At 41.2% G+C, this 71,845-nt stretch overlaps 1 protein-coding gene and 1 pseudogene across 12 annotated transcripts; one reads left to right on the plus strand and one right to left on the minus strand.

The window, feature by feature from the left end:
- Positions 1 to 2,967: 2,967 nt before the first annotated feature.
- CD1D (CD1d molecule) lies at positions 2,968 to 43,591 on the plus strand. Of its 12 annotated transcripts, XM_068541085.1 has the most exons (10): positions 9,342 to 9,413; positions 11,052 to 11,165; positions 11,494 to 11,672; positions 30,168 to 30,214; positions 39,709 to 39,904; positions 40,504 to 40,770; positions 41,067 to 41,345; positions 41,863 to 42,141; positions 43,106 to 43,202; positions 43,304 to 43,591. In XM_068541085.1, exons 6-10 carry the CDS (start codon positions 40,566 to 40,568, stop codon positions 43,323 to 43,325), a joined length of 882 nt encoding a protein of 293 aa, XP_068397186.1. In that variant the 5' UTR covers positions 9,342 to 9,413; positions 11,052 to 11,165; positions 11,494 to 11,672; positions 30,168 to 30,214; positions 39,709 to 39,904; positions 40,504 to 40,565; the 3' UTR covers positions 43,326 to 43,591. The 12 variants fall into 12 exon arrangements, with proteins under 12 accessions (XP_068397175.1, XP_068397177.1, XP_068397176.1 ...); XM_068541078.1 differs by lacking the exons at positions 30,168 to 30,214; positions 39,709 to 39,904 and adding an exon at positions 12,582 to 12,772; XM_068541082.1 differs by lacking the exon at positions 39,709 to 39,904.
- Positions 43,592 to 58,342: 14,751 nt separating this feature from the next.
- On the minus strand, positions 58,343 to 59,998 carry LOC137760672 (deoxycytidylate deaminase pseudogene; annotated as a pseudogene).
- Positions 59,999 to 71,845: the final 11,847 nt, after the last annotated feature.

The following is a 71,845-nucleotide window of genomic DNA, read 5'->3' on the forward strand; positions in this document are numbered from 1 at the left end:
TCAGAGATGTTCTAACAACATAACCTGATATGTAAAGTAGGAGTAGAGCACAACAGTTCTCAGGGACGTAGAGGTAGCAGGGACAATGGCATTTCAGCAGGACCCTAGGCTCTTTCAAATCACACAGACTCTTCCCCAAAGCCTAGGAATCCTTCATTCATGTATTTAGTGCTATCTGTGTGTGAGGCATTATGAGACCAAGATGAGCAAAACTGACACTGTCCCAGCCCCTGTAGGGCTTGGTCTCATGGGGAAGATATACTATCAAGAGTCATTTAGAACATAACATGGTAAGTGTTAAGAGGGAGGCAAGGGGACCTTTGGAAGTGATAGATCAGCCTCCTGCCTAAGGCTTGGCAGTGTTGTTAGGATTTTTTCCCAGCAGTGATGATATCTACGTTGTTACATAAAACATGAGAAGGAACTAGTCACAGACAAAGGGAAGAAAAGAGAAGGTGTTGAGGTGTTTGACAAGTGTCCTCGGCAAAGGAGATGGCGTTTTTGTTGCAGGACGTTAAGTAGGACTCATTAGGTACCCTGGAATTGTCAGTTATTCTGCCAAACCGAGAGGTACCATGAAGAGGTGGCAAGTCAGTTCTGCTATCCCAAACCATAGCCCAGCACCCCATCCTCTACCTCCCCAGGAAATAAATAGAAGATGGTGTGGAGGTGGAAAGGCAAAAGGGACTGATGGAATCATGTGTCTGTCACCAGCCGAGGGATCGAGTGCTGTGCGTTTTGTCCTCACCTTCCCCGAGTGAGGGGTCTCCGAGAGAACCACTCATAGAAATTGATGGGTTGGCAAGGAGAGACTGCATCTCAGTCCGTGGTTGGACACCTGCTGATGAGCTTGCTGATCTGTTCTCTGTGATCACTGGAATAAGGAGTGAGGGCTGACAGGGAAAGGGCTGTCACTCCTACAATGTGGTTTAGCAGGGACATGTGAGTTTCCTGTAAGTCAGAGGAACAGTGTGAAAATCAACACAGCTTGAGCCATCTTGCTGGTCCTCCTGCCAAGAAAACCATTAGCCAGGCGAGCTTAGTTATACAGCCAAAGGCAGGACCTGAGGCCTTGTGGGAAGCAGTTAGGCTGGAGCAGATGTCCCATCAGGGGACTGTGCGATGGAGAGAGCTCCCAGGAAACTAATCCATGTGCCCGTAAGAGTTAGCATTTGGGCACCTTCCAAATGGAAGGTATCCACAATCAGTCAGCTTTAGCCTGAGAGGCAAACAACCAACAGATGATTGCCACGACATGCCCAGCTAGGTAAAAGGATGTTTTGCCCTTCATCCCAGACCCTCCTCCAGGCCCCAACACAACAAGTAGCTTAAATTAGCAAAAAAGAGAGTTCTATTAAAGGACAGAATGCACCAGTTCCCCAAACTGAGTCCCACGCTGAAGACTGGCTGGTGCTGAGGGGAAGGAAGGAATGTAAACTTGATATGAGACTGAAGTTTTAAAGTGGGCTAACTACACTAGGCTGGACTTCTAATAACTAAATTAACAGAAAGCTACAGAATCTTTCAGAGCCGAAAAGGGAGAACTGACAGGGTATGGTGGACGGCATTGCTTAAAAGCAAGCCAGGATTGTGTTCGGCAGAGTTCAGAATGCTTATTACATTGTTTCCACAGGCAAAAAGGCCTTGAGGTAAGAAGCAGCCTCTTGCGTTAAAGTACAACCTTGAGGATATTATGCCAACTGAAACAAGCCAGTCACAAAAGGACAACTACTGTGTGATTCCACTTACATGAGGTACCTAGAGTAGTCAAGTTAATAGAGACAGAAAGTAGAATGGTGGTTGCCAGGGGCTGGAAGCAATGGAGGGATGGGGAGTTATTGTTCAAAGAGTTCAAAGTTTCAGTTTGGAAAGATGAAAAAGTTCTGGAGACAGACCGTGGTGACGGTTGCACAACAATGTGCATGTAATTAATGCCACTGAAGTGTACACTTAAAAATGTTTAAAATCGTAAATTTTATGTTATGTATATTTCATCACAATAAAAGAAAAACATTTTAAAGATTAAAAAAAAAAAAAAAAAAGAACGTAGTATTTGAAAGTGATTGGAACACAGAGAGAAGGCTGGAGGAGTAGGAAGAGGCCAGGCAATGAAACCCTTGTTAAGGTGTTGGTACTTTATTTTAGGGGCACAGGGAAGTCATGACACATTTTAATGACCACATTTGCACTTTAGAATAAACCAACAAATGGTGGGGTGGGAACTGGAGATGGAGAAATCATTTAAGCAAGAGATGATCTTGATCTGTGAATGACAGTAGGGATGGAGAAAAGGGGTCAGATGGGAGGATATTCAGGTAGAGAATTATCAGGAATTGCTGGTAGAGGGGAAAACCCAACAAAACTTCTCTTTCCCCACTTCTCCTTCCAGCTGACCCCCAAAATGCTGTCCCATTTCCACTTCCTTTCTTTCACTTCATTCGACGATGCTGGACCAATGCTCAGCTCGATCATTTGGTTCTCTGGGGCACTGCGCTTAAGAGGCAGCTTGGCTGTCCTACGGGGACCTGGAGGGCTGTGGGCACCAACAGTTTGTAAACAGCCCTCCCAGCAGCGCGAAGAGGCAGGCTGAGCCTCAAGTGTCATCCAGGTTTCACAGACCAGTAGTTCCTAACGGAAGATTAAATGACTTGCCCAATACCCCACATTTGATTTGTTACAAAGTGCAAATTTCAACTCCAGCTTTAGGGATCTTTTTTTTTTTTTTTAGGGATCTTTTAATAACACTTCATTGCTGCTTCCCGATGTTAAACAGGAGAAAGAAAATGAAAAAAAGGACAGCATTACCCAAACTACAATGCCCTGAGCACAGCAACGGAAACAACCAGATTGAGTGTCAGGTCTTCCTCTAGGTGTGCACGTGGTGCAAGTCCGAGGCTCGCCGCGGCGAAGGTAAAGAAGTGAGTACGTGCTTCCGGAACAAGGCCAGCCCCGGAACCGGTGGGACAGTGCGCATGTGCCGCAGGTCCTAGGCCAACCCCGGAAGAGGTGAGGAAGGAAACTGAAAGGAGAGGGTTGGCGCTATCCGTCAGCCTAAGCAGCCCACGTTCGGTTAGCAGAACCCATGCTATGGACGACCCCTTCCTTACACCTAGGACCGCTGCCTTACGGTCGGTCTGGCCGTAAGCACTGCGCCTTTGGATTCCCCGAGGGCCAAAGACAACACGGGGTCGGAAGCGCCCTCTTCTCTCGCGGCTTTTCCGGGGGCAGAAGAAATTGGCGAAGCCCATTGGCTAGTGGGGATCAGAAGAGGGTGAGTCACTCGGCCTGCGCGTGGGGCACTATGGGTGTTGTAGTTCCGGGCACCAGAGTCCAGTCTTCTAGAGAGAAATCTTGGAGTCCAGTGGGTGCAGGGAAGCTGCTTGCACAGGGGAATCGGGTGTGGAGTAGCTGCGTGGGTGTGGCTTTGTTCTGCTATTTCTTTTGGGTGAGACCTCGCTCTGTCTGCCTTCAGGGGCCTTCAGTTTGTCCCATACTTGAGGCTTCCCCCTTTATAAGCTCCCATCACATGCAGATCCCTTTTACAATTCCAAGCTGGCTCCGACTGGTCTTAAGTTCCTTGTCTCGGCTATCTTCCTCACACCCAGGCCCTGGAATCCTCCTGCATCCTTCTTTCTCCTGTGAGTACCTTTTCTTGTCTCTGTCCTAGACAGAGTCCATCTTAACACTGCTCTTAGCCCATGAGGCATGCCAATGGCCTCAAGAAAAGGCTGTCACAGCAAATGTTTGTAGGCACAGGAAGATCTGAGCTTTCCACTTCAGCAGCCTTGCAGCTCACTTCTTTTTTGTTTCTCTTCTGATATTGCAATTGCCTCTTTTCTGATTCCACCTCTGTGTAGTCTCTCTTCTTAAGTCTGTTGGGCAACCTTTGTCGTAGGTGGTCCCTCTTTGGTCCTGTCAGTTTGTCTCTGGCCTCACATTTTGGTTATAGAACAGAGGGTGCACACTTGAGCTGACTTATAGGACAGAGAGGGGGAAATGAAAGAAACTGGGTAGAAAAAAAAGAATTCGCAGAACTAGGTTTTATAGAAGTCAGAAAAATATATGGTGAAAGTGGGGGAAGAGAGCAATCCTTTTCTTCTTGTATCTCCACAAACAGTTTAGTGCTGGCTGTGAGCAGGGCTCTGGGGGCTCCGTGCTGGGGACGCACTAGCCGGAAACCACCTAGATACTGGGGGTCCAGTCCAGGAGGACACAGACATGCAGGTAAGCAACAGTGCAGGATGGCATCAATCTCTGTCCTACCTTCCTGTGTGTTCCTCTGCTCATTCTCATCCTTCCCTCAGCTCATTCCAAAGTACTTTGCCTCTTCATATCTCCCTCTGTTCCATGTTCTTCTTTCCACTCCCAAGCTCCCTCTCCCCTTGTTCTGACCCAAGCCATTTCTTTTGTATCTTGCTGTTTTGTCACTTTGACACCAGAAGGTGTTGCAGGGAAAGCCATGCTCATAGGGGATTTAGTAACACGGACTGCTCCATGCTTGGCCGTCATCCTTGTGTGAGAAATGTCTATTAATCGTCATCTCATTCCAGGGCAATCTCTCAGCATTTATACACACTGCTTGGACTAGAATCACTTGCAGATCTTTTATGCCGAATGCTCCAGAATCATGGAATGTCATGCAGCCCAAATTGACTTAATTCTGCTGCCTATTGAGCGATGGGAGGAATCTGAGGTTTGAAAAGTTAATCTCATGGAGACAGTGGTCAGGAGGGACCCATTGACGTGTGATAAGAAGTAGAACCCTGCATGACTGGGGAAGAAAAGCCTTAGAATTTTTTTTTTTTTTTTTTAAGCATGCCTTAATGGATTGACTCGGCTAGAACAGAAATATTACCTTTCAAAAGGTATTTTTGAACCGTAAATTCAGAAATCTTTTTTTATTCCCCTAGTCTATTCTAAATTGTCTTATTGGAGGCAATGCAATAGGGGGTGGTGGTGGATAGATTTCCAAATAATAGATAATCTAATAACCAGCTTATTTAAAGAATGCTCGCCACAACTACTGAAGCCTGTGCACCCTAGAGCCCGTGTGCCACAACTACTGAGCCCATGCACTGCAACTACTGAAGCCCGTGTGCTCTAGGGCCTGTGTGCCGCAACTACAGGGCTCTCATGCCACAACTACTGAGCTCGCGTGCAGCAACTATGAGCCTGCACGCCTAGAGCCCATGCTCTGCAACAGGAGAAGCCACAGCAATGAGAAGCCTGTGCACGGCAAAGAAGTGTAGCCCCTGCTCGTTGCAACTAAAGAAAGCCCGCGCACAGCAACGAAGACCCAATGCAGCCACAAAAAGAAAAAAAAAAAGAAGAGTGCTTTGCAATGCCTTTGGACAGTAGATTTACCTCTAGGTTTGTTTATGACTAATACTACTTCATTTGCATTCCTTGAGAATGGGACGCACCATAAAGAAGTGAAATTTCATCTTCTATTATGCTTAAAATAATTCCCCTCCAAGTCCCTGCATGATCTGATCCCCAGTTACCTCTCTAATCTCACCTCCTACCCTCTTCCTTATGGTCACTCTACTCTAGCTACCCTGGCTTTATTGCTGTTTCATAAACATGCCATGCACACTCCCTCTGCCTGGAATACTCTTTTTCAGGTAACTTGTTCAGGGCTTTACTCAGATATTCATTTCATCAGAGAGGCCTTCTCTGATTACCTTATCTATAATAAAATAGAGCCTTTATTACTCTATCCCTGTGTTAAGTAGTATCACTTCTTGAAAATATTATATATTTGTTTACTTGCTTATTGTCTATTTCCCAAACTAGAAAATAAGCTCCATGAGAGTATGGTCCTAATCTGTTTCCTTAGTCCCTAGAACATGGTGTATAGAAAGCACTCAATTGTAGGATGAAAGGATTTTTAAAAAAACATTTACAGAGCACTTATTATGTGTAAGCCACTGTGTGTATAGTGAATAGTGTGGGATCTACAGAGACGAATAAGATAATAGTCCTTAACTTTGAACAATCTGCAGTCTAGAAAAACTAGAGAATAATCTTAGGATCTTTCCTTAAATTGTAGCTAAGCCAAAGGTCATAAGTCTGAAGAGCCAAGGTCAACTGTGGTGTATTTGGGATGTAGTATCATTTGTCCCATTTGGCATACTTCTGAACTGGCCTCTGTGCTGCTCTGTTATTTCTGGGACCACTTCCCACCATGTCCTTGTGTAGAAGGATGAGCCCGCCTAGTCAAAGAGCACACAAAAGTTGTTATTGCTTTACTTCTGTCTGGCCTCCTGGCTGCCAGTCTCACTCCCCTTCTAGGGCATCCAGTTCACCACCACCAGAGTGGCTGTCACCAACCACAGATCTTACCACGTCTCCCATTTTAAGCCCTTCAATTGGCAACTCCTTACTTGGCATTCCAGGCACCCCCTTCTCCCCTCCCCTAATCTGACTCCTGTTTACCTCAACAGCTTTATCTTCCTTTGTGGTCTTCCTGACTTGATGATTCAGAAATACAAAATTTGCAGTTCCCTGACTATATTACTATTTTGTTTTTCTCTGTGTTGTTCTCTTTGCATCGAATGCCCTTTCCCTTAATCCTTGCCTTACTACAGTGGTCTTTCACAACTCAGCTAGAGGAACACATCTTCCAAGAAGCTTTAACAGTTCTCCTCTCCTGCCCAGGATGGATGAGTTTCCTTTCCTATGTCCCACTCCTTTTCTCAAAACAAAACACATGGCAGTACTCATTAATCTCTTTCTACCTACTAGATTGTAGGTCCTTTGAAGGTGGTCATGTGAAGGGCTGTCTGCATGGTGTTTAAGAGTACGGGCCTTGGAGTCAGTCAGACCCAGGTTTGAATTCCAGCTCTGCTCCTTGTTGGCCGTATGTCTTTGGGCCAGTCACATGACTCTTTGAGCCTGTTTCCTCTTCAGTACAATGATCTAATGGTACTCACCTTTGTATCCCCAGCTTCTGGTACCATGCTCAATGAATTCAACTTGGTTGTCTCTTTGTAGATTTCTTTTTTTCAATTTATCTTTTATCCAATAGCTATTTATTTATTTATTTATTTATTTAAATTATTTATTTATTTATTTAATTTATTTTTGGCTGTGTTGGGTCTTAGTTGCAGCACGCAGGATCTTTTGTTGTGGCATGCAAGCTTCTTGCTACTTGTGGTGGTCAGTTTTCTTTCTCTAGTTGTGGCGTGCAGGCTCCAGAGCACCGGGCTCTGTAGTTGTGGCGTGCAGGTTCCAGAGCACATGGGCTCTGTAGTTTGCAGCATGCAGGCTCTCTGGTTGAGGTGCGCGAGTTCAGTAGTTGTGGCACGTGGAGTCTTAGTTCCCTGACCAGGGATCGAACCCGTGTCCCCTGCATTGTAAGGCGGATTCTTTACCACTGGACCACCAGGGAAATCCCTGTAGATTTCTTTCTTTCTTTTCTTTTTTATAAATTATTTTATTTATTTTTATTTTTGGCTGTGTTGGGTCTTCATTGCTGTGTGTGGGCTTTCTCTAGTTGTGGTGAGCGGGGGCTACTCTTTGTTGCAGTGCGCGGGCTTCTCATTGTGGTGGCTTCTCTTGTTGTGGAGCATGGGCTCTAGGTACACGGGCTTCAGTAGTTGTAGCACGCAGGCTCAGTAATTGTGGCTCGCGGGCTCTAGAGCGCAGGCTTAGTCGTTGTGACGCACGGGCTTAGTTGCTCTGCGGCATGTGGAATCTTCCCAGACCAGGGCTCAAACCCGTGTCCCCTGCATTGTCAGGCGTATTCTTAACCACTGTGCCACCAGGGAAGCCCCCCTGTAGATTTCTTTATGTTCTCTCTCCCTCTCTTGTTCATACAGGTTCAAGATGCTGACTCTTGGTTATAAGAGCAGTAGGCCTGACCTGAGTGAGTGATGGGTGATTGTGTGTATCTGAGAGAGAGAGAGAGAGAGAGAGAGGGAGGGAGGGAGGGAGGGTGAGAGGGAGGGAGGGAGAGGGAGAGAGAGAGAATATTAATGTGTCAGTAGGTTATATTGCACTCAATCTTGCTCCATTTGAGAGTTAAAAGTGGATAGTATGTGTCTAATTAGGGTCAGGTGGTGGCAGTAGGAATGATGTGTAGGTTTTGTCAAGCAAAATAAGACTGGGAAAGAGTAAACTTTCAAACCATTTACTTGCTTTTATACACTTCCAGTTTAAAACCCACAAAAACAACCAAATTTGAATATGGTTAATTAAATTGACATCTTAAACTTTAAGGTAGTTTTTATTTTGATTCATGGTAGGGAAACTTTAACTTAGTCATTACTTTTATTTCAAAAAACCATGAGAGAAAGAGATTTCAGGTCTAAAAGTTGTCATTTGGTTGATGCTCTGGTAGATCCACTTTAGAGAATGGGTTAATATCTCATATTAAAGTCTCACTTCAGCCTAGCTTTTAAAAAACTTTTGGTTGTAGAACTTCCAGAATCTTCTTATAATGTCCTTCAAAGCATGACATATGCAATAAAGCAAGTAAAAGAATGTGGTTAATAAGGGTTGACAATGAAGGGAGTTGGGTCTCACGGCCCCAACTATTCCTCCAAGATAATGCAAACACATTACATCACTGTTCTACTCCCTTATGATGCTGGAAAACTTACTGTACATATTCTTCTTCTTTTTTTTTTAAATAAATTTTATTTATTTATTTATTTATTTATTTTTGGCTGAGTTGGATCTTCGTTGCTGCATGTGGGCTTTCTCTAGTTGCGGTGAGCGGAGTCTACTCTCTGTTGCGGTGCACGGGCTTCTCACTGCAGTGGCTTCTCTTGTTGTGGAACACGGGCTCTAGGCATGCGGGCTTCAGTAGTTGTGGCGCTTGGGCTCAGTAGTTATGGCTCATGGGCTCCAGAGCATAGGCTCATTAGTTGTGTTGCACGGGCTTAGTTGCTCTGCAGCATGCGGGATCTTCCCGAACCAGGGATCAAACCTGTGTCCCCTGCATTGGCAGGCGGATTCTTAACCACGGGGCCACCAGGGAAGCCCCATATTCTTCTTAAAGATAAATCAGTGCAGTTTAAAATGGTGCCTAATTTCCTCAGAAGAAAACTGCTCACTTAAAACAATTAACCACTCTAAAAGGCCCACCTCAGTTGATCTTTCTTCCTACCTGAATAAATTCTTTTTAAAAAACAAAGAAAAAAAGAGTTGGAACTTAACAGTTGAAAGTGGACCAAACATCATTTTGGTTTTCTTCCTTTGTTTTGAATTCTTCAGAAGAAAAATGTTGGAGTCTCCTAATAACTAATATAAGGCATGTTATTCTTTATTTTTTTCTCAGGTCTAGATGCAGAATATTTCCAGGGTATCCGAGCATACTGAAACATTACAAGAAAGGTCAATAAGTGCTGCACAGCATCCAAACTGGAAAAAGTTCAGCAACAGGAAGGCAGTGAAAGATAAAGAAGGTACCACCAAGAAAAATGTGTCAGTGATTTCCCCTAAGATGTTCTTGTCCCAAAGAAGCAGTCCCAGGGGAATGGATTTGTATACAAGCGAGTTTGGGAAAAGCTTCAGTTGGCATGCCATCCTTACAGAATATACTTGAGGAGAAATCCTGTGTGTATATATATATATATATATATATATATATATATGTGTGTGTGTGTCCAGTGTGGCAAAGCTTCCTTTAGAGCTTTCATTTCATACAGCACTAGAGTTCTCTTTAGTGAAAAAGCCTATAAATATACTGAGTTTGAGAAAAAGTTTGGCTACATTCCACCCTCATTGAGCACTGGAGAAACCTCTACGTGTAATAACAGGGACTGTTTTCATTTGAGTCTCAGATCTCATTGTGTGTCAGAGAACACCTATTTTTTTTTTTTTAACATCTTTATTGGAGTATAGTTGCTTTACATTGTTGTGTTAGCTGCTATTGTATAACAAAGTGAATCAGCTATATGTATACATATATCCCCATATCCCCGTCCTCTTGCATCTCCCTCCCACCCTCCCTATCCCACCCCTCTAGGTGGTCACAAAGCACTGAGCTGACCTCCCTGTGCTATGCGGCTGCTTCCCACTAGCCATCCATTTTACATTTGGTAGTGTATATATGTCCATGCCACTCTCTCACTTCGTCCCAGCTTACCCTTCCCCCTCCCCGTGTCCTCAAGTCCATTCTCTACGTCTGTGTCTTTATTCCTGTCCTGCCCCTAGGTTCTTCAGAACCACTTTTCTTTTTTTTAGATTCCATATATATGTGTATTTATTTTTCTCTTTCTGACTTACTTCACTCTGTATGACAGACTCTAGGTCCATCCACCTCACTACAAATAACTCCATTTCGTTTCTTTTTATGGCTGAGTAATATTCCATTGTATATATGTGCCACAACTTCTTTATCCATTCATCTGTCAGTGGACACTTAGGTTGCTTCCATGTCCTGGCTATTGTAAATAGTGCTGCAATGAACATTGTGATACATGACTCTTTTTTTTTTAAATCAATTAATTTATTTTTATTTTTGGCTGCGTTGGGTCTTTGTTGCTGTGCGCGGGCTTTCTCTGGTTGTGGTGAACGGGGGTAACTCTTCATTCCGGGGCGCAGACTTCTCATTGCAGTGGCTTCTTTTGTTGCGGAGCACAGGCTCTAGGCGTGCGGGCTTTAGTAGTTGTGGCATGTGGGCTCAGTAGTTGTGGCTCACGGGCTCTAGAGCACAGGCTCAGTAGTTGTGGCATGCCGGCTTAGTTGCTCCGCAGCATGTGGGATCTTTCTGGGCCAGGGCTCGAACCCATGTCCCCTGCATTGGCAGGTGGATTCTTAACCACTGTGCCACTAGGGAAGCCCCATGATTCTTTTTTTTTTTTTTTTTTTAAACATCTTTATTGAAGTATAATTGCTTTACAATGGTGTGTTAGTTTCTGCTTTATAACAAAGTGAATCAGTTATACATATACATATGTTCCCACCCATGATTCTTTTTGAATTATGGTTTTCTCAGGGTATATGCCCAGTAGTGGGATTGCTGGGTCATATGGTAGTTCTATTTTTAGTTTTTTAAGGAACCTCCATACTGAGAACACCTATTTTCTACCATCTTTCAGGGAGAAGGAAACCTGACAGAAACATCAAAGAAAGTTCTGAAGAGAGAAAATACTTTCTTAGGCCATTGAGAAGGATAATTGCAAATGCTTTGCAGATGTTGGATAGTTTACCAGGTGAAAAAAAGTGGGGGTCCCATTTGAACCACAGATTCTAGGTGTCAGTTTGTTTGAGCTAAGAAATTGGTCAGCCATGGATCTCCCTCTGTCAATATCTCCTCCCCACATCCCCTTACCACTGTTATTCACTCAGCTTCCACTACTTGGCCCAAACATCACCCCTGTCACTTCCTCAGAGTTAAGCTCTCCCTTCTGTGTTCTCATATCTGCATGGACTTATATATAGATATTTGTGATTATAGTATCATGATCTCTGCTTGCTTTGACCTCTGGTTCTTTTACCTGTCTCTTGATCAGCTCCTTTGTTCTCTTGTCTTGGATTCAGGAGCTGGAATTTAGATTCTTTATCATGAAATTGTTCCCCTCTATGTATTTCATCTTCTCTTGAAAAATGAAAGAATTGGATTAAAGCTGAAGTCACCCCTAGCTATTTTTTAACTGGGGTTAAGCCTTGCTGCCTGCCTCTTACTGGGAATTCCCTGGAGTTACACACTATCTTCCCAGGTGAGTCATAAACCTATTTGGGGAAAAATTTGTTGGGAAAGGACACTATATAGTAGAATGGAAAGCAAGAAAGGAAGAACAATTTTACTTAAAAAGGGAGATAGTACTTCTTGAATTAGTTTTATTTTAAATAGGTCTTACAAAGTCTAACCTAACTTTTCCTTCTGCAAATGGATTTATTTTATCCGCTCTTCTTTTAGACCCCAGGATTCTTTCTAGGTCCCCTGAAAATTTTCCTTGGGTGACCTGTGTTTTTCAAACATAAGAGAACCCTGCTAAGATGCAAGGATATGATAAGGATTTTCATGAGCAAGGCTTGGCAGAGGGAGGGGTGTGTGTGTGTGTGTGTGTGTGTGTGTGTGTGTGTGTGTGTGTGTGTGTGTGTGTGTGTGTGTGTGTGTGTATGTATGCGTGTTTTGGAGAGAGATGCAGAAGATCAGGAGAGTGACTACCGTAAATTGAGGCCCCCTTCTTTTTCCTGATGAAATGGAATATTAGGGGGAATTTTAATCCATTACTGGATTCCATAGAGAACCCCCCTGAGGGAAAGTGAGGGAGAGGTCAAAGGGACCCTGAGGAGGTCCCCCTCACCTAGTAGATGTACTTCCTATAACTAGGAAGCATTCTGGAATGTGCAAAGCTACCTCTTAGGAGAGTGGTCCTGTCTGGTCTCCTTCCCACTTTAGGTACTTTGACCACAACTTTACAGATTCTGAAACAAATAACATGCCCAAAGTCTCACTTCTGTAAGAGATAGAGCAGATTGAAGAACCAAGGTCTGTGTGACTAAAAAACTGTTACTGTTTCCCTTACCCTCTGTTGGCTAATGCAGTTTGAGGGTGGCTGGTGATGGGGCTGGCGTAGAGTCATTGGCATTTCTGATACCTTCCCTGATTTTCTCATTAATAGGGAAGGGCTTTTGGGATGCAGCTGTGAACATGGACATGGGGGAGGCACCTACTCAGTGAGGACACCATATGCTGCTGTCTCCTGTCTTCCACTTAACGCTTTGATCGCTCAGACACACCCAGTGGTGATAGACTCACTGCAGCACCTTGCCAGAATGGAGAGACACCAAAACAAGGGAGGTTTGGGACAGAGTAAGAAACCATCTTGGTCCTTAGGTGTCTTTGGGGACTCTGCTATTTTTTCTCAAATACCCCATTTTTCGGGGGTCTTGTCATGTGTGTCAGGGGTGGGTTGACTGGTGCTTAAAGGGGAAGGCACATGGTGTTCTGAGGTCTGTGACTTCATCTGCTTCTTGATGCAGCCAGACTTACTCAGGAAATTCTCTCTCACCTTCTCTGTTTATTGAATCTGTATTTCCATCATCAGAAATCCTGGGCTGTCTCCTTCTCGTCCCACTAGGAGTCTTTGCAGATGGATCTCCTAAAGATGCTTAAAGAGAATCAGACAACAGCTTGGCTTGTTTCATTTGGTTCTTGGGTGAGCAAAACTCAGGAAGTCCACTCTTTCTCTCTGTTCATTAATACAGGAAACAGACTCTGCTTCATGTGTCTTATCAGTCTTGGCTGTTTGATTATAAATTGAAGTATTTTTCCCCCCTCCCTTTGAATATAAAAGCAATATATGTATATTGTATACATTTCAGAAAAATCATAAAACTGTTAAAAAAAAAAAAGAAAATCACTTGTTTATGTGTTTACTCAGGGAAAACACTGTTAACGTTTTAGAGATTTCGCTTCCAATAGTTTTATCTGCTCGTGCATAAAAACTTTAAAAGAATATGCACACCTATTTTTAATAATATTTTTTGATTGTAAACTAAAAAGTTTAAACAAAGCTCTGGAAGAGGAACCGAAGTGTAATAATTTAACTAGCAAATGAGCATATCTTTTTTTAGTGCTTTTTTTTTTTTCTTTTATGGATTCTTAGAGAATAATACCAAGTGAAACTGATAAAACAGAGTTGCCAGAATTGTGAGACGGCACTATAGGTAGAGTAAGAGAATCTGAGTAAGCTGGGCACAATTGCCTTGAAGCGGTATTATTGCCCATGTTTAGGCTTTCTGGGCCTGTCATTGCATGGTTTATGGGAGGGCCAACCTAGCCTAAAAATCAGGCACAGGATAGACAACAGCAGTCAAGGAAGGAAGAAATGCATTATCGCATCAGGCCTGAGGATGAGTGAGGCTGTACAAAGTATGATTAATTCCAGATTTACAAATTAGAATGGGTCCAGAACAGCACTGTCTAGTAAAAATGTAATGGAAGCCACACACATAATTGAACATTTTCTAATAGTCATGTTAAAAATGTGAAAAGAACCAGACTCTAGGGGAGAATTGCCTTTTCAGCGTCTAGAGGCTGTCTGCATGCCTTGGCTCATGACTACTCTCCCTCCAGCTCCAAAGGCAGCAATGACGGGCTGAATCCTTCTTGTGCTGCCATCTGTCTGACTTTTTCCTGCCTTCCTCTTACTTTTTTAAATTTTAAAATTTTTTTTTTATTTTTAGCTGTGTTGGGTCTTCGTTTCGTGCGAGGGCTTTCTCTAGTTGCGGCAAGCGGGGGCCACTCTTCATCGCGGTGCGCGGGCCTCTCACTGTCGCGGCCCCTCCCGTTGCGGGGCACAGGCTCCAGATGCGCAGGCTCAGCAGTTGTGGCTCACGGGCCCAGTGTTCCACGGCATGTGGGATCTTCCCAGACCAGGGCTCGAACCCGTGTCCCCTGCATTAGCAGGCAGATTCTCAACCACTGCGCCACCAGGGAAGCCCCTTCCTCTTACTTTTAAGCGTCCTTGTGATTACATTGGGCCCATCTGGATAATCCAGGATAATCTCCTTATTTTAAGGTCAGGTGATTAGCAACCTTAATTTTATCTGCAACCTTAATTCCTCTTTGCCATGTAACCTAACATAATCACAAATTCTTGGGATTTAGGGCAAGAAGCCTTCTTAGATAGTTAGATGTATACCCCAGGAAGAATTTTAATGAACCCAGATTCTTGCATCTTCCCATATGATAAAATTTATATTTTAAGGCAGGACAAGAAAATTTAAACATAAAATTCTCTCTCTGTATCTGTTTGGGGCTCCTCCCTTCCTCTCTAATGTGTAGTGTGCATCTGCATTACACATTAACCAGACCTCTTCCAAGATGGGAATGCCTGCTCAACTGTAACGATCATTTTTTTCACTTTCTTCTGATGCTAGCAATGTAAGTTCTTTTTTATTTTTATTCATCGTTATTGGAGTATAACTGCTTTACAATGGTGTGTTAGTTTCTGCTTCATAACAAAGTGAATCAGCTATATATACACATATATCCCCATATCTCCTTCCTCTTGTGTCTCCCTCCCACCCTCCTTATCCCACCCCTCTAGGTGGTCACAGAGCACCGAGCTGATCTCCCTGGGCCATGTGGCTGCTTCACACTAGCTATCTATTTTAAATTTGATAGTGTATATATGTCCATGCCACTCTCTCACTTTGTCCCAGCTTACCCTTCCCCTTCCCCGTGTCCTCAAGTCCATTCTCTACGTCTGCGTCTTTATTCCTGTCCTGCCCCTACGTTCTTCAGAACCATTTTTTTTTTTTAAGATTCCACATATATATGTTAGCATACGGTATTTAATTTTCTCTTTTCTGACTTAGTTCACTCTGTATGACGGGCTCTAGGTCCATCCACCTCACTACAAATAACTCAATTTCGTTTCTTTTTATGGCTGAGTAATATTCCATTGTATATATGTGCCACAACTTCTTTATCCATTCATCTGTTGATGGACACTCAGGTTGCTTCCATGTCCTGGCTATTGTAAATAGAACTGCAATGAACATTGTGGTACATGACTCTTTTTGGATTATGGTTTTCTCAGGGTATATGCCCAGTAGTGGGATTGCTGGATCGTATGGTAGTTCTATTTTTACTTTTGGAAGAACTTCGATACTGTTCTCCATAGTGGCTGTATCAATTTACATTCCCACCAACAGTGCAAGAGGGTTGCCTTTTCTCCACACCCTCTCCAGTATTTGTTGTTTGTAGAATTTCTTATGAAGCCCATTCTAACTGGTGTGAGGTGATACCTCATTGTAGTTTCGATTTGCAGTTCTCTAATAATTAGTGATGTTGAGCAGCTTTTCATGTGCTTCTTTTTTAATTATTAATTTTCTGGTGGCATCTTTAGGAGTCTCTGTTTATAGTATCATGTCAGCTGCAAACAGTGACTGTTTTACTTCTTCTTTTCCAATTTGTATTCTTTTCATTTCTTTTTCTTCTCTGATTGCCGAGGCTAGGACTTCCAAAACTATGTTGAATAAAGCGGTGAGAGTGAACATCCTTGTCTTGTTTCTGATCTTAGAGGAAATGCTTTCAGTTTTTCACCTTTGAGAATGATGTTTGCTGTTGGTTTGTCATATATGGCCTTTATTATGTTGAGGTAGGTTCCCTCTATGCCCACTTTCTGGAGAGTTTTTATCATAAATGGGTGTTGAATTTTGTCAAAAACTTGTTTTTTAATAGATTTTATTTATTTATTTATTTATTTATTGGCTGCGTTGAGTCTTCCGTTGCTGTGTGCAGGCTTTCTCTAGTTGTGGCAAGCGGGGGCTACTCTTTGTTGCGGTGTGAGGGCTTTCCATTGTGGTGGCTTCTCTTGTTGCGGAGCACAGGCTCTAGGTGCGCAGGCTTCAGTAGTTGTGACACACAGGCTTAGTTGCTCCACGGCATGTGGGATCTTCCCAGACCAGGGCTTGAACCCGTGGTCCCCTGCATTGGTAGGTGGATTCTTAACCACCTCGCCACCAGGGAAGCCCCCAAAAGCTTTTTTCTGCATCTATTGAGATGATCATATGGTTTTTATTCTTCAATTTGTTAATATGGTGTATCACATTGATTGATTTGCGAATATTGAAGAATCCTTGCATCCCTGGGAGAAATTGCGCTTGATCATGGTGTATGATCCTTTTAATGTGTTGTTGGATTCTGTTTGCTAGTATTTTGTTGAGGATTTTTGCATCTATATTCATCAGTGATATTGGTCTGTAATTTTCTTTTTTTGTAGTATCCTTGTCTGGTTTTGGTAACAGGGTGACGGTTGTGTCATAGAATGAGCTTGAGAGTGTTCCTTCCTCTGCAACATTTTGGAAGAGTTTGAGAAGGATGGGTGTTAGCTTTTCTCTAAATGTTTGATAGAATTCACCTGTGAAGCCATCTGGTCCTGGACTTTTGTTTGTTGGAAGATTTTTAATCACAGTTTCAATTTCATTAATTGTGATTGGTCTGTTCATATTTTCTATTTCTTCCTGGTTCGGTCTTGGAAGGTTAAACCTTTCTAAGAATTTGTCCATTTCTTCCAAGTTGTCCATTTTATTGATATAGAGTTGCTTGTAGTAGTCTCTTAGGATGCTTTGTATTTCTGCGGTGTCTGTTGTAACTTCTTTTTCGCTTCTAATTTTATTGATTTGAGTCCTCTCCCTCTTTTTCTTGATGAGTCTGGCTAATGGTTTATCAATTTTTTTTATCTTCTCAACGAACCAGATTTTAGTTTTATTGATCTTTGCTATTGTTTTCTTTGTTTCTATTTCATTTATTTCTGCTCTGATCTTTATGATTTCTTTCCTTCTGCTAACTTTGGGTTTTGTTTGTTCTTCTTTCTCTAGTTCCTTTCCATGTAAGGTTAGATTATTTATTTGAGATTTTTCTTGTTTCTTGAGGTAAGCTTGTATAGCTATAAACTTCCCTCTTAGAACAGCTTTTGCTGACTCCCATAGGTTTTGGTTTGTCGTGTTTTCATTGTCATTTGTCTCTAGGTATTTTTTGATTTCCTCTTTGATTTCTTCAGTGACCTCTTGGTTATTTAGTCACGCAGTGTTTAGCCTCCATGTGTTTGTGTTTTTTATGTTTTTTCCCCTGTAATTCATTTCTAATCTCATAGCGTTGTGTTCAGAAAAGATGCTAGATATGATTTCAATTTTCTTAAATTTACTGAGTCTTGATTTGTGACCCAAGATGTGATCTATCCTGGAGAATGTTCCGTGCACACTTGAGAAGAAAGTGTAATCTGCTGTTTTTGGATGGAATGTCCTATAAATATCAATTAAATCTATTCCGTCTATTGTGTCATTTAAAACTTCTGTTTCCTTATTTATTTTCATTTTGGATGATCTGTCCATTGGTGTAAGTGAGGTGTTAAAGTGCCCCACTATTATTGTGTTACAGTCGATTTCCTCTTTTATAGCTGTTAGCAGTTGCCTTATATATTGAGGTGCTCCCATGTTGGGTGCATATATATTTATAATTGTTATATCTTCTTCTTGGATTGATCCCTTGATCATTATGTAGTGTTCTTCCTTGTCTCCTGTAACATTCTTTATTTTAAAGTCTATTTTATCTGATATGTGTATTGCTACTCCAACTTTCTTTTGATTTCCATTTGCATGGAGTATCTTTTCCCATCCCCTCACTTTCAGTCTGTATGTGTCCCGAGGTCTGAAGTGGGTCTCTTGTAGACAGCATATATATGGGTCTTGTTTTTGTATCCACTCAGCAAGCCTGTGTCTTTTGGTTGGAGCATTTAATCCATTCATGTTTAAGGTAATTATCCATATATATGTTCCTATGACCATTTTCTTAATTGTTTTGGGTGTGTTTTTGTAGGTCCTTTTCTTTTCTTGTGTTTCGCACTTAGAGAAGTTCCTTTAGCATTTGTTGTAGAGCTGGTTTGGTGGTGCTGAATTCTCTTAGCTTTTGCTTGTCTGTAAAGATTTTGATTTCTCTGTCGAATCTGAATGAGATCCTTGCTGGGTTGAGTAATCTTGGTTGTAAGTTCTTCCCTTTCATCACTTTAAGTATATCATGGCACTCCCTTCTGACCTGTAGAGTTTCTGCTGAGAAATCAGCTGTTAACCTTATGGGAGTTCCCTTGTATGTTATTTGTCATTTTTCCCTTGCTGCTTTCAATAATTTTTCTTTGTCTTTAATTTTTGTCAATTTGATTACTATGTGTCTCAGCATGTTTCTCCTTGGGTTTATCCTATATGGGACTCGCTGCACTTCCTGGACTTGGGTGGCTATCCTTTCCCATGTTAGGGAAGTTTTTGACTATAATCTCTTCAAATAGTTTCTCGGGTTCTTTCTCTCTCTCTTCTCCTTCTGGGACCCCTATAATGTGAATGTTGTTGCGTTTAATATTGTCCCGGAGGTATCTTAGGCTGTCTTCATTTATTTTCATTCTTTTTTCTTTATTCTGTTCTGCAGCAGTGAATTCCACCATTCCGTCTTCCAGGTCACTTATCCATTCTTCTGCCTCGGTTATTGTGCTATTGATTCCTTCTAGTGTAGTTTTCATTTCAATTATTGTATTGTTCATCTCTGTTTGTTTGTTCTTTAGTTCTTCCAGGTCTTTGTTAAACATTTCTTGCATCTTCTTGATCTTTGCCTCCATTGTTTTTCCGAAGTCCTGCATCATCTTCACTATCATTATTCTGAATTCTTTTTCTGGAAGGTTGCCTATCTCCACTTCATTTAGTTGTTTTTCTGGGGTTTTATCTTGTTCCTTCATCTGGTACATAGCCCTCTGCCTTTTCATCTTGTCTATCTTTCTATGAATGTGGTTTTTGTTCCACAGGCTGCATGATTGTAGTTCTTTTTGCTTCTGCTCTCTCCCTGGACTTTATTGACTATTTCTTTTCCCATATTAGGGACGTTTTCAACTATAATCTCTTCACATATTTTCTCGGACCCCTTTTGTTTTCTCTTCTTCTTCTGGGACCCGTATAATTCGACTGTTGGTGTGTTTAATGTTGTCCCAGAGGTCTCTGAGACTGTCCTCAATTCTTTTCATTGTTTTTTTTTTTCTTTCTGCTCTGTGGTAGTTATTTCCACTATTTTATCTTCCAGGTCACTTTTCTGTTCTTCTGCCTCAGTTATTCTGCTACTGATTCCTTCTAGAGAATTTTAAATTTCATTTATTGTGTTGTTCATCATTGTTTGTTTGCTCTTTAGTTCTTCTAGGTCCTTGTTAAACGTTTCTTGTATTTTCTCCATTCTATTTCCAAGATTTTGGATCATCTTTACTATCATTACTCTGAATTCTTTCTCAGGTAGACTGCCTATTTCCTCTTCATTTGTTTGGTCTGGTGGGTTTTTACCTTGCTCCTTCATCTGCTGTATATTTCTCTGTCTTCTCATTTTGCTTAACTTGCTGTTTTTGGGGTCTCCTTTTTTCAGGCTGCTGGCTCATAGTTCCTGTTGTTTTTGTTGTCTGCCCCCAGTAGGTAAGGTTGGTTCTGCGGGTTGTGTAGGCTTCCTCGTGGAGGGGACTGGTGCCTGTGTTCTGGTGGATGAGGCTGGATCTTTTCTTTCTGGTGGGCAGGACCGTGTCTGGTGGTATGCTTTGGGGTATCTGTGAGTTTATTATGATTTTAGGCAGCCTCTCTGTTAATGGGTGCTGTTGTATTCCTGTCTTGCTAGTTGTTTGTCATGGGGTTTCCAGCACTGTACCTTGCTGGTCATTGAGTGGAGCTGAGTCTTAGCATTGTGATGGAGATCTGTGGGAGAGCTTTCACCATTTGATGTTACATGGAGCTAGGAGGTCTTTGGTGGACCAGTGTCCTGAGCTCAGTTCTCCCACCTCAGAGGCTCAGGCCTGATACCTGGCCGGAGCATCAAGACCCTGTCAGCCACATGGCTCAGAAGAAAAGGGAGAAAAAAAGAAAAGAAAAGAAAAGAAAGAAAGAAAGGGAGAGAAAGAAAGGAAGGAAGAAAGGAAGAGAAAGAAAGAAAGAGAAAGAAAGAAGAAAGAAAGAGAAAGAAAGAAAGAAAGAAAAAAAAAAGGAAGGAAGGAAGGAAAAGAAAGTTATTAAAATAAAAAATAAGAAAAATTATTAAAAATAAAAAAATTAAAGAGTAATAAAAAGAAAAGAAGAAAAAAGAAAGAAAGAAAGACTAGAGCAAACAACCAAAGAACAAATCCACCAATGATAACAAGTGCTAAAAACTATACTAAAAAGTAAAAAAATAAAATAAAAAAATACGGACAGACAGCACCCTATGACAAATGGTAAAATCAAAGCTATACAGACAAAATCACACAAAGAAGCATATACATACACACTCACAAAAAGAGAAAAAGGAAAAAAAAATCAATATATATAAAAAAAGGAAGAGAGCAACCAAATCAATAAACAAATCTACCAATGATAATAAGCTCTAAATACTAAACCAAGATAAACATAAAACCAGAAACAAATTAGGTGCAGACAGCAAACCTCATGTCTACAGTTGCTGCCAAAGTCCACCTCCTCAATTTTGGGATGATTCGTTGTCTATTCAGGTATTCCAGAGATGCAGGGTACAGCAAGTTGATTGTGGAGGTTTAATCCGCTGCTCCTGAGGCTGCTGGGAGAAATTTCCCTTTCTCTTCTTTGTTTGCACAGCTCCTGGGGTTCAGCTTTGGATTTGGCCCTGCCTCTGCATGTATTTCTCCTGACGGTGTCTGTTCTTCAGTCAGACAGGACAGGGTTAAAGTAGCAGCTGATTAGGGGGCTCTGGCTCACTCAGGCCAGGGGGACGGAGGGGTACGGAATGCGGGGCGAGCCTGTGGCGGCAGAGGCTGGCATGATGTTGCAACAGTCTGAGGTGTGCCATGTGTTCTCCCGGGGAAGTTGTCCCTGGATCACAGGACCCTGGCAGTGGCACTGGACCCTGCACAGGCTTCCGGGATGGGAGGTGCGGATAGTGACCTGGGCTTGCACACAGGCTTCTTGGTGGCTGCAGCAGCAGCCTTAGCATTTCATGCCTGTCTCTGATGTCTGTGCTGATAACCGCGGATTGTCCCCATCTCTGGAGCTCGTTTAGGCAGTACTCTGAATCCCCTCTCCTTGCGCACCCGGAAACAATGGTGTCTTGCCTCCTAGGCAGTTCCAGACTTTCTCCCGGACTCCCTCCTGGCTAGCTGTGGCTCACTAGTCCCCTTCAGGCTGTGTTCTCGCAGCCAACCCCAGTCCTCTCCCTGTGGTCTGACCTCCAAAGCCCGAGCCTCAGCTCCCAGCCCCGACCCGTCCTGGCGGGTGAGCAGACAAGCCTCTCAGTCTGGTGAGTGCTGGCCGGCACCAGTCCTCTGTGCGGGAATCTCTCCGCTTTGCCCTCTGCACCCCTGTTGCTGTGCTCTCCTCCGTGGCTCCGAAGCTTTCCCCCCGTCACCCCTCGTCTCTGCCAGTGAAGGGGCTTCCTAGCGTGTGGAAACTTTTCCTCCTTCACAGCTCCCTCCCAGAGGTGCAGGTCTCATCCCTATTCTTTTGTCTCTGTTTTTCTTTTTTACTTTTGCCCTACCCAGGTACGTGGGGAGTTTCTTGGCTTTAGGGAAGTCTGAGGTCTTCTGCCAGCATTCAGTAGGTGTTCTATAGGAGCAGTTGCACGTGTAGATGTTATTTCTGATGTATTTGTGGGGAGGAAGGTGATCTCCACGTCTTGCTCCTCCTCCATCTTGAAGGTGTCTCTGCAATGAAGTTCTTAAAAGAATAACATTCTTTCCCAACTCTGTAGGGGGTTGTGGTGACTTGCTGCCTGCTTTGTATGCACTTAACCTGGTCTGTATATCTTTGGTGAACTTTATGTAAAATATCCATATGTCGTTTTGATGTACAACCCTTTGTCCCAAAAAGTGTATATGACTGTGCCTTCGACTTCTAACAGGCAGGACAGTTCTCAGAGCTTCTGAGAATGTCTCCCAGGTTACAATCCTCAGTTTGGCTTGAATGAAATTCCCTCTTTTCTTCTTAACTTGATTGTTAATTGAATTTTCATCGACACATACATAGGAAAACATTAAAATTGTTAACTTTAGATAGCTGATCTTTGTCACTAGCAGTGATCTGTTACCAAGGCGTATGATTGACTGCATATATTCTCTAAGTCAAAAATCATATATACTTATATAAACTGTCTCCTTTCCTACCTTTTTGGAGCAGTTTCCTCAGAGCTACTGAGAGACTGTCTCCCTGGCTGTATTCCTCAGTAAGACCCTGAATTAAACCGAAACTCACAGTTCTCATGTTGTATATTTTTCCTTGAGTTAGCCTGAAGTAATCTGCATAATAAGACCACTGACCTTCCCTTCCCCCCAAAAGAGGATGACCTGGCCTGAAACAGTCTTTTCTTTTCCCAACAATTTCCTTGTCCCCCTTTTTCTTCTGCCTATAGAAACCTTCCACTTTGTACAAGTCCTTGGAGTACCTTTCTATTTACTAAATAGGCGGCTTCATGATTCACGAACCATTGAATAAAGCCAATTAGATCTTCATATTTACTTGGCTGTATTTTTTATTTTATATTTATTTACTTATTTATTTATTGGCTGGGTCGGGTCTTAGTTGTGGCACACGGGATCACGCGGGATCTTTCACTGTGGCACACAGGCTCTTCATTGTGGTGCACAGGCTTCTCTCTAGTTGTGGCATGTGGGCTTTGTTGCCCTGCGGCATGTGGGATCTTAGTTCCCTAACCAGGGATCAAACCCGTGTCCCCTGCATTGTAAGACCGATTTTTAACCACTGGACCACCAGGGAAGTCCCTGTATTTTGTTTTTTAACAGGGGATTAGCATTCCAGGCAGAGGGAAACACAGTGCAAAGGCCCAAAGTGAGAATTTGATTGGTGGTTTTAAGTAACAGCAAAGAGGCCCAGCTGCGGCTATTGCCAAGTGAGTGAGGAGAAAAGGGGTAGGAAATTGATCCAGAGAGGTGTGGCAGGGAACCAGATCCTTCAGGCCCTTGTAGGGCATGGTACACGTGCTGGATTTTACTCTGTGTGAAATCAGAGCCATTGGACAGTTCTGAGCAGATGAGTACTGTGATCTGACATACTTTATAAGGCTCTTTCTGGCTAAGTTAAGAACCATAGGTTGCAAAGGTGAGGCAGAGAGACCAGTGAAGAGACTATTGCAGTAGTCCTAGTGAAAAAAAAAATGGTGATATGGACCAGAGTAGTTGTAGTGGAGGCGGTGAGAAGTGGTAGGATGTTGGATATATTTTAAAGGTGGAATTGATAGATTTCCCGATGGGCTGGAAAAAAGAAAGAAACAAAAGGATGACTGCAAGGTTTTTTGCCTGGACAACTTTAAGAACCAAAGTGACATTGATTAAGATGAGAAAACTGGTATAGGATTGGTCTGGGGAGGGGCAAGAACCAGGAACTTGGCCGTGGGCATGTTAGGTATTTTTGTCCAGCTGATGATAATGAACAAAATACATGCACCATCATGATCAATCCAAGCATCACAACTTTGTGAGGAGACATTAATTGTCCCCACTTTCCAGATGAGGAAATTGGGATTCAGGGAAGTGAAGAGTCTTGTCCAAGTTGACACAGCTGGTACAAGTTAGATTTGGTGTTGAGACAAGGATTTCCTGTGTGGTCTGCTATGTTCTCTTAAGCTGTCGTGTTTGCCTCAGCTCCTCACAGTTTGCAGACAACAGACAGGCCGATAATGTCTCCTGTTGCTCATGACCTGAATCAGACAATAATTTTTCACCTTGTCACAGCTTCTTATAGACAGTGTTTCTTTTGAATCCAGCACAGCTTTTTGGTTGGTAACTGGAAATTTTAAAACACAGGCTTAATGCTCTTTTTAATATGGAATATGTGTCTCCATTTTTACAATCTGCATGTATAATGCAAACCTGAGTGTTTAATATTTATATGTAGCTTTGGAAAAAGCAAAAAAGGTTAGTTTTTGTACATGTTTTAGCCATATATCCATTTTGCTGGGTTTGTGCTTTGGATAGGAGTGTTGACTTCCTTTGTTATGATCATTTTAACTTCTCATAAGCTTAACCAGACATTAGAAAGCTTAAACTATCAGGTAGTTACCAAACAGTTATGCTTCACTTTTCCTATAGTGGATGAATCACTAGGTTCTTTTATACATTTTTTTTTTCTCTAAATATGAGTGTTTGCTTCTGGATCATTAGCGACTTGGTCGAGAAACTATAAGGCAGCATAACCTAAAGAGAAAATGAAACTTTGCAATTCAAGATGAATCTGAAAGTCACAATAGCAACATGAGACAATGTGAAACTAACATTTGATATTCGTTAAGTCAATTTTTAGTAAGCTTTCTGGGAATGGACTTTTTGGTCAATGAGGTGCACTTGTTTTTAAATACCAAATAGTAAGTCTGTTCAACTAATTTTTTTTTTGGCTGCGCCATGTGTCATGGAGATCTTAGTTCCCTGACCACAGATCGAACCCGTGCCCCCTGCAGTGGAAGCACCGAGTCCTAACCACTGGACTTCCAGGGAATTCCCTCAGCTAAGTTTTTTAAAAAAATTATTTATTAATTTATTTATTTGGTTGTGCTGTATCTTAGTTGCAGCAGGCGGGCTCCTTAGTTGTGACTCGCTGGCTCGTTAGTTGTGGCATGTGAACTCTCAGTTTAGGCACGCATGTGAGATCTAGTTCCCTGACCAGGGATTGAACCCAGGCCCCCTGCACTGGGAGCGCAGAGTCTTAACCACTACGCCACCAGGGAAGTCCCTCAACTAATTTTTTTAATCAAAAATGCCAGACACTGTTTTGGGTGCTGGGATGTATAGCAGTGAAAAAACTTACATATATAAAAAAAAAAAACCTCTACCTTCATGGAGCTTAATTTCTAATGAGGAGAGATGTGTTCAGTGAAAAATGTGGTCAGCCCAGAGTAGGCAAGGCCTATCTAGGATAGGTGAGGACTTGTCTGACTGCTTTGGGGATTCTGGGGTGGAGAGTTTAAAGAAATGGTGAGGAACAGGGAAGGAGTTAAAATGAGAGTTCTGGAGGTGAGATGGGATGTCAAGGTGGAGGGGAGCCAGCCTCTAGGGGTGGGGAGAAGAAGAACTTAGCCTAAGAGCCTTGTTTGGTGGGAAATAGAACTAAAGGTCTACTCACTGATCATTAAATATTTATTGAATTGAAAAATATTTATCTGATTCTCCATGTCTAGATAACTTATTTTATATGGGTTTTCGTTTTATTAAGGACTTAAACAGAATTCTCTATCAAAGGCTGCTGAAAGATTGAATCAGAAATATTGAAGGCTAGTTATGTCACAGTGAGGGAGCTATTTAGAGACTCCAAATATAGGGTGGGGGTAAATGCACACTTCTTTGAATGGAGAAGAATAGATTTTGGGTTCTCCTAGTGGTCAGAAGAACACAAGATTTTCAGACTATGATCTTTCTCCTCTGATGGAGCTAGCAAAGGATGAGTTGGGGAAGTCATGACACAGAAGGCGTTGGTGTCATGTCAGCTGTTCATTGAAAGTAAAATAAGGGGTTCCAAACAGAAGGAAAATCTCACAAAAGTTTCAAGGTTACAAAGTGGAAAATAAGCCTTTAAGTGGAGAAGTATAAAGGTGGAATAATTAGGAAGAAAATAATGCAAACTATTGTTAATACCAGACATCCCCAAAATGACACTTGATATTCTACTAATAAAATTTGAAGAACAGAAAACTCTACATTAAAAAAAAAAAACCCTCCCAAAGCTAATTATACACAGACAAGATTGATTATAGCTATAATCTATAAAATCATAAAATTTTAGAGTTGGGAGGGATGCAGAGGTTCACTGCTTACCCTATTCAAAATGACCAGTCACATAACAGGGAAAGGAATAGATCTCGGATTCATTACTGCTGATTTTCTGAAGATGCTTGATTTATGCTGCTGTAGCTGAAACACTGCCAGACACCATTAGGAATACCACATCTTGAAAGCCAAGCAATAAACATAGTTCTATTCTTGGGCAAACCCTGCTTAAACAGATCAGGAGATGGCAGAGCCATGGAGAGAGGGGAAGCAGGATCTGCATATAAGATTATAAATTTTCAGGCTCTGAAGAGGAATACTAAGAAAAATTGGGACTCAAGTGATTAAAATATAAAACTAAGAAGAATATGGGCCAAGCCTGGAATATTTTTAAAGGAACTTGAGGAAGGAAAAGGATACAGAAGGAGGAAGTGCTACTTTAAATAGAGGAGAGTCAGTATAGGAACAGAGAGCCACAAGAGACTTTCTAGAATCCTCAGGGTTTTTTCTCAGGATGGGGGGATAGGCTGATGTACATAGGTACATAGGCTGATGTACCCCTTCCTTTAATTGCCCCAAGGGGCAGACACCAGCCTACTTTTCTTGTGCTTAGGAGTTGTCTTCGATTGCTACATCCCTTGACCATTTCCCCCAGGAAGCCTGGCTACCCAAATGAGTAAGATTAATGCAATTTCTCCTTTTCTTTCTACTCCCAAAGGCAAGAACAGTGAGCTATTTTTTTTATTCCTATGAGTTTATTCCTATTCACTACAAGGATATATGGGAAAGACTCCAGAATCTTACAAAGATCTTACAGTCATGGCTTTATGCTGTGGTATTTTATTCTCATAACAAAGTATAGGTATGTGGCAAACTGGTATAAGCAACAGGGACAGTACCTAGTTTATAGGACTGTTGTAAGGATCCATATGAAAAGTGCCTGTAAAGGACTTAATATAATCGTGGCATGTAGACACTGCCCAATAAATATGAACAATTGCAGTTTATATATAATAAGAGACCAGTTTACTTCCCCAAATTATCTGTCTCACTGTTTTCACCAGTTTCTCACCCAAAACACACACCCTTAGTGATAAGGCTATTAGTCCATTGTGACCCCTTTTCTCAACACCTGGGCTTTTATTGCAGATGACTTTCAAACTTCTGCCTGGGATTCACACTAAAAAACATGTTTTCTATCTTAATCTAATACATACAATTATTTCACAAGACAAGATTTACCCTTGCTATTTGTGATTCGCTCTGATAGTTTCTGTCCTATCCCAGTCTAGTCTATTTCATTAAAAAAGAAATACTTGTAGTGATCCAATTAAATTAATTTCTCATCTTTTAATGAACCTATCATTCTAGTTTGCAAAACACTGTTTTAGAGGGAGTCTGGGCAGAACAAACAAATGTTTGCCTTCTGAAGACTTGCAGGCTGGGTGAGAACCATGTGACCAGATAGCAATCGACTCATCTGAGCAACTCCTTTCATATTACCTTTGAAAACAAAATATGTCTACATACCTAGAAGAATGGCCAAAATCTGGACTACTGGTAGTGCCAAATGCTGGTGAGGATACGGAGCAGCAGATACTCTCGTTCATTGCTGGTGGGACTGCAAAATGGTATAGCTACTTTGGAGGACAGTTTGGCAGTTGCTTTCAAAGTTAAACATACTCTTAAGCTATGAGCCAGCAGTTGTGCTCCTTGGAATTTACCCAGAGGAGCTACAAACTTACGTTCACACAAAACCCTGCACATGGATTATTATGGCAGCTTTATTTGTAATTGCCAAAACTTGACAACGATAAAGATGTCCTTCAGTGGGTGAATGGATATATAAACTGTGGTACATCCAGACAGTGGAATATTATATAGCACTAAAAAGAAATGAACTATCAAGCCATGAAAAAACTTGGCTTAAATGCACATTACTAAGTGAAAGAAGCCAATTTGAAAAGGTTACATGCTGTGTGATTCCAACTATGTAACATTCTAGAAAAGGCAAAACTAAGGAGATGGTAAAAAGATCAATGGTTACTAGGGGTGGGAAGTGGGGGGAGGGATGAATAGGCAGAGCCCAGAAGATTTTTAGAGCAGTGAAAATACTCTGTATGATAATATAATGATGGATACATGTCATTATACATTTGTCCAAACCCATAGAATGTACAACACCAAGAGTGATCCCTAAGGTAAACTATGGACTTTGAGTAATAATGATGTGTCAATGTAGCTCATCAGTTGTAAGAAATGTACCACTCTGGTGGGAGATGTTGATAATGGCTATGCATATGTAGGGGTAGTGGATGTATGAGAAATCTCTGTACCTTTCTCTCAACTTTGCTGTGAACCTTAAACTACTCTAAAAGACTAAAGTATTAAAACACAAAAACAAAACCAAAAAAACAAAAAGTGTGTTAAGTTCACAGTTGGCATAGTTCAAAAATAGGACTTTAATTAAAAAAAAAAAAAAGTTTACTGAGCACCTGTGATGTGTCTGACCCTGTTGTTGGCACTGGGAATATTGAGATAAATGGAAAGATCCCCCTCCTTCAGGAATTCACAGATTAGTTGGGGAGACTGCTAGGTAGACAGTGTTTGTGTGGTGAGAGCTATGAAAAGGGCATGCACAGGGTCTAATGGAAAAACAGAACTGTCACTTAGCTGAGATTGGGTGATGAGAGGTGGTGGTGAGAAGTGTTTCTGGATTAAACATCAGAATCGATGGATGAGTTGGAATTAGCCTGGAGATGGGTCTGCATAAATTGGGGAAGGGACTGTGTTACTAAAAGAAATTGGATTAAGATTCAACTAAAAGATACCAAGTGTCTATTACGTACCAGATAATTTAAACACTTTATTTAATCTCCTACGTAAGCCTCATATGAGATTCTCACTTCATAAATGAGGAACTGGAGACTCGGAGATGTTAAATGACTTGCCCATAAAAATGGGGAAGCTGGATTTTAACTCCTCTTCTTAGACTTTCTTTGTCCTCTGTGCTTCTGCTTTTAAAAGTGATATAGGGAAAGTTAATCAGATCTTCTTGCTCAATTTCTCTTAGTGTCACTATGAAAACTAAAACTCTGGGCTGAAAAGTGCTTTATTGTATGCAGGGATATCTGGCCTTACTCTGAATTCTCCAAACTTGCTGCAAGCATAGCACTGGATAGGACAAAGGAGCTAAGACCCTTCCCTACCTTCCCCTCCTCTGGTGGGAGACTGAATTCTTGAGTAGTTAAGAACATGGCTCTGGGCTCAAATCACATCTCTGCCACCCTCAAACTGTATAACCTTTAGCAAGTTACTTTGCACTTTTAACTGTACAGTGTGGTTAATAAAGGTACCTAATTTATCAGGCTGTTGTGAGATTCAAAAGAGAAAAATAAATGTAAAGTGCTTACTGTAGTGCTGGCATGTAGAAACTGCTCAAGAAATATTTGCAATTAAAGCATTATACCCAGGAGAGGCAACTTCACTTCCATAAACTCAAGTTTGGTTGACATGTCAACTTCCCTAAAGCTCACACTGTGAGTGAGATAGAAACTGACCAAAGGGGTCACGGCTGGAGCAGTCACGGTAGAAACCCAATTTTTATGCTCCTGGACAGTGCTTTGAATCCCTGGAACACTACAGGCACATTGACATTTGGAATGTGGGAGCATACCGCACTCAGGAGCTGAAGTGGAAGGGAGGGATGAAATAATGGAGTAAGGAAGAGGAGGGGAGAAGGAAGTAGGAAAGGGAAGGAGGAAGGAGATGATTTGGCTGGATGTGGATGAAGATATAGAGCAGCCAGAAAGAGAGAAGAGGGGGAAAGATGGGTGGAGGGAGAGAGGGAGGAAGAGAGATGGGGGAGAAGGAAACAAGAAGAATAATGAAAGATTAAGAGATACGGCAACATATGGTAAAAGAAATAACATATGGCAGGTGTAGTTATATAATGTTTTCTCTTCAAAGGCATCTGCTTTGTGAACTGTGAGTCATGGAGGAACCATTACAAAAGGGTAGGTACTCCTTTCCTCTCTTTGAAGTCAAAGCTGGGGATTGTGAGAAAGCAGCCATTAAGATGTTTTTTTCCTCCATCTTTGGTACTCTATGAACCTTGTTCCATTTCACAGGTAGTTAATGCTCCCAGATATATCTAAGCTATAAGCTTAGGTGTCCAGGCTACTTGAGTCACAGACAATGAAAGATGAGCCCACAGGGTTAGAATTTTGTCACAAAACCAGAGAATCTTAGAATTACAAGAATCCATGCAGTAATCTCTTCAACATATTCAGTACATTTGGCAGATGGCCAACCAGGTCCAGTACGGACATCTTTATTGGCAGAGTTCATAAAAAAAATCAGACTATCCTTTTTAAAAAAAATTATATTTTAGATACATTAATATACAATTTTTCAGTCCCCTGGCCAAAATAAAATCTAGACTGTAAATTTATGGCAAAAACAAATTCAAAATCAGACTATCTTTATTGGATACCTTTTTTTTTTTAAATATACATTTATTTATTTATTTATTTTTGGCTGCATTGGGTCCTTGTTGCTGCACACGGGCTTTCTCTAGTTGCAGCAAGTGGGGGCTCCTCTTCGTGGTGGTGCTCAGGCTTCTCACTGCGGTGGCTTCTCTTGTTGCAGAGCGCAGGCACTAGGTGCGCGGGCTTCAGTAGTTGTGGTGCACGGGGTTAATTGCTCCGCGGCATGTGGGATCTTCCCAGACCAGGGCTCGAACCCGTGTCCCCTGCATTGGTAGGCGGATTCTTAACCACTGCGCCACCAGGGAAGTCCTATTGGATACCTTTAACAGCTATAAACTTTGCTCATTTTTGTGTTGAGCTAAATTTTGTCTTTGGTAACTTTCACACACTGAACCTAATGCCACCAGCCAAAGCAACTGAGAAGTGAGTGAATTCCCATTTCTTTATGACAGACCTTTAGACACTGACTAGACATCCACAGTCCCTTTAGACTGTTCTTCATTTTGATAATTTCAGACCCTTCCCCATTTTGAATGACCTCTTCTGGACAAGATGCAATTGTAAATGCTCCTCTCCCGTCAGGGTGCTCAGAGCAATATCAAACATCATAGTGGACCATTTCTGGTAACCAAGGCAGAGTAAGGTAATAGAGACTGCTCACCCATCTCAACACATACTTACATACTTCAAAGACTTGTAAATGCTGAGTGAAATGTAACATAAAGATTATACACAACACAGTCAAGTTCAAGCCTGCCTGTAACAAAGAGAAGCATTAAACCCATAATAGCAAGAGTGAGGTGACAGAGTGGCAGCTCATTTGTGTTCTTGTCCTGGTTATGCCTAGGTGCTGGGGGCTGGGTGTCTCTTGCCCATGTGGAGACCAGACACTTTGCCTTGGGATCATGGGAGATGGGGCTCTGCAAAAGAGGTCCCCTGCATAAAGCTGGATCCTCTAACAGATGAAAAGTCTATGACTGAGGGACAAGAAAACCCTGCCCACTGGCCCTGGGAAGTGATGAAAAAACTTGCTAGGTCCTTGGGTAAAATTTAAAAAAAATATCCTGGGGAAATTAAAACCCCAGGCTTGTGATATGCACTGGTGTGAGGCCTTGATATTTTGTTGTCTGCATAGAGTGTGAACTACATGCTAAGAAATTAACACAAGAACTGATCCGGGGCCATTGACATTCCTGGGGCCTTGACAAAAACAAATGCAAAACTGCTCTATATGGATTTTTCCCGTAATCTAGGTCAGATGGGACTCCCACAGAGAAAAAAAAAATAAAACATAATAAAAAATCTCTGTGGAGGACTTCCCTGGTGGCTCAGTGGTTAAGAATCCTCCTGCCAATGCAGGGGACACAGGTTTGATCCCTGGTCCAGGAAGATCCCACATGCTGCAGAGCAACTAAGCCTGTGCGCCACATCTACTGAGCCTGCGCTCTAGAGCTCATGTGCTGCAACTGCTGAGCTCGTGCACCACAACTACTGAAGCCCTCATGCCCTAGAGCCCATGCACTACAACTACTGAGCTCTTGCACCGCAACCACTGAAGCCTGTGTGCTCTAGGGCCTGTGTGCTGCAACTACTGAAGCCTGTGTGCCTAGAGCCCGTGCTCCACAACAAGGGAAACCACTGCAATGAGAAGCCCGCACACCACAACAAAGAGTAGCCCCCGCTCGCCACAACTAGAGAAAGCCTGCACGCAGCAACGAAGACCCAACGCAGCCAAAAAAAAAAAAAAAATCTCTGTGGAGATGACACAATAAGAAGTACAAATTATATTGGTAAAAGAATCAGTAGACACAATAAGAAAACTCACATCCCATGAATTAAAGATAAAATAATGTGAAAAAGATAATAAGTATGTTCAAAATGTTTAATGAGCTAAAAAAAGGAATAGAAGCCACAATAAAAAATAGGACAGCATGACAAAAAGAAGGATTAAACAAATCAAATAAATCTCTGAGAACTGAGAAATTAGTCAATATTAACAAGTCAATGTACAAGTTAAATAGCAGAACAGAGATGATTGAAGGTAAAGTTAGTGAAGTAGAAGATAGCTCTAAAGAAATTACCCAAAATGCACTAAGAGAAATTAAAAAGAAGGAAAGTATAAAAATGAGCTAAAGAGATGTAGAGGAGAGAAGAAACTTCAGTATATAACCAATCGAAAGTCTAGAAGAAATTAGCAAGGGTAATGCAGAAGGACCCATCAAAAGATAATGAAATGAGAATATTCCAAACTAAAGAAAGAGGTAAGGGTTCCACTTAAAGAAGTACAACTACTCCTGAGTTGATAAATGAACACATTTTCAGTTTGGGGTCATTACAAACAATGCTGCTATGATCATGTCTCTTGGTATACGCAGGTGAGGCAGGAGATAGATGGGCTCCAGGCTAGGCATTTGCAACTAGCCTCCTGTTTACATTTCTTGAAGAAGGAGGCAGGTGGGATCTAGGGTAGATATTTACAACCAGCCTCCTGTTTGCACTTCGAGATGGAAATAACAACAGGAACAGGGTAAATAGCCAGGCTTTGTCTCCTGTGGACACCTTAAGGTAACAGTCATGGTAGGGACAGAGAGGGGCTAAACCCTGTTTGAGTAAAGGATCAAGAGGTCACATATTTCCCCTTCTTGGGGCAAGAGAGACATGGCACATGCACACAGAGGCTCCTTGGGGGTCAAAAAGGAGGGGGTGCCACCCCATAATAGGTGGTGCCACACACCCCCACCCCCATAGGCCTCTGGGCTGGAATCCATCTTGGACAAACAGTTGTGCACACATGTTGGGGAGGGTCCTAGGGCAGGTCAGGCGTGGAAAAAGAAACCAGATAATTGGCCAAAGGTAAACAAAGAACAAAGACCTGGAAGAACTGCCCTATATAAATGATTTTTTAAAATTAATTTTTATTGGAGTATAGTTTATATTGTATTTTAATTTTTATTGGAGTATATTGGAGTAATGTTGTGTTAGTTTCTTGCTGTACAGCAAAGTGAATCAGTCATACGTATACATATATCCACTCATTTTTAGATTCCCTTCCCATTTAGGTCACCACAGAGCATTGAGTAGAGTTCCCTGTGCTATGCAGTAAGTTCTCATTAGCTACTTACTTTATACATAGTAGTGTATATACGTCAGTCCCAATCTCCCAATTCACCCCCTTCCCCCCTCTTGGTAACCATAAGTTTGTTCTCTACATCTGTGACTCTATTTCTGCTTTGCAAATAAGTTCCTCTGTACCATTTTTCTAGATTCCACATATAAGCGATATTATACGATATTTGTTTTTCTCTTTCTGACTTACTTCACTCTGTATGACAATCTCTAGGTCCATCGCCATCTCTGCAAAAAGCACTATTTCGTTCCTCTTTATGGCTGAGTAATATTCCATTGTATATATGTACCACATCTTCCTATATAAATGATTTAACTGCCTCTTTACTGCGCTCCTCCTCATTAGGGAGGATGCCCACACCCTTTCTCTCCAGCTGTATATCTCTGCCTTGCTTCTGTCTTCAATAAACAAAGTGTTTCTCTGTGTGCTCTCCCACTTGTTGTGCTGTGCCTCTAATAATAAACTTTGCACCTATTTTTACAGTTTTTGCCTCTTTGAGAAATGCATTTTTCAGTGGGGGCATGAGCCAGGGGAACTCTGCTTCTAGCCTCTAGCCCCTGGTGGACCTAGTGGCTAGGATTCCTGATTTTCACCCCGGCTGCCCAGGTCCAATTCCTGGGCAGGGAACTAAGATCTTGCTTCAAGCCACCACTCACTGCTGCCTCTCCGAGATCACAGGCATGCATTTAGGTATGCACTCAGGAGTGGAATTGCTAGATCTAGATCTGGCTTGCTGTTTGATATACATGATGCCTATTTCAGTTTACTGTGCACAGTACGGTACTGTGCATAGTATCCACGCACTGTGGGTTTACAGACTTGGTATGGAAATCTTTGAATCTAAATTTTAGATTCTCTGACTCTGCTATATGACCACAACATATAGTGCACAATTTTTCTTTGTTGAGCTATAGAACATATAGAGTATATCCGCAGTGTCTACAACTCCCGAGGCTTCTATCTACTCCAACAATGCTTGCTGGTTACACTGCTGCTATGTTAGCTTGAATACTATGTAATGGACGATGCAGTTTCATTCTCATTTTCCCTTCCGTTCTCCCTCACAACATTCTCTATCTGTGTCTCTGTCTCTCTTTCACACACACACGCAGAGCACATTCACATTCCATCTGCCATTCCAGTAAATGACAGTATTGCCTGCCATCAAGCCATCAGCTACTGTAGCTAGCCCCCCCAGTGGTGCGCCCTGAGGGGAATTCAGGATGGAGAAAAATAGAATACTGGCCCTAGATCAGTGGTCCCTAACGTTTTTGGCAGTAGGGACCGGTTTCGTGGAAGAAAAGTTTCCCGTGGACCCGGGTGGCGGGGTCGGGGGGCGGGGATGGTTCAGGCAGTAATGCGAGCGATGGGGAGTGGCAGACGGAGCTTCGATCGCTCACTCTCTGTTCACCTCCTGCTGTGCTGCCTGGCTCCTAGCAGGCTGTGGACCGGTACAGGTCCACGGCCCGGGGGTTAAGATGCATATCTAAGGAATAATTTCAATGTGCCCAGACTCTAGCATCTTCCCATACATAGGAAAGCACTAAAATCACTAACTCTAGATGTCTGTTTTTTGTGATTAGCAGTAATCTTTTGATGTTTGATTACTTTTTTTTTTTTTTTTAGCAAAATCTCCTAGATAACCTGGCTTCTTACCTCTTCAGAGCAGTTCCTCAGAGCTATTTGAGAGACTGTCTCCTAGGCTCTAGTCCTCAGTAAGGTCCCTAAAACATACAACTTTTAGGTTGTGCCTTTTTCTTCAGTCGACAATACTCTATCTATAAATGTTTTAGGTTGACTCTCTCTTGAGAGAAGGTTTCCCAAGTATCTTCAGTTCTGAAACTCCTGGCTCTCCCTCACTCTAACCTACTTTTTCCACCTTAACAGCCCTCCCACATCCCAGCATACTCAGGTGTTCTCTGGGGGTAGTATGAGGGAAGATACATAGTACAGTGAAAAGAACATGACATTTGCGAAGAAGACACTTAAGTTACACTCCTACGGTAGATATTTATAAGCTGGTGAAAAGTTATTTAAAATCTCTGTACTTCAATTTTTTTCCCCATAAATAAAATATGGATTAATACTACTTATCTTCAGTTTTTTGGGAAAAATATTTGAGTGCCTAAACTGTCCCAGGGACTATTCTAGGTGCTGAAGACAGCAGTGAACAAAATCAGTAAGATACCTTGTGGATATTTACCAGGATTAAAGAAGACCATGGCTGTAAAGCACTTAGAATAGCTGTAGACCTAGAAAATGTGCTTGGCAAGTTTTTTGCTTAACAGATATTTATTGATCATCTACAATCTTCTAGTCCATGTTGTACTTACTGGGGATATAGTATTGAGTGAGACCAGGGAAACAGATCAGAAAATAAACAAGCAAAATAAGTGAGTCGGTTAGTTTCAGATAGTGATATGTGTGTATGATTCATGTAAATCAGTAAGAGCAAATGAAAGTACTATGGAGATCAGTGGGGAAATTTATTCAGAAATTTAAACCAAACCAGCCTACTGAACAGTAATGCTAGGAGTAAAAAGAGAATCAGAAAGTACTGCCAGGAGTAAAAAGAGAACTATGCAAATCAACATATGGTGATCAGAACCAATCAGAATACAATAGAGAGAGACAGATGACTTTGAAGCCAGCTTGGTAAAATCAGCAGAAAGCAGGAAGTTCCCATTATTCCTCTCTCTGGGAAGAGGGGTAGGGGGTGGGGAGGTGGGAGGAATACTCACAAAGCCTTCATGATACTTGGGCTTCTGATTACTTAGTCCATAACCAATTATATTTGTGGCTATTTTTAGTCAAATCATCTGTGATTCTTGGATTCTAGTCCAACCTCACTCCCATCCAAGAAATCCCTACTCTGTTCTCTAGCTGTGATGACCTAGGATTACAGACTCCCAAGGTTAAAAGAAACTATGCTAGTCATATCATTTAACCACCTCCTTCGAGTAGGAGGTACAACCTCAGAATGCAGCTGTGAGAGAAAAGGAAATATGCTGGACCAGGAGTTAGAAGATCAAGTTCTAGTGTGGACTCCGAGATATTACTGTGTGTTGCATTGTACTCTCTTTGATTTGTTTTCCTCATTTACAAAGTAAGAATAACAATCCCTATCTCTCACAGTTGTTATGGGGATTAAGCAAAATGGCATATGTGAAAGCTCTTTGGAAACCAGAAACACTCTAGAAGGTCAAAGACATGATTAATCTGGGGGCGTGGATGGTAGCCATTTCCTGGGCAAAGTGGAAGTTACTATGGCTGACTTCTCCCTGCCATGGGCTGATTTTGAGGACTTGGGTAAATCACCACCTCTCTGTGCTCTGGTTTTCTGACCCCCAGTATGTGAGGGTGAGTCTTGCCCCAAAAGGTTCTCCCATGATTCCATGAGTCCCTTCCCAGAAGAAAGCAGTGAATCTTGGAATAGCTAAAAATTGACTGACTCAACCGACCTTTGGAAAAATATATTTATCTCCAGGTAATCCTAATTTTTGAAGGCTATACTGTCTGTTTTTTACTTTCTTTTTTTTTTTTTTTTTAATTTTTGGCTGTGTTGGGTCTTCGTTTCTGTGCGAGGGCTTTCTCTAGTTGCGGCAAGCGGGGGCCACTCTTCATCGCGGTGCGCGGGCCTCTCACTATCGTGGCCTCTCTCCTTGCGGAGCACAGGCTCCAGACGCGCAGGCTCAGCAGTTGTGGCTCACGGGCCCAGCTGCTCCGCGGCATGTGGGATCGTCCCAGACCAGGGCTCGAACCCAACCCGTGTCCCCTGCATTGGCAGGCAGATTCTCAACCACTGCGCCACCAGGGAAGCCCCAACTGTCTGTTTTTTGTTCTTGATAAAAAATAGTTCTTGTCTTTATGTCTGAAAAGATGATAGTACTTGAAAATTTAAAGATACAGATAAACTAAACAGAACTGTGCAAGTTTTTAAAGGGAGGTTGGAAATTTCAAGAATGCAAAGTTAGATATTGTTCCATGATTCATATAGCTATTTTTCTTTTTATTTCCGTCTTCATAGCTTCCCTCCCTTCCAGGCTTCTATCCACTATTCGGGCAATTTTGTATCCTGATTTAATCACTTAACCCCTTACTTGAAATAATAGAAATAATTTTTCCACGTTATCGCAAACAGCTTTGGGGCAACATTAAGCATCATAAGGTAGGCTGGGTAAGGGCTATCTCCAAGATGCCAGCCTAGAAGCAGAAGCAGGAACAGAAGCCTATTCTCTTTAGGGCTCTCACTACAGCAGAGTGAGGGAGAATGGAAGCGTTAATGTTGGCAGAATGGGAAGAAAACATGATCCTTGAATTCTGGCCCCTCTTTAGTGGATTGAGGAGAAGACACAGAGAGACAGACTTGTGAACATGTCTATAATTACAAGCTCTGATACGTGCCGGGAGGAAAGGTTTACAAAGCTAGCTGGTGTACAAGGAGTGGAGATGGGGCTGACCTAGTTCTTCTGCCTTTGTTCACACAGTCTGGGAGGTCTGAGACGACTCCCCTGAGAAAATGACTTTTGAGCTGAGATCTGAGAAGGAAGGAAATAACTGTGGATTGTAAGGGAGTGAGGGGAGGAGGAGGCCAAGAGCTTTAAATATATTTATTTCATTTATTTATTTTTGGCTGCGTTGGGTCTTCGTTGCTGTGCGCGGGCTTTCTCTAGTTGCGGTGAGCGGGGGATACTCTTCACTGCGGTGGCTACTCTTGCTGCGGAGCACGGGCTCTAGAGCGCAGGCTCAGCAGTTGTGGCGCACGGGCCCAGCTGCTCCGCGGCATGTGGGATCCTCCAGGACCAGGGATCGAACCCGTGTCCCCTGCATTGGCAGGCGGACTCCCAACCACTGCGCCACCAGGGAAGCCCAGGCCAAGAGCTTTAAACAGAAGGAATTATTTGTGCAAAGACCTCAGACAGGAAGAAGCTTTGCATATTAGAGGAACTGAAAGCATATCAGCTATTATGGTCCAGTACAAGTGAGACTAGGGTGAGAGATGGTGCTGCAAAGTAGACCAAGGTCAGACGGCATACAGTCTTGTAGACCATATCCTGAGAAAGCTGTTTCAGGAGGTGGGGCAAAAGGATAGGGTGGTGGTGGAGGTGGAAATGTAGACAAGTGAGCACACACAAGAGATATTTCAAAAGAGGTAAAATAGAGGAGAGTTGCCGATGGATTGGATAAAAGAAGTGGTGGGGGAGGTGCCAGGGTGCTGCCCAGGTTCAGACTCACCAAAGAGGGGCCTTCTTTTCTCACCGTGATCTGAAGTTCTGAACCGCTAGGTCTTGTTGCTTTTATTTTCAGTGTGAGAAGTAGGAAGCTGGCTGTCTAGGTATGCATCATAATCTTGTCTCTGTTCTTTCAAACAGAAGTTCATATTTGGAGAGTGAATGAGTGAGGAGCCAGAGGAGAAAGTGAGCAGGCAGAGACCAGGTGGGAGATGGGAGGGGAGGAAGAGGAGAGTCTAGGGATACTCCTCCAAAAGGAGTCAGGCAAGACAGAGAAAATGGAGGAGTGGATGCAGGGACCATGGCAGGAGGAAAGAGGGGCTGGGGATGGGGACACTGAGGTGGAAGCATCTTGGGATATTAAAGCCTGAAAAATCTTAGCCAACCCAGTCCAATCCGCTCAATGTAGAACTGAGAAAATTAGGGTTAATATTATTATTTTATTATTAATGTGATGTTTGCACTTGTAGAAATTTTGGAAGACATAAAAAATGTAAAGCAGATTGAAATCATCCATAGTCTCTCCGCCTAGGGACAACCACTGCTAAGCCATGGACTTCCCTCTCACTTAAAAACTTTTTTTTTTTTTTTTTTTTGCATTTTTAACATGGTAGAAGTTATACGATAGATACAACTTTATGTCCTGTTTTTAAAACTTACAGAGTGGTTGTAAAGTTTTCCACATGCCATCCTTAACTCTACGATGAAAAAGGAGATTTAGACAAGCCGGTTGTGAGAAACACTTGAGTGACTGTGTCAGGATTCCTAGGACACCGACCAGGGCTCTTTGCAGCTCAAACACCTAACGAGGAGACAGACCATCTGGCAGATGAAAAAGGGACCCCTGGACTGGACTGGGTTGGAAGCAAACCCCGGGCAAGCCAGAATGGGAGTCCTGCCTGCGTCCAGGCTTGGGAATTGGCCAGCAACCTGGTCAAGTTCAGGCTGTTCGGGGCCTGCGGAAACCAGGGGCTGGTGGGAGGGCGTGGGGGGCGGGGAGGAGGGAGGGGCCGGGGGAGGAGCCTGAGGTCCGTGGTCTGAGAGCAGAGCTAGCAGCTCCGCGAGGTTCCCACGCCCAGCGACGTGGGGTGCCCGCTGTTTCTGTTGTTCTGGAGGCTCCCCCAGATTTAGGGAAGTTCTGAGGATGAGTGGAACAGGGGCGCCCGGGTGGAGGGCTTCGAGAGGGAGCCGGGCTGGGAAAGGGGCCGACGCTCGCTGCGGGAGGGTGGAGACAGATGCACCTTGGAAAGTCGGGAGCTTGATCCACCCGCCCGAGAACCTGATGCTCCCCGCCTGCTGCTCCCCGGCCCCGGGAGAGGGAGCTTGGCTCAGAGCTACTAGACGTCACCCCTCCTTACCAAGCCCATCTGTTTGTTTGTTTCTTTTTTTCTTCCTTCTCCTCCCTTCTTTGCTCTGCCAACCGCTCCCTCGGCCCCTCCGACCTGCATTCTCTCCAGCCCCGCAAAGGCATTTCCCCCTCCGCTGCCTCCAGATCTCGTCCTTCGCCAACAGCAGCTGGATGCGTACGGACGGCCTGGCGTGGCTGAGGGACCTGCAGGCCTACACTTGGCGCAATGACTCGGACACCATCTGCTTCCTGAAGCCCTGGTCCCAGGGCACATTCAGCGACCAGCAGTGGGAGCAGCTGCAACAAACATTTCAGGTTTATCGCAGAAGCTTCACCAGGGACATATGGGAATTCGTCAAAATGCTGCACATCGACTGTGAGCTGAGGGATGGGATCGTGGAGAGTTGCCCGGGGGAGACAGTGGATGCAGGAGCCCAGCTGGGAGGTTCTGGCCCCACCTGATAAGATTCTCTCCTCTCTCCCTTCTGATTTCCACTGCTGCCTGAGAGGTCTCGGCTTGACTTGTCAAAATACCCCTTGTTCCTCCTGCTACAGGTCACCCGCTCTCATTTACATGAACTCTGGGTCCCCAGTGTAAACCTCGTGCCAATTTCTTCCACCCTTTTCAATCTTTTAAGCCCTTCATAGCTCTCTCTCCATTCCTCTCCTCAGACCCCTTTGAGATCCAGGTATCTGCTGGATGTGAGGTGCTCCCGGGGAACACCTCAGAAAGCTTCATCCGTGTAGCATTTCAAGGAAGAGAGGTCCTGAGTTTCCAGGGAACGTCTTGGGTGTCAGCTCCAGATGCCCCACCTTGGGTCCAGATGGCCTGCACGGTGCTCAACCAGGACCAAGGGACCAGGGAAACAGCGCAGTGGCTCCTCCACGACATCTGCCCCCGATTTCTCAGAGGCATCCTGGAGACAGGGAAGTCCGAGCTGGAGAAGCAAGGTCAGCCTGCCTCTGTCACCTCCTGCCCTCCACTCCACTCTGGGCTCCATCTGGGGTTTTCATTCCAGGGTTCACATCCCTTTGAGCATCATGGGAAGAGAAGGGGATGGATAAGGTGTGAGGGTATTTATTCATTCCACAGACATTAACTGAGCGCCCTTTGGGTTCCATGAATTGAATTAAATAAGCACTGGGGGTCAAGCAGGATCTCTGCTTGAGGGGGAAGATGATAAGACAGATGAACAGTTCAAGCAGTGTTTGAAACATGCGACATATGTTGCAGCTGAACACAGGGTGCCCTGGGAGTACAGAGAAGGGGCATTTACAGTAGACCGGATCAGGAAAGGGAATGGGGATCAGGGAAGCCTTTCCTGGAGAAGCTAGTATAAACGGATTGAAGTTGTGGGAGTTCATCTCCAGAGGTGGAAATGTAGGACGAATGAGCCTGCTATGAGGCCCAGAGCCTCTAATGCAGAGTCTTCACTTTTAAGATCCCTCATTCCCTTGTTGGATACAGTGAAGCCCGAGGCTTGGCTGTCCAGTGGCCCCAGTCCTGGGCCTGGCCGTCTGCTGCTGGTGTGCCACGTCTCAGGATTCTACCCGAAACCCGTGTGGGTGATGTGGATGAGGGGCGAGCAGGAGCAGTCTGGCACTCAGCAAGGAGATATTGTGCCCAACGCTGATGAGACTTGGTATCTCCGAGTAACCCTGGATGTGACGGCTGGGGAGGCGACTGGTCTGAGTTGCCGAGTGAAGCACAGCAGTTTAGGAGACCAGGACATCATCCTCTACTGGGGTGAGATAGAACTGGGGCCCAGCTGGTAATGGGAGGAGACGGTCCTCAAGCATAGAGGGAAGGACTGGGGAAGGGGAGGGAGTGGACACACCCAAGATGGAGGAAATGAAGCCCCATACCAGGAGGGATAGAAGGAGAGGATTCTGAAAGGAGAGGAATAAAAATCTGAACTCAAAAAGGACTGAGACAAGGTGTTCCATATACAAAAAAAAAAAAAAACAAAAACACCAGACTGGGCTTCCCTGGTAGCGCAGTGGTTGAGAATCTGCCTGCCGATGCAGGGGACACGGGTTCGAGCCCTGGTCTGGGAAGATCCCACATGCCGCGGAGCAACTGGGCCCGTGAGCCACAACTACTGAGCCTGCGCGTCTGGAGCCTGTGCTCCGCAACAAGAGAGGCCGCGATAGTGAGAGGCCCGTGCACCGCGATGAAGAGTGAATAGGCAGCAAATACAGAATCCCAGGAGGATTCGTTCCCCAGAAGAGAGAACCGGGGACTTTGAAAGGCAGGGTAACAGAGATAGCTGTGGTTTATTGAGTGCTTCTTCTGTGTGAGCTGCACACTCTGCATACAGCATTTCAACTAATCATCCCAACTATCCTTTGAAGCAGGTACTATTATTTTCATTTTATAGATGAGAAATTGAGGCTAAGCTAGGTCAAGTAAACTGCCCTGAGTCTCATCATTAGAAACTAGAAGAGCTGGATTTAGACTCAGGTCTGCCTAGCAACAAAACTGGTGCCTTCCCCTATATATTGCACTAGCATATGCTGAAGTGAACCGAATTGTGGATGTCCAGACCCTGAGAAAAGACGGGGCACCTAAACTTCAGAGGAATACAAGTGGGCACATTAAGTGGGGGAGGAAATAAGAAACACCTGGCACCCTCACATGTGCTTATATCAGGGGACTTGAAATAGGGCGGGATTCTGGGATGAGGCACATCCTGTGTTCCCTCAAACAGACCGGAGCCATGCCTCTGTGAGCTTGATTGCCATGGCAATACTGCTGTCCCTCCTTCTGATTGGTGGAGGCTTCGCATTCTGGTTTAAGAAGCACCGGTAAGTCTCTCCTTTCCATCTCCTCCTTCCCTCAACTTCTCTCCCCATATCTTCTCCTCTCCCCCTTTCCTTATGGTCTCTCTCTTTGTTTTCTCTCACAGCCTCTATCAAGACATCCTGTGACTGTCCTCACCACACCTGTCTGTCTGGACCTCAGGATTTCAGGGCTTTAGTGCTCAGAATTTGAGGGTGAAAGACAGCTACCTTGAAGAAGCAGAGAACAATCATAAGGCAGCTTTTGTCACGTCCTTTGAACACTTTATCTAAGAGGATTTAAGTTCTTTTTCAGTATATTGCAAGTGTATAAGCCCACGTGGTTCTGTAAAAACAGAAGTGCAAACTCAGATACCTCTCAGGGACAAGCAGATAAAGGCTGGGGTGTAAGTGTGTGTGTGTGTGTGGTCATTATTTGAATGATGGAATCTGCAGTGAACTGGAAAGCACTTTTCCTGTCCAAAGGAAACAGGTCCAGCTGTTTGCTATCAAGTATAAAGTAAGACCCTGGCTTGGCTGTAACCCACGTTTTTTTCAAGAAAAGTGGAAGTCTAGGTTTATATGTGAACACGCCTGATATTAATGTGTTGACTCAAACTTTTACAATATTTGGGGTGTGGGATACCCCAAATACACCTCTGCTGGCTGATGACAACCCTGGGGCTCCCAGTTTGTGTCTCTAATGTAAAAAGTTTGTCCTGAATGACATATCGGCAGTTTTAGGACCTAGTTTCTATTGTGAATTTGGATTTATAAAGAGGGACATTTTCTCTTTAAAAGAAAATTAGGCTGTAAGAAACAGAGGTGTCTCAAGCTTTTTACTTGGCGTAACTTGATTAAAAGAGGAGAAATCATGGTGTATTTATATTATGTAGAAAAAGCTACTTTTGGTAGGGATATTTTTCTCAAGTGGTCCTACTTATAGCTATTGAATGAGACAATATGTGGGCTGGGCTGAACCCATTTGGGTAGACGTGAGCACTAGTGATGATGGCCCCACTGTCTGCTCTATTCTTAGCCTAGAGAAAAGAAGCAGGAAACATAGAGGAACAGCAGCCCTTCCTGATGCCAAAAAAATGAGAAGGCCAAGTTAAAAATCATCTGTTAGCTATCAGGGAAGTCGTCTCTTGGCACTCAAGGCCCTCGAACATCCAGCAAAATTGAGACTAAACTTTTGAAGTCTTTGCTTGAGAAAATTAAGACTTGGCATTTTCTATGTTGCACTTTCAGGTTGAACCTAGGATGTGGGTGGAAATCCAGCTAGTTTCTAAATCAATGGTTCCCAAACTGTGGTTTCCTAATCTGTAGCCTCCTTATCACCTGGAAACTTGCAAATTATTTTGGGCCACCCCCCCCAAAAGATGAGACCTACTGAAATGAGAAATCTTGGGAGTGGGGACCAGTAACCTGTGTTTTAACAAGCCCTCGGATGATTCTGATGTTCAGTTAGAGAACTGCTGTTTGCAGGTATTGTACAGTGCTAAGCAATGGATTCCTCAGAATGCTAAGTGAAAATGTTGGCCTGAGACTAGTTAGGGAAGGCTTCCTAGAGGGAGGGGAAATTGAAGCAGGAAGTAGAGATACAGTGAGGTGAACAAGCAAGTGCACTGGATCAGGAGACCATAGTCTCCTCTGACTCACTTTATTCCTGTGCCAAATGGAGATAATAATGTCTGTCCTGATCATGCTACAGATTGAACGTCTATGTCCTGTGTCCCCCGCACCCCAACCCCCGCTAATTCATATGTTGAAAACCAAATACCCAAGGTGATGGTATTAGAAGGTGAGGTCTTTGGGAGGAGATTAAATCATGAGGTCTGAGCTCTTGTGAATGGGATTAGTGCCCTTATGAAAATGGTCCTTATCTATAGCACAGGGAACTCTACTCAATATTCTGTTATAACCTATATGGGGAAGAATCTAAGAAAGAATAGATATATGTATAGGTATAACTAAATCACTTTGCTATACACCTGAAACTAACACAACATTGTAAATCAACTGTACTCCAATGTATAATAATAAAAATGTAAAATAATAAGATGTAAAATAATAAAAAAAAAGGTCCTTATCCCCTCCACCATGTGAAGACACAGCAAGAAGTTGCCGTCTATGAACCAGAAAGTGGACCCTCACTTAATCTGGGAGTTCCCAGCCTCCAGAACTATGAGAAATAAATTTCTATTGTTTTTAAGCCACCCAGTTTATGGTATTTTGTTATATCAGCCCAAATGGACTGAGATAGTTTATCTCACAAATGCTGTGGGGAGCAAATGTTTACAAATGTTTGGCAATCTGCAATGCCTTTAAAAATGTGGGGCCTGTTAACAGTTTTGGGTACCACACTGCCCTCAGGTGATGCGCTTCAGCTTTGCTTCCTCAAGCAGTGTCAAGCTTCTGAACCAGTCCCATTGGCCTTCTGCAATCTTAGGGCATGTGTGTTAAAGTGCTTTCTGCAATCTTTTTGGGAATGCTTCAGCATGAATTTACCTTAGCTCTGGTTCGTTTTTAAGCAACTTTGGTTTATTTTGGAGGTAAATGTCTATTTCTCTAGGAAATTCTGTCTTCTTCCTTCAAATACTCGGTTCAAAATATCTCAGGAAGTCCTTAGAATTCATTTTAGAGTGTGCTAATATTCTCTTTATGGATATCGGGTTCCTTATTGAGTGCTGTGCTGAGTGTCAATTTATTGCCCTTGAACTCCAAATTCATCCTTCATGATATGCTCAGTGATAATGGATGAAATTCCTCTAATCATTTCTTCTTCAAAGCGAGCACAGTGATAAGCTTTTCCAGTAGAGGGCCCTGGAGAGGTCCTGCAGGAGATAGGCACTCTCCTGTAGTTTCCAGCTACCGCAGGGCGGGTCAGCAGAGTGGGTGTGAAGGCATCCTGTGGGGTGCTGCCTCAGCCATGTGCCCAGAGCTCATGGACACTCAGTAACCTTGTAGCTTCAGCCTGGCAATAACCTTCACATGGAAACCAGCCCTCTGAAGGCTTTCTGCCCCTCCCAGTGCCCCATCCTCTCTTCAGATGGTCATATGGCCTCTGCTAAGTCCACCTGCTGCCCAGAGGTTTCCGCTGAGTCTCACTCTCTTTGCAAGCCCCCACCTGAGGTCTGGAGGGTTGCTTCCAGCTTGTCCAGTGACTGAAGACCAGCTCTGCCCTGGACAAACCAGCAAACTTCTTTGCTTCCCAAAGGGCTAAATGACACCTTCTCCAAGGAAGTCTGTGCTCCAGGCTTGGGGAGGGGTTACCCTTCCCACTTTATTCTGCCTTAAATATTCTCCTTCGGCCCTAGAGTTCCATGGAGAGTTTTCTTATGTCTTATAGTTATTTTCCCATTATAGTTTAATAATTCTATTAAACTTCCTCGGTTTAGCTCACTGTGTGGTTTCTATTTCCTGATTGGACTCAGGTGGATACATGTGCCTACTCTTGACCATACATAGGAAATCTGAACTTTCCAAAGCTATTTCTTGAGTTTGCTTTTGCTCATAAGTCTATGACATGGAATTGACCCACTTTGCTTTGTGGTTTAGCTCTTCCTCCAAGAACTTAGATTTCATGTTCTTCTTTGCCAAAACCATCCTCAGGAGTCATTACCTGCTCCACTTTTAGTGCATCTGCTCTTCTCATTCACAGGGGCCTTTGTCCAGGGTGTAGTTGAGAGGGGTATGGTTAACTGTTAGGCCAGGACAGGTGTAAACTGGGACTGGCTCAGACAAATTTTCTGTTGATTTATTGTTTTCTATTTGTGCTGCGCAGTGGCTCAACCCTGGCTCTTCTGATCTTCCTCCTGGGACAGGCCTCTATTCTCAGGTCACATAAATCTTCCCACTCCCATGGCCCACTCCCCAGATTCTCTTGTCCCTCTGATCTTTCTTTGTCTTCTGTGTTCATTATCATCCCTTATTTTCAGCTGAGTTCCTGCTCTGAGCTGTGGTGATGGGAAAGGCTTTATTCTCTTCAACTTCTTTTACTTACTCCGGCTGGGTCTTCGTAAGACTTGTATTCTTTTACTGATCTTATTGAACCATCTCTATGAGGGTGTTTCCACATGTTTGTCCCTGCTTTTCACCCTGCAGAACCATCTTTCCTGTTTTCTTGTGAAAATCAGGATTATCCAATAATGAGTTCCTCATCTTTCCTCCCTGGTTTATACATGAGTGTATACATTACCTTTTTTTTTTTTTTTGATTTTTATTTATTTGGCTGTGCCAGTTTTTTTTTTTTTTTTTATAATATTTACTTTCTGTTCTGCAAATATAATCTCTCCAGTTATGTACTCTTTTTTCTTCTTAAACATGCCACATTTAAATTTATTTATTTTTGGCTGCATTGGGTCTTCATTGCTGTGCACGGGCTTTCTCTAGTTGTGGTGAGCAGGGGCTACTCTTCGTTGCTGTGCTTGGGCTTCTCATTGCAGTGGCTTCTCTTGTTGTGGAGCATGGGCTATAGGCACCCAGGCTTTGTGGCTCAAGGGCTTAGTTGCTCCGCTGTGTGTGGGATCTTCCCGGACCATGGATCGAACCCATGTCCCCTGCATTGGCAGGCGGATTCTTAACCACTGCTCCACCAGGGAAGTCCCTGCACCAGGTCTTTAGTTGTGGCATGTGGGATCTTCTTTGCCGCATGCGGGATCTTGATTGCGGCATGCAGGATCTTTTCTTTATTTATTTAGGGGCTTCCCTGGTGGTGCAGTGGTTGGGAATCTGCCTGCTAATGCAGGGGACACGGGTTCGAGCCCTGGTCTGGGAAAATCCCACATGCCGCGGAGCAACTAGGCCCGTGAGCCAAAACTGCTGAGCCTGCGCATCTGGAGCCTGTGCTCCGCAACAAGAGAGGCCGCGATAGTGAGAGGCCTGCGCACCGTGATGAAGAGTGGCCCCCGCTCACCGCAACTAGAGAAAGCCCTCGCACAGAAACGAAGACCCAACACAGCCCAAAAAAAAAGAAAAAAAAGGTTCCCTTGTAATCTAGAGATTAAAAAAAAAAAAATAAAAAATATATATATATATATATATATATATATATATAATTTATTTATTTATTTAGGCTCACCGGGTCTTAGTTGCGGCATGCATGAGGGATCTTAGCTCCCTGACCAAGGAGGGAACCCACACCCCCTGCATTGGAAGGTGAAGTCTTTTTTTTTTTTTTAAATTTATTTATTTTATTTATCTATTTTTGCCTGCGGTGGGTCTTTGTTGCTGCACGCGGGCTTTCTCTAGTTGCGGTGAGCAGGGGCTACTCTTTGTTGCGGTGCGTGGGCTTCTCATTGCGGTGGCTTCTCTTGTTGCCGAGCATGGGCTCTAGGCACGCCGACTTCTTGGCACGCAGGCTCTAGAGCGCAGGCTCTGTAGTTGTGGCGCACAGGCTTAGTTGCTCCGCAGCATGTGGGATCTTCCCGGACCAGGGCTTGAACCTGTGCCCCCTGCATTGGCCAGCAGATTCTTAACCACTGCACCACCAGGGAAGCCCAAAGGTGAAGTCTTAACCAGGGAAGTCCCCCCTCTTTTATTTCTGATATTCCTTATCCTGAATTCTACTTTGTCTGACATTAAAATAGCTACTCGTGCTTTCTTATTATTAAGGTTTACTTAGTGTATCTTCTTCCATATTCTATTTTTAACCTATATGTGTCTTTATTGTTAGAGTGTGTTTTCTGTAGATAGAAAATAGTTGGGTTTTGCTTTTTTATCCATTATGACAATTTCTGCCTTTTAACTAGAGTGTTTTGACCACTTAAATGTAATGATTAAATTTAACTTTAATGCAATTTTTGACATGGGTTAAGTCTACTTTCTTGCCATTTGTTTTCTATTTGTCCCATCTGTACGTTTTCCTTTTTAGGATTCTATTTTTTCTCCACTAGTGGCTTACTGGTATGCCTCTTTTTAAACCTTTTTAAAGGCATTGCTCTAGGATTTACAATATATATTTTTTAATATATCACTGGCTACCTTTAAATAATATTATATTACTTTACATATATTGTGAGAACCATGCACAATGTATTTCCATTTCCCCCCTCCTGTCCTTTGTGTATTGCTGTCAGGAAGTTTACTTTTATATATGAATTTTATATATGAATTTAACTCCACAATTCATTGTTTTTGCTTTAAAGTTATCGTTAAAATATTTCAAAAAAAGAAGAAATATTCTTGAATATTTACTGATGTATTTACCATTTCTAGTACTCTTCATTCTTTTCAACAGATCCAAGGTTTCATCTATTGTCTTTTTTCTTCAACCAGAAGAAATTCCTTTCATATTTCTTATAGTTCAGATCTATTGGCAACACATTCACTCAGCTTTTATTTTCTGAAATAGGCTTTTTTTTTTTTTCATTTTTGAAAGATATTTGCAGGATATAGAATTCTGATTTGAAGATTTTTCAAGCACCATAAAGGTGTTGTTCCACTGCCTCCTGCTTTGCATTGTTATTGACCCAAGTCTGTGTTTATTCTTATTTTCCCCCACATATGTAAAGTATGCTTTCCCCCAGTTGCTTTAAATTTTTTTTCTTTCTCTCTCTTGTTTAGAACATTTGATTTCAGTGTGCCCCAGCGTGTGCGTGTATGTGTGTGTGTGTGTGTGTGTGTGTCACTGAGTTTCTTGAACTTGGGACTCCATCTCAGGTGTTATACTACTTGTCCTTTTTATTTCTTTTTTTTTGGCCACACCACGCAGCATGTAGGATCTTAGTTCGCAGGCCAGGGATCAAACCCTGTGTCACCTGAAATGGAAGCACGGAGTCTTAACCACTGGACTGCCAGGGAAGTCCCAAGACCACTTGACCTTTTTAAATGGGTCACAGAGACTGAACTTCCATCTCTGTCTCCTCAACTTACTGAGATTTCCATGCTCTTCTTGGGTTTTCCCTTGCTATGCTATGATTTGAAAATTGCCTCCAGGTGGAAAGACAGGGGACAATTGTAGATTTAATTGTAATAATATATTTCCTTTATCAAGCCAGATTTAGTGCTGTACCTTTTGTCTTTAAGTGGCTTGTTTTCAGAACTTAAGGGAAACATTTACAACTTCCTTGTTCCGCTTGGTAGAAATGAAAATCAACTAGAGGCCTTGTTTGTGAAAAGCTATTTTAGGAGTTGGAGGGCTGAGGGCTGTGGCAGGAGTAGAACACAGAGATGAACAATTAAACAACTCGGTGTTGCTGATACATGTAGAGCAGTAGTAAAGGGCTATTAAAAAAGGGCAGTCAATCAAAACAGAAAAAGAACCAGGTAACATTACCAAAAATCTCTTCTGCAGAGGTGAAAACAATGCAAGTTGCAAATGAAAAGGATTGCTCAGAATTGTCTTGCATTCCATGTCTGCATCCTGCATAAATTATAACCCCTAGCACTGGAGCTAATGCACTTTGATACACTTGCTGTGACTATATTGGAAAATTAAAGTGTTGAGATGGACTTAGAATTTAATCCTGACCTCTGATATTACTGTGGACTATAATGAGTTCAGTTGGAAAGACAACTACAGAATGACTTATAGTCCATAAGTCAACATACAGTTGTTGGCAGATGGAAGAGACCCATTGTAAAAGCAGGGTAAAAAATTAATCTGAGATTAATTTCTGTTAGTTCTAAACAGATTAACTAGAAATGGAAGAAAGTGGAAAGTTGCATATATGGCCTATACTTCAGATTCTAAAATTCAACAATAGCAATTCCATCACAGCAATGTCAGCTTGACATCTTTTTGGTGAGAGAAGGATACTGACCTTGAGAAATTTCAACTCAAAAATGTGAATGTGACTTATGGTGAATAGTTTTTAGTAGGTGCAAAATTGTATCTTCTGTTATGTATTTTAGACTTTCAAAGTACTGACGATGGTAAAGGAGAGGCAGGAAGTAGAGTTAATTTCTCACCATCATGATCAAGGGGAACCTGACATAAATAACTTAATCAGTGGCACAAGACTAGACAGGGTGAGTTATATAGAGATGGAACAGTTGAGATAGCCTACTGACTTTGCAGTGTTTGAAAAGCTAAGCTAAAGCATCCTTCTGTTGGGTCTGAAAGCCAGCAGATAAGGCAAAGGGACCCTTATGCCCCCTACACATGTGAAAAGAAAAATAAACTCAAGTCTTTTCACTGATGATAAGACATATACTGAGAAAACCCAAGGAGCCCTATTTAAAAAAATCAAATAAGTACTAGAAGTTATAAGGGAATTTTGTCATGTAGAAAAGGTAAATATATGAAAATCAAAGGTGTTCTGTCTATTAGCAATACTTCTCTGTACTAGGAACTGGAAACGGAAATAAACAGTTCATTCAAAAAAGTGACAAAAATATAAAATACTTAGGAATAAATTTCACAAGAATGGTATAGACCCCCATATGAAGAAAACCCTATATGTAGAGTCCTCTGAATGACAAAAGACATGTCCTGAGTTAATGAAAAGATATACTCTATTCTTGTTTTAGAAGATTTAACTTAATTAAATATCAAATTCCCATGATGTATGAATTAAATGAGATTCTAAGTACTATTAAAATGGCTAAAAATATGAAAAAAATATGGTGGGGGTATGGGATTTGCCCTTCTGGATATTAAAACTCAGAGGCACCATCAGGAAAATACTATGGTAATAAAATCAACAAACAGTTGAATAGAGGAGTAGGATAGAGAAGTAAGAAATAGATCTCAGTATATATGGGAATATATGATATGTTATTTTATATCACTGCAAAAGAATAATTAATGAGTGGGCTGGCTATCCATCTAGAAAAAAATAATATTGGAACTCTATCTCATAGCATAAATATAAATAAATTCCATCTATATATTTTAATAAATTTATTATTTTATTTATTTAGTTTTGGCTGTGTTGGGTGTTCAGTGCTGTGTGTGGGCTTTCTCTAGTTGCGGCGAGCAGGGATCTCTCTTCGCTGCGGTGCATGGGCTTCTTGTGGTGGCTTCTTTTGTTGCGGAGCATGGGTTCTAGGTGCGTGGGCTTCAGTAGTTGTGGCATGTGGGCTTCGGTAGTTGTGGCTTGTGGGTTCTAGAGCACAGACTCAGTAGTTGTGGTGCACGGGCTTAGTTGCTCCGTGGCATGTGGGCTTTTCCCGGACCAGGGCTCGAACCTGTGTCCCCTGCATTGGCAGGTGGATTCTTAACCACTGTGCCACCAGGGAAGCCCCAGATGTATTAACGAGTGAGGTTTTGAAGATTTTTTTTAACCAAAATAGGAATTCAGAAACTATAAAATATACACATATTAAAAAAATAAAAATTTTGTATGGCAATAGATGACATAAATCAATTGTGGATTGGGGGAAATATCTATATTGCAAAGTACAGATAGTGTTAGCTAACATTAATAATGAGAAGAGTCTCATAAATTTATGAGAAAAAGTTCAACACTCAAACAATAAATTGGCAAAGACTGAACAGATAAATCATAAAACAAATCCAAAATGGCTAATAAACATAAGAAAAGATAATCATCCTCATTAGTAGTCATGGAAATGCAAATTAAAGTAAAAATGAAATATCCATTCTATCCTAACAAATTGACAACAGTGAAGGAGAATAATACATATATGATTTTTAAAAACAGCCTTGTGGGAAGCTATTTGGCAAAAATCTCTTCACATGAAAAATTCACAGACTTCTCAACTCAGAAATTCTACTCTTGGGACTGTATTTTATTAAAATAAAAGCACCAGTATGTGAGGATGTATGTCCAAGAATGATTGTTGCAGCGTATGTATGTTTACGTATGTATGTAGGCGTATATGTATATATTTTGTAGTGGCAAAAAATAGAAGCAAGCATTAATTAGGATTAGATGTAGTTGCTTAAAGCATAAACAGCTCAAATAACAGGGGCTGAAACAAAATAAAAGTTTATTTCTCTCTCACATAATAGAAGAAATCCAGAGATAGGCACTCAAAGGTAGCTCCATTAAGTTAACAGAGACTCAGGCTTCTTCCACCTCATTGCTTGGTTACTTACTGTCATGCTTCAACATGAAATGCTAATGTTTTATCATGATAGATTCTGGGTAGCAGGCTGGAGGAAGGGAAGGACATCTCCTTTCTTCCCCCTTTAAGGAGAATTCTCAGAAGTAAGACACACCAACGACCCTTCTGCTGCTTCTTGGTAAGTAGTCACAGAAGCACACCAACCAATGTGCAAGTGAAGCTGGGAGATGTAGTATTTAGTCTGGTGATAATGTGCCTAGCTAAATATTAGGTTTTGTTACTAATGAATTTGGGGAGGCAACTAGAAGTCTCTGTTATGGGCAAAACATAGAACAATGGGGGGTCATTGAAGAAAATGAGTTAGGTCTATTAAAGTTGACTTGGAGGAACTACAACAACTTTATGAGGTTTTAAGAATCCTTAATTTATCTTAAATTTTTTCTTTTGTTTATTCACAAGAATGAATAATATCTATGTGTAGAGAAGTTTAAAAGATATAAAAAATTAAAGTTAAAACGTGAAATGATAAAAAAAAATATTGTGTTCATTTGGCAGTGTTTTTCCTTTCCCAGTGCTACCTAAAATATTGGTGTACTTACAATCAATGACATCTTTTGTAACACAGTATGATGAACTATGATAACAATAATTTAAATTAATGTGAATTAGTATAAAATAAGACAACAGATAGCATATAAATCTGATAATAACTCTACATACTTACCCAAAATTTTGCATAATTTTTACTCTTGGTCATTACCCCAAACAACTAAAATCTTAATACATGACCTTCCTTTGCCATCTTTCTCACTCCTGGTAGCTAACTCTTTGGACTATTTGGGTAGCTCCATTCCTCAGCCTCCTGGGACCCATTGATCCATTGCCTGCTTCCCTGATGTGTGTGTGTGTTGGCTCCCTTGCTCCAAAATCTAATGATCAATTGCAATTCACTCAAGAGTTTTTCAGAGTGGAGACTATATATATATTTGGTGGGGGCGGTACATATACTATTTTCTCTTTGCTTTTCCAAATTACTGAAATCTAGGAAAAAACCACTTTATCCAAAATGCAGAATGGTGGATACTACCGATTGGCTTGCTAAATCCTCCTTTGGTACCTTCTTTTATGGCAGAGTCTGGAAAGGTAAAAACCACATTTTTCAAACTTCTTTGCAGCTGGAGTTTGTAAATTAGATTTCACCAGTTAGATGCACTCATGTGACATTTGTGGAACGGTTTTTAGCTACAAATTCAATTTCTTTGATAGAAGTAAACTTATTCAGGTGATCTCTTTCATTTTAAGTGAACTTTGGTAGTCCATGTTTTTCAAGGAGTTTATTCTTTTCTTCAAAGTTGTTAAATTTATGGCATAAAGTCACTTATAATATTCCCTTATTAATCTTTTAACATATGTGGGATCTGTGTTTATTTGACCTCTTTCCTTTCTGTTATTGTTAATTTGTGTCTTCCCTCTTTTTTTTACTGACTAGTCAGGCTAGAGTTTTACCAATTTTATTGATCTGTTCATTGATATACTTTTTCTGTTTACTTCGTTTGAACTTTGTTTTGGGTTAAAATTAAGTTACTTGGAAAACTTTCTGATCCTTTAGAGCCTTGATTTTAAGTGTTGTTAGGTAAGATCAGAGCAGACTTTAGGGTTAATTCTGACCCACTACTTTAAGTAATACCCTCTTGAGTACTTCACTGAAGTACTAGAGGGGTGCCAACTGCAGATCTGTGGACTTCTCTGTGCAGCTTTTTCCTCTCTGCAACTCTGCCCTGTGAACTATAACCACCTTTGTCTTTCTGAACTTCTAACTCTGTATCCTCAACTCAGAGAGACTGCTAGGCTCTACATATATCCCTTTCCCTGGGCTGCATCTTAGAATCTCTCTTTAAGCAGTGAATTGACTCACCTTGTTTATTTACCCTCTCTCAGACATCACTGTCCTGTACTGCCTGATGGTCAATGTCCGAACATTGTTGTTTCATATAGATCGTCGACTTTTTTTAGTTGTGTCAGGCCAGAAGGTAAATGTGGTTTTTGTTTTTCTATCTTGTCTGGAAGAGGATTCCACATATGTGACCTTTGGAAGTCAGGAATAAATGAAGAACTTTTCCTACTCTATTTTTCTTCACTGGAAAATAGAGTTGTGGTTGTATTCCAGGTTCCATTCTCCAGATCTCTGTGTTCATAGACGGTAGTCGTGGTTAGCAGTGGTAGAAGAATCTCTCCAACTCCAGCTTCCCTGGATTACAGCCACTGTATTGAATTTGGCTTTGAGTTTAATAGATTAAGGACTCACCCTCCCCTAAGCACCACTGTGACTCAGTTGTAAAGTGTCCTGTGTGTTAATCATGTTTTTTTATTTTCTATATTTTATGATGCTCTGACATCTTGAGGACCTTACCTGCCAAGGAGGGACTGCTCCTCCCAGGGATAGCTAATTCCTTGAGATAGCAAACAACTCTACTGTGAACAAGTCTTTCATATGCAAACCAACCAATCCAAATCCCATATTCCCCAACCACCTCCATTACTAATTCTCACATACCAAGCCAATATTTTCCCTACCCTTAATCACGCCAGGACCAGGTACCAAACAACTGGAGACCACCCTTATAACTCATAGCCCACTGAAATTATTCAAATTACCCAATCTTAAACTGTTTACTTTGCCCTGCCTTGCCTTCCCTGTGGAAATCACGATAGAGGCTTATGCCCATGCTTTCCCCTTATTCCTTCTCTCTCCTGACTGCTCTTGGTACTATCCCATGTGGCCCTGCATGGCATGGTGTGCCCCTTTCTCTTGGGAATTGTAAGTAATAAGCTCTTCTATCAAAGGCAGTTGTCTCTGTGTCTGTCACATTACCATACCTGATTAAATGCAATCCTGGTCCAAGTTAAAACATCCTGGGAGTCATTTCTGCAATTCTCAGCCTAGACTGTTCTCTTTACCTTTCAACAATTTTGTAACACCCCATTGTTTGTATTAAATCTATTATTGCATAAAATACTTATGTTTTCTCATTCATCACTGACTTAATCATGCAGCTACACAAAGGAGACTCTATAAGAAAAATGTTCATGTTGTTCAAAGCTATAACCCACAGTAATATATTTTTAAAATTGTCATTTATTTATTTATTTAAATTAATTAATTAATTTATTTTTGGTTGCTCTGAGTCTTTGTTGTTGCACGCGGGCTTTCTCTAGTTGTGGCGAATGCGGGCTACTCTTTGTTGCAGTGCACAGGCTTCTCATTGCGGTGGCTTCTCTTTGTTGTGGAGCACAGGCTCTAGGCACACGGGCTTCAGTAGCTGTGGCACACGGGCTCAGTAGTTGTGGCTCACGAGCTTACTTGCTCCGCGGCATGTGGGATCTTCCTGGACCAGGGCTGGAACCCATGTCCCCTGCATTGGCAGGCAGATTCTCAACCACTGTGCCACCAGGGAAGTCCTTTACTGTTCTTTTATTGTGGGTTTATTTATTTATCTGTTGGACCTCAGTTATAGAGTGATGAATTAGTTATACTCCTCAGCTCATGGCATATTAGCATCTTTGGTCTGGGCAAGGACATTTTTTTTGTTTAACTTATTTATTTATTACCTTTATTCTCATTATCCAATTCCATTCCCACTTTCATACATAGGCAACTATTTTAAAGTGTTTCATGGGTAACTTTTTGTTTATATATGTCCTTAAAAATTGTTTTGTGTGCATGCATTTTGTTTTCACAAATGGTGTTTGATATATCTATCATCTCTATCTATCTACTACCTATCTTTCTATCTCTTACTCTTTCTTACCTTTCCTCCCCTAAACACTGTTTTAAGATTCCTCTCTATTGCTATATGTACATCTAATTTGTTGTTTCTAATTGCTGCATAATAAGGTGTGTGTCTACAACATAGTATCAGTTTTCCTATTGAGGGACCCAAGTTACCTCTGATACTCCACAATGAAGATCCTCATACTTGTTCTTTTATGGACATAAACATATAAGAGCACTTTAAAAAGGTAATAATCTTTAAGACAAAGAAACATTTTCTCAGCAAAGGTACTGAGCATGTTTATTAAAAATTAAATGAGATTAAAGACAAGGGACATAGCCAAGCATCCCCCAATTCAACAGTGATTAGTAACTGAGATCTGTGTCAGTGAAGCCGTGGCACCAGGAGTGTGAAGGAGCTTCCATCACCAATAGATCTGGACTAAAGAGCCTCAAGGTGGACTAAATTTCTCACATTTCACTTACTAGATAGGAATTAATTTACTCTCCTCTTGTAGAGCAGACTTGGAAATGAGCTGTGTTGTCACATGGAAGATCAGCGACATGTTTCCACGTGGGGGAAGAAGTGGGCATGCCCCATCCTTCCCACTTATACAACCTCAGCTGCCACCACAGCAGAACGTTGTCTTGGGGACAACAAGGTTAGACAGGCTGTCTCCCCCAAGAATAACTCCTTATTCAGATTAACTCACTGTAAGTGCTCCATGTGACCAGCAACCAGAAATTGGAAGCCTCCAAAAGGGACAGCATGCCACTATTTTGTGTGTAGCAGGATAACAGGAGCAGAGGAAGTATCCCTGGCTCAGCTATGATCATCATCTATCAGGACAGATGTGCCATTTTATCTAGGTTTTTGGGTCGGTGGGTGTGTTTCCCTAAACCCTCTAAAGCAAATATTTCAGTGCTACTGTCATTTGGGCCCTATTTTTTTTCCCCAAGGACACTTCATGTTATGCTTCATTTGGGCCAGATGTTCAAATCAGTGTATCTGTTCGTCTTCACTAAGAACACAACAATTATTTATTTGTCCTTCCAGCACACGTAGCAGAGAAGAGCAGCTGCTGACATGCAGCGAATGACAGATAGCTGATGCCCTTCTGCAAAACCACCAGCATCCCAGCAACCCAGGATACAAAAGGGGGTGGTACCCTCATTCAATCCCTATGTGACAGACCGTCTACAGGCTCCTTAATTTTAAACCCTAAATGAATAGCTTAAACAGATGTAGATTTCATGTGACAGGAGAGACAGGAAGATATGAGGCTTTATATTCTTCAGATGTCTACTTTTGCTGTACTGACTGTTAAAAAGTTATGTGTAACTTCAAGAAGAAAGGCACTAGAAGCTTCTTAGCAGAGGGTAATCCCAATCTTCTGGAGATTTAACGAGTTGTAGCTCACAGAATCTTCTGGCTCCGTCTGCTGTTAATTGAATCAAAGTCAGTAAAAGTCTTCCTGTACTTTGGTGTGAATTTTCTGGATGTGAACCCAGCCATATTAAATATGAGCCTCACAGATGTTGTCTCATCACTATCATGGTATTTATCAGACATGGGAATAACTTCTTTTATACTGGCCTGGATGACAAGCTTAGCACATTTACATGGGAACAAGGCAACACATACTATAGACTTTCACACCAGCCAAATTTTTGTTTGTGACGGCATTCAGCTCGTTATGGCACATGTAAAGGTATTTGGTACCCAGCTTACTCTCCAAGGTAGCAGGTCATTGCTATTGTACCCAATCCCTACGATCTTTTTTCTGCCTTTAGGATTCAGGCTCTGACTTGCGAATTCGGATCTTTGCTTCTCTGTGCTGATGATAAGAAGGCCACTGCCATGAAATACTCAGGCCATTCCAAATAGTCACCCCCTTTTTGCAGGAAACTTCACTGAAGCTGGGTTCTCATGGCTGGTACCTGCCCATCCTCCTGTCCGGGATTTGCAAACCTGCAAGTTCCTTTTGCCACAGCCAAAGCATGCCCAGGCCATTGGCAATATCTTAAATAAGCCAGTTAGCTCACTGATTTTCACTGTTTCTTTGTTCCAATGTAAGCATTTTAACGTCCACAAATTTCTCTTGAAATTCCACTTTGCTCAAAAATTGATGGACCTTCAAGGGAGATTTCAATACAATTCTCACAATTATTAGTAAGTACGGTAGCCAGAAAAATCAGCATAGATGTAAAAGATTTGAGGAGCAAAATAAAAATATTCATCTAGTTGACCTATATAGAATCTGCATTCAAAAACTGGACAGTAAAACTGTACATCTCACAGATTTTGTTGAGTAATGTTTTTATTGTTATTCAGTCTTAAGTTTTTTTAAAATTTTCAGCATAATTTCTCTTTTGATTAATGAATTCCCTAGAAGTATGTTTTCAAACCAATTATATGGAAATTTAAACATTTACCTTTTTGTTATTAATTTTTAGATTAGTGATATTATGGTCAGAGAATGTGAATAGGGTCCATAGCTACCTGTTTTTTGAAATGTGTTGAGACTTTCTTTATGGCTTAGAATATAGCCATTTATATATTTGACTCATATATACTTGAGAAGCCCACGTACACCCCAATTTTTAGATGTAGAATTTTATACAGGCCAGAATAATTTTTTCAGCTTCATTGAGCTTTACTTGACAAATAAAATTATATTTAAAGTGTAAAAGGTGATGATTTGACGTACATACACATTGTGAAAGGATTCCTACAACTGAGTTAATTAACACATCCATTACCTCACATATTTATTTACCTTTTTTTGTGTGAGAACTCAAGTTCTACTCTCTTAGCAAATTTCAATTATACAGTACAATATTATCAACTATATTCTGCCTTAGATCCTCAGAACTTATTTATCTTATAACTCAAAGTTTGTACCCTTTTACCAACTTCTCATTTCCCCCATCCCATAGCTACTGGCAACCATCATTTTATGCTCTGTTTCCATGAACTTGACTTTTTTTTTTTTTAACATCCCACATATAAGCGATACCATTCAGTATTTGTTTTGTTTTTGTCTGGCTTATTTAGCATAATGCCCTCCATGTTCACCTATGTTGTCACAAATGGGAGGATTTCCTTCTATTTAAAGGCTGACTATTGTTCCATTATATGGAACAGTATATATTGTTTTGTATTTTGTTATGATTTTGTCGTTAACAGATTGTTTATGTTAAGTGGAGCACAGGGTGTCGGATTGTGAGCTGAAGTTTAACAATAGACCAGGAGAGAAATTGAAATAGAGAATTTTATTACTCATAGGTCCTGGAGGAGGTACATGGCAAGCCTAGAGGAACCATATGGAGAGGTAAAAGCGGACTGAAGACAGAAAGACAGAATGTGGGGTGCATGCCTTTGTTAGGGTCTTTGGGTAGAATGCTTTGGGGTTCCCGGGCTAAGGCTGGATTGGCCAATTAGAGCCAAAAGAGTGAGGTTTTGGTAAGCCCCACCAGGGTCTTACTAAGGAGCACATGAGAGGAAGGCACTGGGAAACAAGCCAGGAGGACTGCTGATCACAAGGGCTGCTGGGGAAGTCATATCAGGAACTTAACATTTACTTGTGACTCTGTGGGCCACAAATCTGGACATGTGCTTCCATGGGTTTAAGGTTACTGCAGGCCCCTTGACTAAACAAAATGGATGCTGAGGCAGCAATACCATGGATCAGCTTAGCTAAACTCTCCACAATATACCCCATTTAAAAAAAATCCATTCATCTGTGGACAGACACTTAGGTTGTTTCCATACCTTGGCTATTGTGAATAATGCTGCAATAAACATGGGTGTTAAGATATCTCTTTGAGATAGTGATTTTTTTTCCATTGGAACCTCCATACCGTTTTCCATAGTGGCTATACCAGTTTGCATTCCCACCAATAGTGTTCAAGGGTTCCCTTTCTTTCACATTCTTACCAGCATTTGTTATCTCTTGCCTTTTTGATAATAGGCATCTAAACAGGTGTGAGGTGTTATCTCATTGTGGTTTGATTTGCATTTTCCTGATGATTAGTCATGTTGAGCAACTTTTAATGTACCTGTTGACCATTTGTATGTCTTCTTTGGAAAAATGTATATTCAGGTTCTTTGCCTATTTTTTAAGTATTATTATTATTATTTTTGCTATTGAGTTGTACGAGTTCTTTGTATATTTGGGTATTAAATCCTTATTAGATATGTAGTTTGCAAATATTTTCTCCCCATCCATAGGATGTATTTTCATTTTGTTGATGGTTTCATTTGCTGTTTAGTAGCTTTTTAGTTTGATGTAGTCCCACTTGTTTATTTTTGCTTTTATTGCCTTTGCTTTTGGTGCCATATTAAAAAAATCATTGCCAATATCAATGTCAAGGAGCTTACCCCTATATTTTATTCTGGGAGTTTTACAGTTCCAGGTCTTATGTCCAAGTCTTTAATCCATTTTGAGTTGATTTTCAGGTGTGGTGTAAAATAGAGGTCCAGCTTCATTCTTTTGCAAGTGGATATCCACTTTTCCCAGGACCATTTATTGAAGAGACTATCCTTTTCCCACTGTATATTCTTGGTGCTTTTGTCAAAAATTAATTGACCATATATGCATGGAGTAATTACTGGGCTTTCTATTTTGTTCCATTGATCTATGTGTCGGTTTTTATGCCAATACCATACTGTTTTGATTAATAAACCTTTGTAATGTAGTTTGAAATCAAGAAGTGTGATGACTTCAGCTTTGTTCTTCTTTTTCAGGATTGCTTTGACTACTCAAAGTATTCCATGGCTCCATATAAATTTTAGGATTGTTCATTGTATTTCTGTGCAAATTCCAATGAAAGTTTGATAGGGATTTCATAGAATCTGTAGATTGCTTTGGGTAACATGGACATTTTAACATTATTAATTCTTCCAATCTATGAATATGGACTATCTTCCCATTTATTTTTGTCTTCAATTTCTTTCACCAACATCTTATAGATTTTTTGTTTTTGTTTTTGTTTTGTTTTTGTTTTTTGGACAGTTCCACAACTGGGATATTTTAATATAAATACTATAAAAATAATACATACAACAAAAAAAATGCAGACTGGTAATAGGTGATATAAGATAGAAGGGAAAAATCCTCCTCACTACTCCAATCTTCTAATGTCACAACTGTAAACACAACAGTTTCTTTAAAATGCTGAAATTTATAAGTATTCTAACAAGTCCCAAGGCTTTGTTCCTTCTGTATTGGTTTGTTTCAGAGAGTGTTGAGATACATTTAAAATATTAATCATCACTACTGTTAGAGTAGGAATGAAACTTAATTTCATAATAAAATATAGTTAACACTGGGTTGTTAAAAGCCCCATTTTCTTCACATTTTATATTTTTTCTTCCTTACTAAAATAATATTGCTCAGTTTGATCCCTGGTCAGGGAACTAAGACCCTGCATGACACGCAGCATGGCCAAAAGAAAATTAAAGTACAAAATAATATTGCTCAAAATATATCCTATCCCTATTGATCAGCAAGATGTTATAGTCTTGTCTTGCAAGTGTAGCACATATATAATTAAGCAGTTGGCAAACATACAGAGATTGAGTACAAATAAGGCCCACAATGTACTGTTGTATAATGCATTTACCAACAGGTTGATTGAACCAGTTGTTACACTTAACAGCAAGAAAAAATTAACTGGTTTCTGTTCATTGCTATGATTAAACAAAGAGTGGGTTCCTTTCTTTTAGCTTCAGAGACTTGAGATTCTGAATGCTTTTTATGTGCAGCAGGTGACTGCATAAGCTTCCAAGAACATAGTACTGCTGCCCCTTTAATTAGAAGTTTGGCAGTGCTCAAAATTATATCACCCACTATTAAACTACTAAGGAGGATCAGACAAGAAGCAACTGTCCAAATAAAAAGGCTAAATTGGCCATTCTTCGAGATGCTACCCTACATTTACCTGAACTGTGTAAAGAGATATGAAGAGGCCAATAGCTGTCAGTAGAATACAATATGCTACTTTTATCCAGTCTTTGATATGTGATTTTTTTAAAGCGCATATGACCCTTTTTGAAAACCAGCCATTATTTCTTTTTCCAAAGGTTCATTGTTAGTATTTGGAAATGCAATGTTTTTTTGTATATTGATTTTGTACCCTTCAACTTTACTAAATTTGTGTATTAGTTCTAACAGTTTTTTCGTTGAGTTTTTAGGGTTTTCTATATATAAGATCATGTCATCTGCAAATAGAGACAGTTTTACTTCTTCCTTTCTAATTTAGATGCCTTTAATTTTTTTCTTGCCTAATTGCTCTGGCCAGAACTTCTGGTACTATGCTGAATCAAAGCAGCAATAGTGTATATCTTTGTCTTTTACCTAATCATAGAGGAAAAGCTTTTAGCTTTTCAACATTGAGTATGATATTAGCTGTGGGCTTGTCATATTATAGCCTTTACTATGGCGAGGTATATTCCATCTATACCTAATTTATTGAGAGTTGTTTCCGTATCATGAAAGGATGTTGAATTTTGTCAAATGTATTCTCTGCATCTATTGAGATGATCATACAGTTTTTAATCTTTTTTTTTTTATTTTTTTTTTATTTTTGGCTGCGTTCAGTCTTCATTGCTGCGCGTGGTGGGCTTTCTCTAGTTGCAGAGAACTGGGGCTACTGTTCATTGCTGTGCGTGAGCTTCTCATTGCGGTGGCTTCTCTTGTTGTGGCGCATGGGCTCTAGAGCACAGGCTCAGTGGTTGTGGCACACAGGTTTAATTGCTCTGTGGCATGTGGGATCTTCCCAGACCAGGGCTCAAACCCGTGTCCCATGCATTGGCAAGCAGATTCTTAACCACTGTGCCACCAGGGAAGTCCCCAGTTTTTAATCTTTATTTTGTTAATGTTGTGTATCACATGTATTGATTTGTGTATGTTGAACCATCCTTGCATTCCAGGAGTAAATCCCACTTGATCATGGTGTAATATTCTTTTCATGTACTACTGAATTCGTTTGCTCTTTTTCTTTTTTATAAATTTATTTATTTATTTATTTATTTATTTATTTTATTTTTGGCTGCATTGGGTCTTCGTTGCTGCGTGCGAGCTTTCTCTGCTTGCGGTGAGTGGGGGTTACTCTTCCTTGTGGTATGTGGGCTTCTCACTGCGGTGGCTTCTCTTGTTGTGGAACACGGGCTCTAGGCTCGCAGGCTTCAGTAGTTGCAGCACGTAGGCTAAGTAGTTGTGGCTTGTGGGCTCTAGAGTGCAGGCTCAAAAGTTGTGGCGCACAGGCTTAGTTGCTCCGCAGCATGTGGTATCTTCCCAGACCAGGGCTCGAACCTGTGTCCCTTGCATTGGCAGGCGGATTTTTAACCACTGCGCCACCAGGGAAGTCCTGTTTGCTCTTTTTTGTTGAGGATTTTTGTATCTATGTTCATAAGACATATTGGCCTGCAGTTTTCTTTTCTTGTAGTGTCCTTGTCTGTCTTTTGTGTCAGGGTAATGCTGGCCTCGTAAAATGAGTTTGGAAGGGCTCGCTCTTCAATTTTTGGCAAGAGTTGGAGAAAAATTAGTGTTAATTCTCTTATAAATCTTTGTTAGAATTTACCAGAGAAGCCATCTGTTTCTTTGTTGGGAGGTTCTTGATTACTGATTCAATCTCCTTAGTTGTTATTGGTCTGTTCAGATTTTCTATTTTTTATGATTTAGTCTTAGTAAGTTGGATGTTTCTATGAATTTGTTTATTTCTTCCAGGTTATCTAATTTGTTGGCATATTGTTGTTCATAGTAGTTTCTTATGATCCTTAGCATTTCTGTCTTATCAGTTGAAATGTCTTCTCTTTCACTTCTCATTTTATTTGAGTCTCCTCTCTTTTTTTCTTAGTCTATCTAATAATTTGTCAATTTTATTTACTTTTTCAGAAAAGCAGCTCTAAGTTTTATTGATCTCTTCTGTTGTATTTCTAGTCTCTATTATATTTATTTCTGCTCTAATCTTTGCCATTGCCTTCCTCTATTAACTTTGGACTTAGTTTTTTCTTTTTTTTCTAGTTACATTAGGTGTAAAGTTAGATTGTTTATTTGAGATTTATTTCTTAATGTAGGCGTTTATTGCTATAAACTTTCCTCTTAGAACACTTTTGCTGCATCCCATAAGTTTTGCTGTGTTGTGATTCCATATTCATTTGTTTCAATATATTATTTGATTTCCATTTTGATTTCTTCTTTGACCCATGGGTGTTCAGAAACATGTTGTTTAATCTCCACATATTTATGGATTTTCTAGTTTTCTTCTTATAATTTATTTCTGGTTTCCTACCATTGTGATCATAAAAGATGCTTGATATTGTTTCAATCTTCTTAAGTTTATTAAGGCTTGTTTTGTGGCCTAATGTATGATCTATCCTGGGACTGTTCCATCTGTGCTTGAGAAGAATGTGTATTCTGCTGTTACTGGATAGAATGTTTGGTATATGCCTATTAGGTCCATCTGTTCTGACATGTAGTTTAAGTCCAATGTTTACTTATTAATTTTATGTCTGGATGATCTATCCATTGTTAAAAGTGAGGTATTAAAATCCCCTACTACTATTGTATTGCTGTCTGTTTTCCCTTCAGACCTGTTAATATTTGTTTTGAATAATTTAGGTGGTCCTTGGCTTATTTTTTTTTCATTTTCTACACATTTTGTTTGTTTTCTTTTGAAGAAGTGGAGTTAGGTATATTTTTTTTTGAATTTTATTTTATTTATTTTTTATACAGCAGGTTCTTATTAGTTATCTCTTTTATACATATTAGTGTATACATGTCAATCCCAATCTCCCAATTCATCCCACCACCACCACTCCTGCCCCCGCCACTTTCCAACCTTGGTGTCCATATGTTTGTTCTCTACATCTGTGTCTCTATTTCTGCCCAGCAAACCGGTTCATCTGTACCATTTTTCTAGGTTCCACATATATGCGTTAATATATGATATTTGTTTTTCTCTTTCTGACTTACTGCACTCTGTATGACAGGCTCTAGATCCATCCACGTCTCTACAAATGACCCAATTTCATTCCGTTTAATGGCTGAATAATATTCCATTGTATATAGGTACCACATCGTCTTTATCCATTCATCTGTGGATGGGCATTTAGGTTGCTTCCGTGACCTGGCTATTGTAAATAGTGCTGCAATGAACATTGGGATGCATGAATTATGGTTTTCTCCGGTATATGCCCAGTAGTGGGATTGCTGGGTAATACGGTAATTCTATCGTTAGTTTCTTAAGGAACCTCCATACTATTCTCCATAGTGGCTATATCAATTTACATTCCCACCAACAGTGCAAGAGGGTTCCCTTTTCTCCACACCCTCTCCAGCATTTGTTGTTTGTAGATTTTCTGATGATGCCCATTCTAACTGGTGTGAGGTGATACCTCATTGTAGTTTTGATTTGCATTTCTCTAATAATTAGTGATGTTGAGCAGCTTTTCATGTGCTTCTTGGCCATTTATATGTCTTCTTTGGAGAAATGTCTACTTAGGTCTTCTGCCCATTTTTTGACTGGGTTTTTTGTTTTCTTAATATTAAGCTGCATGAGCTGTTTATATATTTTGGAGATTAATCCTTTGTCCGTTGATTCATTTGCAAATATTTTCTCCCATTCTGAGGGTTGAATTTTCGCCTTGTTTGTAGTTTCCTTTGCTTTGCAAAAGCTTTTAAGTTTCATTAGGTCCCATTTGTTTATTTTTGTTATTTCCATTACTCTAGGAGGTGCATCAAAAAAGATCTTACTGTTATTTATGTCACAGAGTGTTCTTCCTATGTTTTCCTCTGAGTTTTATAGTGTCCAGTCTTACATTTAGGTCTCTAATCCATGTTGAGTTTATTTTTGTGTATGGTGTTAGGAAGTGTTCTAATTTCATTCTTTTACATGTAGCTGTCCAGTTTTCCCAGCCCCACTTATTGAAGAGGGTGTCTTTTCTCCATTGTCTATCCTTGCCTCCTTTGTCAGAGATTAGTTGACCATAGGTGCGTGGGTTTATCTCTAGGCTTTCTATCCTGTTCCATTGATCTATATTTTGGTTTTTGTGCCAGTACTATATTGTCTTGATTACTGTAAGCTTGCAGTATAGTCTGATGTCAGCGAGTCTGATTCCTCCATCTCTGTTTTTTTCCCTCAAGGTTGCTTTGGCTATTCGGGGTCTTTTGTGTCTCCATACAAATTTTAACATTTTTTGTTCTAGTTCTGTAAAAAATGCCACTGCTAATTTGATAGGCATTGCATTGAATCTGTAGATTGCTTTGGGTAGTATAGTCATTTTCACAATATTGATTCTTCAATCCAAGAACATGGTATATCTCTCCATCTGTTTGTGTCATCTTTAATTTCTTTCATCAGTGTCTTATAGTTTTCTGAGTACAGGTCTTTTACCACCTTAGGTAGGTTTATTCCTAGGTATTTTGTTCTTTTTGTTGCAGTGGTGATTGGGATTGTTTCCTTAATTTCTCTTTCTGATATTTCATTGTTAGTGTATAGGAATGCATGAGATTTCAGTGCATTAATTTTGTATCCTAAAACTTTACCAAATTCATTGATTAGCTCTAGTAGTTTTCTGGTGCCATCTTTAGGATTCTCTATGTATAGTATCAGGTCATCTGCAAACAGTGACAGTTTTACTTCTTCTTTTCCAATTTGTATTCCTTTCTTTCTTTTTCTTCTCTGATTGCTGTGGCTAGGACTTCCAAAACTATGTTGAATAATAGTAGTGAGAGTGGACATTCTTGTCTTGTTCCTGATCTTAGAGGAAATGGTTTCAGTTTTTCATCATTGAGAATGATGTTTGCTGTGGGTTTGTCATATGTGGCCTTTATTATGTTGAGGTAGGTTCCATCTATGCCCACTTTCTGGAGAGTTTTTACCATAAATGGGTGTTGAATTTTGTCAAAAGCTTTTTCTATTGAGATGATCATATGGTTTTTATTCTTCAATTTGTTAATATGGTGTATCAGATTGATTGATTTGCATATATTGAAGAATCCCTGCATCCCTGGGATAAATCCCATTTGACAATGGTGTATGATACTTTTAATGTGTTGTTGGATTCTGTTTGCTAGTATTTTGTTGAGGATTTTTGCATCTATATTCATCAGTGATATTGGTCTGTAATTTTCCTTTTTTGTAGTATCTTTGTCTGGTTTTGGTATCAGGGTGATGGTGGCCTCATAGAATGAGCTTGGGAGTGTTCCTTCCTATGCAGTTTTTTGGAAGAGTTTGAGAAGTATGGGTGTTAGCTCTTCTCTAAATGTTTGATAGAATTCACCTGTGAAGCCATCTGGCCCTGGACTTTTGTTTGTTGGAAGATTTTTAATCACAGTTTCAATTTCATTACCTGTGATTGGTCTGTTCATATTTTCTATTTCTTCCTGGTTCAGTCTTGGAAGGTTATACCTTTGTAAGAATTTGTCCATTTTTTCCAGGTTGCCCATTTTATTAGCGTATAGTTGCTTGTAGTAGTCTCTTAGGATGCTTTGTATTTCTGCAGTGTATGTTGTGACTTCTCCTTTTTCATTTCTAATTTTATTGATATGAATCCTCTCCCTCTTTTCCTTGATGAGTCTGGCTAATGGTTTATCAATTTTGTTTATCTTCTCAAAGAACCACCTTTTAGTTTTATTGATCTTTGTTATTGTTTTCCTTGGTTCTATTTCATTTATTTCTTCTTTGATCTTTATGATTTCTTTCCTTCTACTAACTTTGGGTATTATTTGTTCTTCTTTCTCTATTTCTTTTAGGTGTAAGGTTAGATTGTTTATTTGAGATTTTTCTTGTTTCTTGAGGTAGGATTGTATTGCTATCAGCTTCCCTCTTAGCACTGATTTTGCTGCATCCCATAGGCTTTGGATCGTTGTGTTTTTGTTGTCATTTGTCTCTACGTATTTTTTGATTTCCTCTTTGATTTCTTCAGTGATCTCTTGGTTATTTAGTAACATATTGTTTAGCCTCCATGTGTTTGTGTTTTTTACATTTTTCCCCCTGTAATTGATTTATAATCTCATAGTGTTGTGGTCGGAAAAGATGCTTGATATGATTTCAATTTTCTTAAAATTACCGAGGCTTGATTTGTGACCCAAGATGTGATCTATCCTGGAGAATGTTCCGTGTGCCCTTGAGAAGAAAATGTAATCTGCTGTTTTTGGATGGAACGTCCTATAAGTATCAATTAAATCTATCCCATCTATTGTGTCATTTAAAGCTTGTGTTTCCTTATTAATTTTCTGTCTGGATGATCTGTCCACTGGTGTAAGTGAGGTGTTAAAGTCCCCCACTATTATTGTGTTACTGTTGATTTCCTCTTTTATAGCTGTTAGCAGTTGCCTTATGTATTGAGGTGCTCCTATGTTGGGTGCATATATATTTATAATTGTTATATCTTCTTCTTGGATTGATCCCTTGATCATTATGTAGTGTCCTTCCTTGTCTCTTGTAACATTCTTTATTTTAAAGTCTACTTTACCTGATATGAGTATTACTACTCCAGCTTTCTTTTGATTTCCATTTGCATGGAATATCTTTTTCCATCCCCTCACTTTCAGTCTGTATGTGTCCCTATGTCTGAAGTGGGTCTCTTGTAGACAGCATATATATTGGTCTTGTTTTCATATCCATTCAGCAAGCCTTTGTCTTTTGGTTGGAGCACTTAATCCATTCACGTTTAAGGTAATTTTCGATATGTATGTTCATATTACCATTTTCTTAATTGTTATTGGTTTTTGTAAGTCCTTTTCTTCTCTTGTGTTTCCCACTTAGAGAAGTTCCTTTAGCATTTGTTGTAGAGCTTGTTTGGTGGTACTGAATTATCTTAGCTTTTGCTTGTCTGTAAAGGTTTTGATTTCTCTGTCGAATCTGAATGAGATCCTTGCCGGGTAGAGTAATCTTGGTTGTAAGTTCTCCCCTTTCATCTCTTTAAATGTATCATGCCACTTCCTTCTTGCTTGTAAAGTTTCTGCTGAGAAATCAGCTGTTAACCTTATGGGAATTCCCTTGTATGTTATTTGTTGTTTTTCCCTTGTTGCTTTCAATAATTTTTCTTTGTCTTTAATTTTTTTCAGTTTGATTACTATGTGCCTCAGCGTGTTTCTCCTTGTGTTTATCCTGCCTGGGACTCTCTGTGCTTCCTGGACTTGGGTGGCTATTTCCTTTCCCATATTAGGGACATTTTTGACTATAATCTCTCTAAATATTTTCTCGGGTCCTTTCTCTCTCTCTTCTCCTTCTGGGACCCCTATAAGGCAAATCTTGTTGCAGTTAATATTGAGGCCTCTTAGACTGTCTTCATTTCTTTTCATTCTTTTTTCTTAATGTGTTCTGTGGCAGTGAATTCCACCATTCTGTCTTCCAGGTCACTTATCCATCCTTCTGCCTCAGTTATTCTGCTATTGATTCCTTCTAGTGTATTTTTCATTTCAGTTATTGTAATGTTCATCTCTGTTTGTTCTTTAATTCTTCTAAATGTTTGTTCTTTAATTATTCTAGGTCTTTGTTAAACATTTCTTGTATCTTCTGAATCTTTGCCTCCATTCTTTTTCTGAAGTCCTGGATCATCTTTACTATCATTATTCTGAATTTTTTTTGGAAGGTTTCCTATCTCCACTTCATTTAATTGTTTTTCTGGGATTTTCTCTTGTTCCCTAATCTGGTACATAGCCCTCTGCCTTTTCGTCTTGTCTATCTTTCTGTGAATGTGGATTTTGTTCCACAGGCTGCAGAATTGTAGTACTTCATGCTTCTGCTCTCTGCCCTCTGGTGGCTGAGGCTATCTAAGAGGCTTGTGCAAGCTTCCTGATGGGAAGGACTGGTGATGGGTAGAGCTGGGTGTTGCTCTGGTGGGCAGAGCTCAGTAAAACTTTAATCTGCTTGTCTGCTAATGGGTCAAGCTGGGTTCCCTCCCTGTTGGTTGTTTGGCCTGAGGCAACCCAGCACTGGAGCCTACCTGGGCTCTTTGGTTGGGCTAATGGCGGACTCTGGGAAGGCTCATGCCAAGGAGTACTTCCCAGAACTTCTGCTTCCAGTGTCCTTGTCCCCACAGTAAGCCACAGCCACCCCCCCAACCCCCCCACACAGGAGACCCTCCAACACTGTCAGGTAGGTCTGGTTCAGTCTCCTATGGGGTCACTGCTCCTTCCCCCAGGTCCTAATGTGCACACTACTTTTCGTGTGCCCTCCAAGAGTCGAGTCTCTGTTTCCCCCAGTCCTGTCAAAGTCCTGCATTCAAATCCTGCTAGCCTTCAACGTCTGATTCTCTGGGAATTCCTCCTCCTTTTGCCGGAACCCCAGGTTGGGAAGCCTGACATGGGGCTCAGAACCTTCACTCCAGTGGGTGGGCTTCTGTGGTATAAGTGTTCTCCAGTGTATGAGTCACCCACCCAGCAGTTATGGGATTTGATTTTATTGTGATTGCACCCCTCCTACCGTCTCATTGCAGATTCTCCTTTGTCTTTGGATGTGGGGTATCTTTTTTTGTGAATTCCAATGTCTTCCTGTCAATGATTGTTCAGCAGTTAGTTGTGAATCCAGTGCTCTTGCAAGAGGGAGTGAGTGCACATCCTTCTACTCCGTCATCTTGAACCTAGTGGAGTTAGATATATCTTAGTTTTTGTGAATTGTAACCCCAGAGAATATGTCCCATCTGTGTTCTGTTTTTACAGTAGGAGCTCCTAGGCTCATGATAGAAAAATGCAGTCTTAGAGCCCACATTGAGTTTTAACATAACTACATTCTTTTCTTATTTCTTTTCCTTTTACCCAGCAGGAGATAACTGTGGGAAGAACCAGATCAGTTATAGACAAAATAAAGAAACTCTAATTTCCTTTGCAATTTGGCTACAATTTAAACACAATAAGCAATTTTCTGGCTAGAATATGAAAGGATGTAGAAAATCTTTGTTCCCATG

Source organism: Eschrichtius robustus, chromosome 3 (assembly GCF_028021215.1).
Source record: "Eschrichtius robustus isolate mEscRob2 chromosome 3, mEscRob2.pri, whole genome shotgun sequence".
Lineage (NCBI taxonomy): Eukaryota > Metazoa > Chordata > Mammalia > Artiodactyla > Eschrichtiidae > Eschrichtius > Eschrichtius robustus.

Excerpts from the sequence above, each read along its gene's own strand:
- CD1D (XM_068541073.1), top strand. The coding sequence starts at position 40,191 with ATGAGTGGAACAGGGGCGCCCGGGTGGAGGGCTTCGAGAGGGAGCCGG. Across the intron at positions 42,142-43,105 it reads GGACATCATCCTCTACTGGG|ACCGGAGCCATGCCTCTGTG; the intron begins GTGAGATAGAAC and ends TCCCTCAAACAG. Across the intron at positions 43,203-43,303 it reads TTCTGGTTTAAGAAGCACCG|CCTCTATCAAGACATCCTGT; the intron begins GTAAGTCTCTCC and ends TTTCTCTCACAG.